The sequence below is a fragment of the Peromyscus leucopus genome, chromosome 1 (assembly GCF_004664715.2).
Source record: "Peromyscus leucopus breed LL Stock chromosome 1, UCI_PerLeu_2.1, whole genome shotgun sequence".
Taxonomy (NCBI): Eukaryota; Metazoa; Chordata; class Mammalia; order Rodentia; family Cricetidae; genus Peromyscus; species Peromyscus leucopus.
Window position 1 is genome coordinate 166,248,819 of NC_051063.1, and position 71,129 is coordinate 166,319,947.

Here is a 71,129-nt window from a genome sequence, read left to right on the forward strand (position 1 = left end):
CCAGGGTGACAAAGATACACCCCGAGCCAAGCCCCATCCCAGGGACTTTAACCCGCCCCACCCACATGCTTCCTCTCCAGCCTGGTGGCCTTTGACCAGGAAGGGTTTGGTGGCTTTGTACCTCTCCTCCCCGCCACTCCCCCCAAGAGCCAGAAGAACGGCCTCAGCCGCCTCAGACGCAGAGTCCAGGCCCAGGACCCCAGAGTGGGGTCTCCAGCCCGTCTCCACCTGACACAAGGTGTTTCCTAGAGCCCTGCTGTAGCCGGAGCTAGAAGTGGGGCGTGGCGTTGAGGGAATTGGCCAAGCCAACAGGGCAGGCCTAGGACCTGGCCCCAAATGGCTGAGCCCCAGCCACACACCCCTCCCTTAGGCAGCAGGAATGTGGTGCCAGGACTCATTAGTGTCACTTAGGCAGGTGAGAGCACCAGGGAGGGGCAGGCGGAGCCGTGTGGAAAAGGAAAGCAGCCAGGGCCCCGCCTGCCTGGGCAGGGGCTGGGGCAGCACCAAGCTTATGACCTCAGCCTATGGGTGAGATCCCATCCTGCTCCAGCCTCCTCCCTCAGGCCCGGCCCAGCCTCCTCCCTCAGGCCCAGGGGGCCAGACCCCAACCTTTTCCTTCAGACTCAGGGGGCCAGGCCCCAACCTTTTCCTTCAGACTCAGGGGGCCAGGCCCCAACCTTTTCCTTCAGACTCAGGGGTGCTGACCCTGGCTCTCCTCCCTCAGACCCAGGGTCCAGGCCCAGCCTCCTCCCTCAGACCCAGGGTCCAGGCCCCAGCCCTCCTCCCTCAGACCCAGGGTCCAGGCCCAGCCTCCTCCCTCAGACCCAGGGGTCCTGACCCCCGGCTCTCCTCCCTCAGGCCCAAGGGTTCTGACCCCAGCTCTCCTCCCTCAGACCCAGGGTCCAGGCCCCAGCCCTCCTCCCTCAGAACCAGGGGTCCTGACCCCGGATCTCCTCCCTCAGACCCAGGGGTGCTGACCCCGGCTCTCCTCCCTCAGGCCCAAGGGTTCTGACCCCGGCTCTCCTCCCTCAGACGCAGGAGCACAGACCTCAGCCCTCCTTTCCCAGACACTGGGGTCCATGCTCAGCTTCCTCCTTCTGCCTTAGGGTACCGGCCCATGTACCTCCAGAAACCTGGATCCTAACCCCCTCTCCGGAGTCCTGACCAAGCGCCCTGTGGCCTGCCTCCTCTATCCCGTGGACCCCGAGGCTACCTGTGCGCCTGCTGGTGAAGAGATGGGGAGGTCTTGGAGTCCAGATCCTCTCCAGCACCCAGGTGAGGCCGGCTCTACGGTCCAGCAAGGGGCGGGGCCTCCGCGTCAGAAGGCGGGACCGGGCTCGACGTCACCCGACACCTGCCGGGCTGGGCAAGGGGGCGGGGCCTGGCACGGCAGCCAGCAGAGGTACAACCTGTTGCCAGGTGGGTGGGTGGCAGCGGACAAAGATGAAGGTCCGGTGCAGAGCCGGACTGCGCACGCCTAGGGTTCGAATCCCTCCCCAGTCTTCTGGATCTCCTCTTTCCTCGCTAGGAATTGAGGCTCATGAAATCAATAAAAATCGTGTGGGAAAAGGGTGCTTTATCATTTATTATCTCTGAACCTCAGTTTCCCCAGCCCTGGAACTGGAGCACCCCAATCCTCAGGTACAAAGTCAAAATGCTATGTCAGCTTGGGGGCTTGAGTCTCTTCAGGGTGAACTGAAGAGGAGACATGAGGTGGGCGTGTCTGCCATAAGCTTATGGTTTTCTCCTTAGATGTTAAGAGTTCTGACTTAAGGAACAATTTATTTTCTTTTTTGTTTTTCTGACAGAGGGTCGTATGCAGCCTAGGCTGGCCCGGAACTCCTCGTCTAGCCGAAGCTGGTCTCCAACTCCTGATTACTACTGTGGCGTTATTAAAAAGAAAAAGGGGGGGGCACATGGCCAGGCACACCAGGTCCCTCCACCACGGTCCCGTCTCCGAAATGGGAACCTCACAAACCACCTCAAATCCATCCTCTATGGGAGAGGATTTGAGTTATAGAGTCCCTTGTGGGGGTGTTCAGCTACGACTTAGCCACGTTTGGTGCCTCCGTCCTGTCATCTCAGCACTAGAGACCTCAGACAGGAAGGTTGGGAGTTGGGGTCAGCTTGGTCTACACAGTGGGTTCCAGGCTAGCTAGACTACAGAGAGAGAATCTGTCTCAAAAAAATTAACTAAGCCAATGCAAACCAAAACTAACTAGAACACTCAAACACATCTTTCCCGACCCCTGGCCCTGCCTGTCCAGATCCTTCTTTCTGGCCCACAGCAGTTTTTTCCTCCTCTGACAACTGACACGATCGTCCCGGGAGCTGGGGACTGGAAACCATGACTCAGGTGTTCTATCACGCAATGTCCCAAGCATTGCCTCAGTTTCCCCTTCTGCAGAACAGACCAGGTGACGCCTTCAGAGAGGACCCCAGGCTTCCTGGCACGCGGTGGGAACCCGGGCTGGATGACTGCAACCCCCCCACCCCTCCTCGACCTCGGGCTCGCTTGCACCCACAGCGAGTGCCCTGGCCCACCCCTCCCCTTGACCCCCATCACAGCCCAAGGGCTCCGGCCTCCCCAAGCCTGGCCGCCCCTGGCACCCCCGCCCCGTACGCACTGCGGGGGGCCCGGACACTCACCGGCGCCCAGGGCGGTCCAGAGGCCTCGGCCTGGGCAGAAAAGGGGGAGGGGCCTGTGCGGGACAGCCCCGCCCACAGGTGGGCACCATGGACCAATCAGCGCTCGCTGCGGCCCGCTCCGCCCCCGCCCCTGGGGCTCAGCCCTGCCCAATCAAAAAGAGCGGCTGGTGCGCCGTGCCAATCAGAAGTTGGCGAAGCGTGCCAGGCGTGGGAAAAGAACCTGGCCGAGAGTGCGCGGCCGTTGGCGGGGCCCGGGCCTGATGGCCAGCGGGAGGCACCAATAAAGAGGCTTGGGGAGCGGCCGGGAGCCGCTGGTTGAAGGGGACCCGGTGAATGAGCTGCTTTGTACACAGGCATGAATGGATGCCTTTGTGCATGCACGTACGGGGAGGCAGGAGGCAGGAATGCCTGGGTCCCCGGGGAGCCAGCGCGCGGACACACACCAAGGAGATGTCGCTTTTGTGGAACGCAGACCGTGAGCAGGCCCTATGCAGGTGGATGGCGACTGCACGGGTCAGAATTGTCATTTATTGAGCGCCTTCCGTATATATATACTCAAAGCTGTGTAAAGCATTTCCACTACAAACTGTCACTGAAACCTCTAAATTGGGGCTATTGAGACCCTCATCTTGGGGCTGGGACTGGGACACAGTCGGTAAAGGTTTTGCCTAGCATTCCGGAAGACCTGGGTTCCATCACTGTGCAAACGGGTGTGGTGGCACCCTGCTAGTCACCCCAGTCCTCATGAGCTGGAGGATGAGAGGTTCAAGGTCATCCTCCAGCTACATAAAGAATTCTAGGCTAGCCTAGGTTACAGGAGATCCTGTTCCAGAAAACAAAAACAAAATCCCAACCTCGTCTTCAGGATCATGCCTATCATCCCAGCATTTGGGAGGCTGAGACAGGAGGACTACAGTGAGTTTGAGGTCATGGGTTCAAACAAAGTGATTGAGCAACATAGTGTGATCCTGTCTCTAAGTGCAAAAAGAAGGCCTAAGAATGCTGCTTGGCTGTAGAGCACTTGAGCTGTAAAGCACTGAATTCAAATCACACTACTGCAAAAACTAATAAATAAGTAAGCAAACAAATAAATAAATACCAGAGTCCCCAAGGCCCTCACCACACACACTCCACCTCGTCCCCAGCTGTTTATCCCGCTGTTCCTTAGCTCCGTAAGCACTTGACCTGCCTCAGCCTTTTCCTACTCTATTGCACCCGTTTGGTGTTTCCTTGTGCATCTATATATATGGGGTGAGGAGGTGTTTTACCTGCATACATGTGTGTATCTTTGCAGTGCTGTTGGAGGCTAGAAGAGGACGTCAGATCCCCTGGAACTGGAGTTACAGATGACTGCAAGTTGCCACGTGGGTGCTGGGAACTGAACCAGGGTCTTCTGGAAGAGCAGCAAGTGCTCTTAACCACTGAGCCATTGCTGCAGGCCTGCTCCTTTGTTTCTGAGACAGAGTTTCACTCTGTGGCCCAGACCATCCCGGTTGGTCTGTTGTTCATTTGAAAATGACAGCCCAGGCCCCTGTAACCAACCAACCTACCTGCCAACTAGTGACGTCATCAGCCCACTCAAGACTAAATCTACCTAGCAACCAGTAATGTCATCATCTGTCTTTACTGGCCTGTTACCTGAGGTGGCATAAGTTCTGCCTGCTCAATCTAAGGCGAGACAGGACTGGCTACATGGCAGAGGATGACTTTGAACTTCTAATCTCCACCCCGCCCCCACCTTCACCTCCTGAATGCTGGAGTCACCAGTGTGCACCACAACACATGAAGCCACACAGGGAACAGTAGGCTTCCTCTTGCTGGGGATTTTCTCTGATCTGTAAGCCCATACCGCTTTAATGTCTGCTCATATCGAGTGAGAACAGTCACAGTTCTAAGCCCTCAATGTGCATTAAATCCCACAACATGGACACCGCCAGCTCTGTGTGGTTGGTCCCGTTATCATGCCCATTTTACAGGTGTGGGCACAGAGACCTGGCTGCCTCAGTGAGCTCACTTCCTGTCTCCACTGTACCACAGGAGACAAGCAAGACCAAAGAATCAAGTCCAAAGGAAGCATGCCCTTGCCTCAAAGCCCTCCACCCACCCTCCATCACACCAGCCAGAATACATGCCTGGGGTAAAGTCCCTACCCATCTCCTTGGAGACCTTGACACACACACACCCAACACTATCTGTGAGATACTCCCCATCATATTGCGAGCCCCTGGCTGTCTGGGGCTGGCCTTCTCCTTCTGAAGGTACCTGTCTCAGGGTTTCTATTGATGTGAGAGACACCATGACAGTGGAAACTCTTATAAAGGAAAACATTTAAATGGGGCTGGCTGACAGTTTCAGAAGTTTAATCCAGTATCTTCATGGCAAGAAGCAGTGCAGCATGCAGACAGACATGGTGCTGGAGAAGGAGCTGAGAGTTCTACATCTTGATCCACAGGCAGCAAGCAGAGACATTGATACACAGGCCCTGCTTGAGCTCCAGAGACCTCAAAGCCCGCCCCCTAGTGATGCACTTCCTCCAACAAAGCCACGCCTCCTCATTGTGCTGCTCCCATCGGCCTTTGGGTCCATTTTTATTCAACCCCCACAGTCCCCATGGGCAGGTAAGCTGCAACAGAGAGGGAAATCAGCGGCAAAGGGGATGGAACACCCAAATATGTGTGCCAGAGAGAAGGAAGTAGGACATGGAAGCTTCCTGAATCCCAGCCCTCAGCATGACCTGAGCCGAAAGAGCTTGAGCAACAAGGGTGGGAGATGTGGGGGAAACAAGCAAGGAGCTAAGATAATGCACACTAATAGATGGTTTTGTCGGGGGCAGAAGCTCAGTGGGTTGGTGGAGTGCTTGCCCAGCATGCAGCAAGCTCTGGGTTCAGTCCCCAGCACCACCTAAACCGGGTGAAGTGATGTACACCTGTAATTCCAGCTCTTCGTACAGAGGTAGAGGCAGAAGGATCCAGAGTTCAAGGTTCCATATCACCCCAGTCAGCCTCAGGACCCACAGCAAAAGGACAGGACCGATTCCCGAAAGTTGTCCTCTGCCCTGCACACATGCACTGTGGGTGTCCTGCACCAACACATCTCCCCACTGATAATAAACACATTTTAAGACTAAAAACAGCTGGAGAGATGGTTCAGTGGTTAAGAGCATGTGCTGATCTTCCAGATGACCAGAGTTCAGTTCCCAGCACCCTTATCAGGCACCTCACAACTACCTGTGACTCCAACTCCAAGAGATGACACCCTGTTCTGGCCTCCGTGGGTATCTGTACCCACATGTACATACCCATTCACACACAGAAGGACACACACACACACACACACACACACACACACACACACACAGGTTTTAAAAGATTTGTTTTCAGCTTATGTGTATGGGTGCATATCCGTACAGCACATTGTTCTGGTGCCTGTGGAGCCAAGAAGACAGCATCTGCTCTCCTGAAATTGGAGTTACAGATGATTGTCAGCAGCCAGGCAGATGCTAGGTATTGAACCCAGGTCTTATACAAGAGCAGTGTAACCAGCAACTCTTCTCTTCAGTCCCCAAATAAATCCCCCCCCCCTTTTTTTGAGATTGGGTTTCTCTGTGTAGCTTTGGAGCCTGTCCTGGATCTCGCTCTGTAGACCAGGCTAGCCTTGAACTCACAGAGATCTGCCTGCCTCTGCCTCCTGAGTTCTGGGATTAAAGGCGTGTGCCACCATGCCTGGTCAAATAAATCTTTAAAAAAAAAAAAAAACAACTAAATATTGGAATTGGAGAGATAGATCAGCAGTAAAGAGTGATTGATGCTCTTGCAGAGGACCTAGATTTGGTTCCAACACCTACAGCAGATAGCTTACAACCACCTATTACTCCAGTCCAGGCTATTCAATGCCCTCTTCAGGCCTTCAGGGGTACAGCACTCACATGGTACACATAAATACAGGCAAGTGTACACACATACACATAACATTTTTGTTTTGTTTTGCTTTTGGAGACAGAGTCTCTCTATGTAGCTCTGGCTGTCCTAGAATCCTCTATATAGACCAGGCTGGCCTCAGACTCACACAGATCCACTTACTTCTGTTTGGATCACTATGCCTGGCTTACATAAAAAAAAATTTAAAACAAGCTGGGTGGTCGTGGTGCACACTTTTGAATCCCAGCACTTGGGAGGCAGAGGCAGGTAGATCAAGGCCAGCCCGGTCTACAAAGTGAGTTCCAGGACAGACAGGACTGTTACACAGAGAAAACTTGTCTCAAAAAAACAAAAAATAAATAAATAAAATAAAATAAAAAATAGCCAGGCCATTGTGGCACAAGCCTTTAATCCCAGCTCTTGGGAGGCAGAGGCAGGTGGATCTCTATGAGTTTGAGGCCAACCTGGTCTACAGAGGGAGTTTCAGGAAAGGCACAAAGCTACACAGAGAAACCCTGTCTCAAAAAACTAAATAAATAAATAATAAATAATAAAAATAAAAAATAAAAACAAATCTAAAAACAAAAAGTATGGGCTGGAGAGACAGCCTAGGGGTTAAGAGCACTAGCTGTTCTTGTAGTGAATCCAGGTTCTATTGTAGCACCCACATGGATGCACACAGCCATCTGTAACTCCAATTCCAGGGCTTTCAATACCTTCTTCTGGTCTTTCTGCATGCATTAGGCATGTAGGTAGTGTACATTTATAAATACAGGTAAAACAACATAAAATAGTAAAGCAATTTTATACATGCAGGTAAAACATTCACACAATAAAGTAACAAAGTAATTTTAAAAAATTATAAACACTAAGCCAAAAACAGAACTACCATATGATCAGTTCCACCACACATGGTGGTGTACCTGAAGGACTCTGAGGCTTTGCACCACAGAGACACCTGCTCGCCCCTGCTCCCTGCTTCCTCAGTCACAAAAACCAGGAAGTGGGAGCAGCCTAGATGTCCATCAAGAGATGAATAGATAAAGGGAATGTGTGCAGACACAATGAACCTCTGTTCAGCTGTAAAGAGAGTGGAATCGTGTCCTTTGTAGGAAGATAGATGGGACCGGAAATCAGTATGCTAAAAGAGCTCAGACAGCTTCGAATAGACAAATATTGCGTGCTTTATCTCATGGCAGACTCGAGATTAAAATCTATTACAAATACCAATCGTACACGATCCGCTTCACTATATATAACACAAAAAGGGGAAGGGGTTCAGGCATGGTGGCTCAGGCCTGTCCTCCCAGCCCTTGTGATGTGAAGGTGGGAGGGCCTTCAGGTCAAGGCCAGCCTGGGCTACGAGGAAGTTCTGGGTTAGCCTGGGCTATGTGAGATAATGTTTCTAAAAAGAAAAGAAGAAGCTGGGCATTGTGGCACACGCCTTTAATACCTGAACTCGGGAGGCAGAGGCAGGCAGATCTCTGAGTTCAAGGCCAGCCTAGTTTACAGAGTGAGTTCCAGGACAGCCAGAGCTAGTGAGACCCTACCTTAAAAAATGAAAGGAAAGAAACAGAAAAGAAGAACCGAGAAGATGGCCCAGTCAGTAAAGTGCTTGCCATGTGAACACAAAGAACTGAGTTTTGGTCTCCCCAGCACCCATGCCATAAGCCAGGTGTAGCAGTGCAAGCCTGCACCCCAGAGCCATGCAGGCAGATGCAGGAGAATCCCCAGGGCTCACTAGCCAACGTGGCAAGCCAAATGGGCAAGCTGCAGGCTCAGTGAGAGACCCTGTCCCGAGAAGTGAAGAGGAGGGCAGTGAGATGGTCCAGCGGGTGAAGGTGCTCCCGCCCAGCCTGACTCCGTCCCGGGACCCACAGGGTCAGTCTCCGTGGGGGAGGAGGAAACCATAAAGAGGGCAGGACAACCAAGAGAGAGTCACACATTCCAAACATTCCTGAAAATACCCTCATTAACCCACCCCCTTTCAATTTCAAGTTTGAAACTAAAACATAAAAATAGATACATGAACTGATAGCGCTCCCTCCCCTGCCAAATCTGAAGCTGAAGAGAGAGATGGGAAGTCGGGGGGGGGGGCAGGCTGCCCCATGGTGCAAGAGACTTCTGAGTGAGCACAAAAATGGGGGGACCTTGGAGTCCACAGAGCAAAGGGTGAGCGGGGTGCGGGGTCCCCAGGGCTGGCTTGTAACACCACCTGTGTGTTTTCTCTGCGGCAAAGGCTCAGACGATGCCAGCATTATTTTTGGTCACTGTTGTGACTCGGGGCTGGGAGTAGCCCCAGGACCAGAGAGAGCTGGCAGCCTCCCGTGATTCCTGGACAAGGCTCTGCTCTGCGAAGAGAAGTATTTACAGAGTGCCTGCTGCGTGCTGGGGTTGTTCTGGTTTGGGGCTGCACAAAGCTAGACAGGAGACTTCTCGGCTCTGCCAAGGTCTGGGCTAAAACTGCCCAGCTCTGCCCTTGAAACCTTGACAGCAGGTGGAGGTGGGGGGTGAAGGTATGGATGAGGTCATGTTCTAATAAAGCTTTATTAACACACACAGGGTGACTGGCCCTAAGGCTGTAGGTTGGAAAGCCCAGTCTTGGACTCTCAGATGGTGGCAGGCATAAAGATTTGTTAATGACTGCCCAGGAGGTGTCAAGATGCAGGTCACCCCGGTCACATCCTGTTCATCTCCCCCACTGGATCTGTATCTAGGGGATCATCTGGCCACACTGAGAGGACAAGCAGGGTTTTCACTGGGCTCATCAAGCGCTGTCCGGCCCCCTCACCTTCTCTGGCCTCCCCCCTCATCCTCTCTGTTCTAAGTAGTTCTTGTCAACTTGAGTCACATGGGAAGAGGGACTTCAGTTGTGTGTATGCATCTGTCAGATTGGTCTTTGGGCATTTTCTTGACTAATGATTGCTGTGGGAGGGCCCAGCTCACTGTGGGGAGTGCTGAGTTGAATAAGAAATCAGAATGAGCAAGCCATGGGGAACAAGCCAGTAAGCAGCACCCCTCACGGCTGCTACATCAGCTCCTGCCTCTAGGTTCCTGCCTTGAGTTCCTGCCTTGACTTTACTGCATGATGGACTGTAACATGGAACTGTAAGCCAATAAACCCTTCCTTCCTCCAAGTTGTTTTTGTTCAGTGTTTATCACAGCAGCAACAGAAAGCAAACCACAACATACACCCTGCTCCAGCCCCCCTGGTCTCTCCAGTTTGCTCACACACCAGGCCTCTGCTGTCCTGCCTTCTCCACCCAGGATGTGTCCTCTCCTTCCTTTTCCGGTGGAGTCCTTCCCTGAGTACCTGCTCATTCCAGAGGACCTGACACCCCTCGCCCTGATATTATTTTTATGGTTCAACTGCTTTGGTTTAATGAGACAGAGTCTCATGAAGCATACATAGGCTGGTCTCAAACTTGCTTTGTATGACCTTGAAATTCTGATCCTCCTGCCCCATCTCCTAGGCGCTAGACTAACAGACTGGCTGGGTGCATGGGTGCTGAAGGATCTGAAGTCAAGTTCTCACAGTTGAATGGTGTGCCCTTGACCCACGGAACCATCCCCCAGCACCACTTCCTTTTTTAATTAAAATAGTTTTAGTCTGAGGTAGCGGTGTACACCTTTAGTTCCAAAACTCAGGAGACAGAAGGATCAAAAGTTCCGAGCCAAACCACCCTCCGTCAATGAGGCAACCTGTGCAGGCTCTCTGTCGACCCAGCTGTGGCTAGATGACATTTCTCTTGACCAACATCATCCATCTCACTTCTCCAGGAAAATGGACCACTGATAATATTTTGGTGCGGATTTGTTATTGAGTGTTTACTATCTGAGGCAGAGCAAGCTGGTTATAACTATTCTTGACTGGGAGATCCCGAGTGCAGGCACCGTCTTAAATATTTTATGTCCTGGAGCTAGCTCACTGGGAGCTCACAGGTGCTCTAAGGCTGGTGCGAGAAGGCTCTTATATCACAGGAAGCAAGGTTACTTGCCTCAGCCTCCTTAGGTGGAGTGGCAGGGCTGGCATAGAAACCAGAGAGTCCCGAGACTCCTCTAGCTCTGCCCTTAGAGGAGGGAACCCAGAGCAGGTTGATGGTGGTAGCCTGTGGGTGTACAGTCTCAGCTCCCCTGAACACTCCCCAGAGGGGCCAGATGAGCAGGACCCACAGAATCTGCATCTTCCCACACTTCTGGGTGCTATGGCGTCACTGTCCCCTCCAAAACCCAGGCTAAAACTCAGTGTTTTTAAAGATTTTTTAAAAAACATATGTGTTGCTTTGCCTGCATGAATATCTGTTTGCTACATATGTGCCTGATGCCCGTGGAGGCCGGAAGAGGCTGACAGATCCCTGCAACTGGAGTTATAGATAGATGTAAACCATGTAGGTGCTGAGAGTCACACTTGGATCCTCTGGAAGAGCAGCCAGTGCTCTTAACCACTAGGGATCCTCTCTAGCCCCCTATTTAATCTTTTATTGCTTTTCCTTATTTATGTGTGTGCACATGTTCATGCAGCACACGCGTGTGGCAGTCAGAGGACGCCTCCTGCCAGTCTGTTCTTGCCTTCCACCCTGTGATCTTCAGGATCAAACTCAGTTTGTCAGGCTTGGAGGCAAGCACCTTTACCTGCTGACCATCTTGCTGGCCCCTAGCTGAAATCTAAATGAGCTTATTCATTGAAGATATTAGGAGACAGTCAAGAGCCACATTCACAGGGATGGAGTAACACCAGTACGCAGTTTAGTACCCCGAGAGCAGGAGAATATCACTTGAGCACACTAGCTATCGCAGGAATATGTACTATCGTGAGAGTGAGCTTTTTCTAGAGGCTATTATCTCAGGATCTTACTGATCAAAGGTGTAGGCTAATTATCCTCCGAGCAGACCATGTATGGATAATATAGGCTGATAATCACAGGAGCAGATAAATCATCTTGGGAGTGAACTAATTATCCTGCATAAAGACTACTTATTTTGAGAGTTTGGATACTTATCCAGAGTGGATCAGGTATCCTGTGAGTAGACCACTTCTCCAGATTGGACATCTCGGAGTCATCTCCTGAGAGCAGGCTAGACCATGAGGGAGTTTTTCTAGCATGCCTTGGCTCCTTGTGGAGCACTGTGCGCCACAATGTATGTAATGACGTCACCAAAACCCAATGCCTAACACTGGGCTTCATGAAGAAAACCTCTGATTCTCCCAGCCTGTGACCATGTGTTATAGCAATAGAAAAGCAACCGAGACCCTGGAGTCTTAGAAGTCAAGCCCTTCCTGTCTCTCTCTATGTTTCTTAAACACCTCAGCCCTGGCGTCCATCCACCAACAAACACCTCAGCCACACCCGGGCCCTGCTTGTCATGTCCCCTCAACACCTACCCTCCGGTCCACATTGCCTCCTGCAGTCCTCTTTGACAGTGTCTGTTTCCCACATGGCAGGCAGAGCTGTCTTGTTGGAACCCAAGTCACAGCACACCCTACTTGCTCAGAGTCCACCTGTCACCCGAGTCTTCAGTCAGACCTCAGAGCCCTGCTGGACATGGCCCCCTGTGCCCCTTCAAGTTCACCTCTTCCATCCTCCTCCTCATCGACTCTACCGTGAGTACAGAGGTCCCCTTGCAGTTCTTCCCCCCCACACACACACACATCCCCAACCCAGGGCCTTTGCATAGGCTGTTCCTGGCACCTCAAACAGATTCCCTCACCAGCATCTCTGTGGCACACTCCTCATTCACTCATTCCTCACTTTAAGATCACATGATGCTTGGTTAATAATCACAAGCTAGAATCACATAAGAGCATCTCAGTTGAGGAATTGTCCAGATCAGGTTGGTCTGCAGGGGATGATCTTGCTTGTTAACTAATGTAGGAGGACCTGCCAGTTATGGGTGGCACTATTCCCTAGGCAGGGAACCCTTCCTGAACTGTATGAGTGATGAAAATTTGGCATAAACAAGCAGGTAGGTGCTTTTGATTGTGGATCAATGTGACTCAACTTCCCTGAAATAGTGGACTGTAACTCAGAATTGTTAAGTAAAATACCTCTGTTGCTGTTTGTTTGTTTGTTTGTTTTTTCAAGACAGAATTTCTCTATGTAGCCCTGCTTATCCTAGAACTCACTCTGTAGACCATCCTGGCTTCGAACTCAGAGATCCACCTGCCTCTGCCTCCTGAGTGCTGGGATTGAAAGTGTGTGCCATCACCTTCCAGCCTCTGTTGCTTTTTGTCAGGATCTTTTATTAGAAGCAGAGAGAAACAGATGCAAATGCTTTCTCATCTGTGCACAGTGCCCATGGAGGCCAGAAGAGGGCACTGGATCCCCTGGCTGTAGTTATACTCAGCTGTGAGACGCCCCGTGTGGGTGCTGGGAACTGCGCTCGGGTTCACTTCTAGAGGAATAAGTGCTCTTAGCCATGAGCCATCTCGCGAGTCCCTAGATCTTGGTTTTTGTGGCAGGGCCTCTCTAACCATGGAGTTTTCTGATTAGGCTAGTCCAGCTGGCCATGGAGCCCCCAAGATCTGGCTGTCTCTGGTGCTCCCCAGCACTGGGACTACGGACACAAACTGCCATACCCAGCTTTTGTCGATGGGTGCTGGGGATCAAGTCTCCCCGCTTCTGTGGCAAGCATTGCAGAAACTAATCTCCTCAGCCCTTGTGTCTCCTTCCTAGGACATAGCATATTTAACACAAGGAACTCTAATGCGTCCTTCCTGTTCAGCAACATGCCTTGGGGAGCTTTTCAGACTCACCTTCTCTTTCACACTTGCATAGTACTCCATGACCACTGTCCCTTTCCATCAGCGTCTCTCACCTGGGAGGCGCTGGGAGTGGTTTTTCCACATTCCATTTCCTTTACAAATGGCAGTTCAGTGAACACCCCACTTCCCACGTCCTTATATGTGAAATGAGACTAATGCTAGGTCAAAGAGCTTAGGCAGTTAAGATCTTAATAGATGCTCTTTAACTGCTGCCCGCAATGTCGTCTCATTCCGACGCAGAAAAGAACAAAATAAAACAGTCATCCAGCCAATCAGTCTGGAGAGGTTCTGCCCCGCAAGTCATTCTATGTCCCTGGGACACACCATGGAGCGTTGGCCCTTGGGGCTGGCTGTCGCCTCCTCCACCCTTCTCTGTGGCTGGAATGTTGCTAAGGTTTCAAAATCCACCATAAACAACGGGAGGCAACAAGGTCGTGAACTATGTACACATTCCAGGACCCAGCAGGGCCACTTCCGGACAGCCGAGGGAGGCTGGGGACACTGTAGTGCTCCAGCTGCCTGGGGTGAGGAGGCAGCTTGGGTTGGGCTCCTTGGAGAACTGATGAAATGAAATAGGTGTCACATGGGAGGAAGATCAAGAGTTTGAAGCTAGCCTCGGTCTACGAGTAAGTTTGAGGTCAGCTTAGATAATCAGAGACCTTGTCTCAAGAAACATAAAAAAATAAGCTTTGCTCACCATTTTCTGGAGGCAATCAGTCACAAGTTGAACATGTGTCAAATGATGTCATCCCAGCTCCTTGGGAGAGTGAAGCAGGAGCATCATAATTTGACTCCTGCCTGGGCTACAGAGAGAATTCCAGGCCAGGAAAATTTAGTGAGACCCTGTCTCAAAAAAGAAAACATAAAGAAGGCTTGGGGTCTAGTTCAGCAGTAGAGCCCCTGCCTAGCGTCCCCCAGTGAGGGGCTGGGGGTGTGGCTCAGTGGTAGAGCCCCTGCCTAGAATCCCCCAGTGAGGGGCTGGGGTGTGGTTCAGCAGTAGAGCCCCTGCCTAGAATCCCCCAGTGAGGGGCTGGGGTGTGGCTCAGTGGTAGAGCCTCTGCCTAGAGTCCCCCAGTGAGGGGCTGGGGTGTGGTTCAGTGGTAGAGCCCCTGCCTAGAATCCCCCAGTGAGGGGCTGGGGTGTGGTTCAGTGGTAGAGCCCCTGCCTAGAATCCCCCAGTGAGGGGCTGGGGTGTGGCTCAGTGCTAGAGCACCTGGCTTTCGTGTCAGAGGCTTTGGGTTCAATGTCCAACACTATAAAATGAAAGAGTTGGAATTCCACACAGTCATTCTGGGACGGGCACTTCTTGAAAACATACTGTCAAGTGCAAACTATATGAAACTGAGCAGAATCTGCAGCTCAAGCCTCAGGACGGAATGCACGGGTAGTGTGTGGACAAAGCAGTCTTGTAATTAACGACTAACGTGATGGTAGCTGCAGACACAGTCACCCTCTGGTTCCAGGCCTCCTGTGGCTCCTTCCCTGCCGCTCCCAGTAAAGTACCCACCTCCAGGCTCCGGGGCAGTAACAGCCTCAGAAACAAAGTCTGGGTACCCTCTAGAACAGCTCTCCCCCCTCAATCTCTCCATGGTTTTTTTTTTTTTCCCCAACAGGGTCTCATGTTAGCCCTGCCCTTGAACTCTCCATGTAGCCAGCCTACAATGACCTTGAACTCCTGATGCTCCTGCCTCCACCTCCCAAGTACTGAGATGACTGGCATGCAAGCCCATGCCATGGTTTATGGCATGCTAGTGAGGGAACCCAGGGCTTCGAGCACTCTGGGTGAGCACCCCACCAACCGAGCCAGCCCCAGCCTCTCCTCAGGTTTCAGTGTGACATTTTCAGCCCCTTACCTTCTCTTCTTCTCCTCTCCCACCCCACTGGACCCCTTCCCCACCCCCTCCTCCAGTAGTTCCCCTTCAGCTTTCATGCTTTTTTAAAATGTAGATTCTGTGGATGACGAGAACATCTATTTGTCTTTCTTTCGTGTGTGAGTCTTTGCCTGCTCGTACGTGTGTGCACCATGCGCATGTCTGGTGCCTGCAGAACTAGAAGAGGGCGTCAGATCCCCTGAGACTGGAATTACAGATGGTTGTGAGTCACCATGTGGGGACCAAGCCTGTGTCCTCTACAAGAGCAGTGAGCGTGCTCTAACCATTGTGCAGCCTCCCCAGCTCCTGTTTATTTTGTGTGTGTGGAGGTCAGAAGACAACTTTAGGGAGGCGGTTCTCTCCTTCCATCTTTTTGTGGGTCCTGGGGATCAAATTCAGGTCACTGGACTGTGCTTTACCCGTTATTGAGCCGTCTTGCTGGCCCTTCAATTTAAACGAATTAAAATGAAATGAAATGAAAGATTCTGGCAGGCCTAGTGGCACACACCTTTAGTCCTAGTAAACTTAGGCAAGAGGGTCTCTATGAGTTCAAAGTCAGCCTGATCTACATGGTGAGTTCCAGGCCCGCAGGGGGAGGGTATTGATTGATAGTCCCCAGTCCCATCAACTGTATTATGTCCCCACAAGGCTGGTGACCACCATGTTAGCAGAATAGATACCCTGCATTTCCATCCTCATGGAATGTTCTACAAGTCTTGGGGCAGGGATTGGGGAGGGGGTGGGGACATGGACCTGTCCCTTGCGGTGATCATTTTCCCCTGGGAAGACACGGGAAACCACTGCCTTCCCACTAATGGAGTGGGGCAAGGACCCAGGAGGGAATGAGATTAGCCAGCCAGGCTGGAGATGGCTGCTTGCCCAGTAATGAGTGTTTACTGAGCCGGGCACCTGCCTGTCCCAACCCTACAGCCCCCTCTTCTCCAGACCGCAGAGGCATTAACTCTTTGAGCCCTGGGCCCTGGCCCCAGCCATCTCCGGGACAATCTCTCTGAAGTGCACGCTCCTGTTGAGACATAAACCTGCCCATTCCGCTCCAGTGCCAGTATCATCCTGGCTGGGTGCAAGGGCACAATGGTTTCTGCCTGCTCTTCCTGCCCTGCCCAGCACACAGCTATACCGGCTGCTGACTTACCCTCTCCGCTCCTCACAGCTCCAATTCAAGAACCTCCTGGTTCCAGCCTCCAGATCTTCCCTCCATTCCCAAGTCTTTCTATACCCAGGACTGATCCTGCCTCCTGGATAGAGCCTCCTAGGCTCCCAAATACCCAGCACTAACCTGGCCCTCCCTCCTGGTGTCAGGAACACGCTCCTCTCTAAATAAGCAGTTTCCTTTGCAGACCTTCCTCTTCCCTCTGGCCTTCAGCACCTTTACCTCTTCTAAGAAGTCCCACCGTAACTCTTCTGAGCCTCTGCACTGTGTCCTGGGTCACACACTGGCCTCTCTCTGCTCTTAGTTCCTAACACCTGCCAGTCTTCCTTAGGAAAGTGTGATCTCCCAGAAGCTCTCACTGTACAGTCCTGGCTAGTCTGTAACTCGCTCTGTAGACCAGGCTGACCCTGAACTCACAGAGATCCACCTGCCTCTGCCTCCCAAATGTTGGAACTAAAGGTGTGCGACACTGCACCCCCGAGCAGGAGGTTGGAGCCACCACACCCTGGACAGAGCCTGACGCAAAGTAGATACTCAGTTACATGGGGCAGGAAGTTAACGACAACGTAAAAAGAACCAAACTATCTGGGGTTTGAACTCAGATCCTTCTGATGACTATGCTAACATTTTAAAAAATATGTAAGTTGGGCATGCTGCTCAGGCCTTTCTTTCTAGCACTTGGGTGTCTGAGGCAGGAGGATTACTGTAAGTTTGTGGCTTTACCCACTGAGCCATCTCACAAGCCACAAAATAAATAAATAAACATAATTTAAAAATTTTAAAACAACCAAAAAATTTTTTTTGATGTTTCTTAAAAATGTATAAGCTGGGCATACTGCTCACACCTGTCATCCCAGCACTTGGGTGGCCAAGGTGTGAGGGTTTTTACAAGACACACCGGGCGTATACTAACGTGACGTACTCTGAGAACCAAGCACCAAAGCACACTCAAGATGGCCGATTGAGGGCTGGGGTGTAGCCCAGTTGGAAGCTTGCTGGCCTGGCATGCAGGAGGCTCCGGGATTCATCCCCAGCACCATAAGAACAGGGCATGGTGATGCACACCTCTCACCCCAGAACTCAGGAAGTAGAAGAAGAATCAGGAATTAAGGTCATCCTGGACCATATGAGACCTTGTCTAAAAATAAATGGAAGTTTGAGGAGCTGGAGAGATGGCTCAGTGGTTAAAAACACTGTCACAGAGGACCTGGGTTCAACTCCCAGCACCCACATGATGGCTCACAACCTCAGCTCCGGGAGACCTGATGCCCTCTTCTGGCCTCAGCAGACTCCAGGCAGGAACATGGTGCACAGACATGCATGCAGGAGGAACACCCACACACATAGAATAAAAATAAACAAATCTCATCTAGAGCAACGGGACTCACAAGCTCTGGGCCTGCTCCCACAATCTTTTCCCATAATCCTGCACCTTCAAGCCCATTAAAAGGCATCACTTCCCACGTTTGCAATCTCTCACCTGAGCACTGTCATTATCCCATGATCATTGGTCATTAACCCCTCGCTGCCAAGCGATATCCCGCAGACCAGAGATTCCCACAGCCCAATGTGCTTGTTAAATGTGTGTTGAGGAAAAAACAGTTAACAATTATTTGCACCAAGTGAGCCATGCATGAAAACCAGTAGCTTCGGTGGAGAAGCTGGGTAGTCGGTTCTGTTAGCAGGTGACTGAGCTGTCATCGTGAGGAACGGGACCTGCTGGAGTCAGCAGCCTCCGGATGCCACCCGCCAATGATGCAGTAGCACTTGAAGCTTTTGTAAAGTTTAAAAATGGTTTACCCTTATTTATTGGGTGGGGCACATATGTCACACCTCACACAAGGAGGTCAGAGGACCACTTGAGGGAGTCTGGTCCCTGATGGCAAACTCCTGTACCATCTGAGCCACCTCAGCGGGCAGCAACATCCTTGCTGTGGTTAGCAGGAATGCTGGGAAGGATCTTGTGCAGTCCCAAGTCAGTGGACACTGCTGCTCAACGTGTAGCCTAGGCTGGCCTGGAACTTGATGTTATCCTCCTGCCTCAGCTTAGCAAGTGCTGGCCTGTACGACCACAACCAGCCAAAACCAACTTTATTCTTCTTTTGAGACAGGACCTCACTGTGTAGCCCAGGCTTGCCTGAAACTCACTCTGTAGCCCCGATTGGCTTAGAGATCCACAGCAATCCTCTGCCTCAGTTTCTTAGTTCCTGGATAGAATTCATGTTTTACATGTGGAAATCCCCCTTAAACCCTCACCTGAGTGTACCATCTGGGATGTTGATCGGTGATGCCCAGTTCCAGGCGCACAAAGTGAAATTCTCTGTCTTGAAATAAAGGCTGTCTCCTTGAGCTGCCCCAGCTTCTTGGTTTTCAGTTAGAAGGTCACAGTCAGCCTAGCGTTGGTGGCGCACACCTTTAATCCTTGGGAGGCAGAGGCAGGTGGATCCCTGAGTTTGAGGCCACCCTGGTCTACAGAGCAAGTTCCAGGACAGCCAGGACTACACAAAGAAACCTGTCTCAAAAACAAAACAGAACAAAAGGTTGCAGTCGAGAAGTTCTGAACGGTGTTAACATATGCCCACTCAATTAAATGGCTAACGCCATGAGGAGTATGAAGAATGAGGGAGATCCAGGCCATGGAGGGATGTGGGCTGCACCCCTAGAGTTGGAGGCCTAGGAAGGGCTTTCTGTACAGGGGACACAAGAATCACAGAATAAGGACATGGTCACTGTGCCGAGTTCAGGCTGGCCCTGACCTAAATTACTCCATATTAGGGAAACAGGCTCTTTGCACATGTCCCGAGAGACTCCATTCACAAGCAGCTTTTGGCTGTGTTCAGAGGATGGAGGGTGGACACGTGACGGGCACCATCTGTCCATCACCGCTGACTGACCCCGACACATAGATATAGACATAAATAAAATCATATCAGATAAACCAGGCCCAAGAACTTATCAGTCAGAGGAAAGAGTCTGACTTCCTTATTGGGACCCCATAAAGAAACAGGCACCCTGTGCTGTCAAGGGGACGTCCCCACCAGCTGACCACTTGGTGTATAGGGCCAGGGCCAACAGGAGAACTCCTGACTCTCCCAGGGGCTTCGGCTGGGCTCAGTCACCAACACTGATGTGCTTGGCTCAAACTACTTTCAGGCCATCCACCTGTCTACCTGTGTGGTCCTGATGTCCATCCACCTGTCCACCTGTGTGGTCCTGATGTCCATCCACCTGTCCACCTGTGTGGTCCTGATGTCCATCCACCTGTCCACCTGTGTGGTCATGATGTCCATCTAGCTGTCCACCTGTGTGGTCCTAATGTCCACCCACCTGTCCACCCATGTGGTCCTGATGTCCACCCACCCACCTGTCCACCCGCGTGGTCCTGATGTCCACCCACCTGTCCACCCGTGTGGTCCTGATGTCCACCCACCTGTCCACCCGTGTGGTCCTGATGTCCATCTACCCACCTGTCCACCCGTGTGGTCCTGATGTCCACCCACCCACCTGTCCACCCGTGTGGTCCTGATGTCCACCTGTCCACCTGTCCACCCGTGTGGTCCTGATGTTCACCCACCCACCTGTCCACCCGTGTGGTCCTGATGTCCACCCACCTGTCCACCTGTGTGGTCCTGATGTCCACCCACCTGTCCACCTGTGTGGTCCTGATGTCCACCCACCTGTCCACCCGTGTGGTCCTGATGTCCACCCACCCACCTGTCCACCCGTGTGGTCCTGATGTCCATCCACCCACCTGTCCACCTGTGTGGTCCTGATGTCCACCCACCTGTCCACCTGTGTGGTCCTGATGTCCACCTGTGTGGTCCTGATGTCCACCTGTGTGATCCTGACGTCCACCCACCTTTCCACCCGTGGGGTCCTGATGTCCACCTGTGTGGTCCTGATGTCCATCCACCTGTCCACCTGTGTAGTCCTGATGTCCACCCACCCACCTGAACCCCTTCTTGCCCTCTGACCCACTCTGACCCAGCTCCCTGACTCCACAACAGCGGCCAGGAGCCTCTCACCCCGCCTCCTGCCTCCCCCTCCCCAGTGCTCAGATGAGGGGCATGCAGACCACCCCTGGTCTTGGAGCTTTGAAAATAATTTTTATCTATTCATTTCCTGGTTTAAAAGTGCAGGAGACTCCTGAGGTGAGGTCCCCTTCAGAGCCAGAGGATGTTTCTGCCCCCAACAAAGCTACTAAATCGTCAGCTCTGAAACAGCCCAGCAGCTATGGGATGAGAAGCCATCAACCTCAGATCCCAGGCAACCATGGGGCCTCTACTGTGCCCCAGAAGTTACACCATCCCTCACACGATCCCACAAGGCTAGAGCCTATACCCAAAGGCAGCAAGTCTTCCAGGCCCCAGATCTCTTGGGTCCGGCCTTGTCCTTCATCTTCCCCCAAAGGCGGCACTGCCCTTGAGGCAGGACAGAAAGGCAGGGGGAAGGAAGAGAGAGGAGCAGATTCTTTCCAATGAGAGTCGGGAATCTGAACACAGTAAGAACTTGCTGTGCAGACTGCACGCATAGACAGTATTTGTTCGTGTGTGTGTGTGTGTGTGTGTGTGTGTGTGTGTGTGTGTGTGTGTGCTTTGTACAGCCACTGAAGTTGGAATCATTCAAGCTTTTCCTTTGTGTCCTGGGTGCTGGCATGGGATGTTCCCAGGGGAAAGCTCAAGTTCTGATACTATGATCAATTTTATTCATTTCTCATTTATGAAGTATAAATGCCTTAGAAATTGCCATTTCACTCATTTCCAGGAGTACTCTTCAGTGGCATTAAATGCATCCACATTGAACTGGAGATGGACGTCAGTGGGAAGGACAAAGCCCTGGATTTGATCCTCAATAGCTATACACAAATAAACACAATCACATTGTTGTGAAATCATAAAAAAAAGATTATTTTTTAACTACATGGATTTGTGTGTGCCTTTGTGTGTGAGCACAGGCCAGAAGAGGGCACAGGATCCTCTGGAACTAGTATTACAGAGGGTTGTGAGTGGCCATGTGGGTGCTGGGAATTTAACCTGGGTCCTCTAGAAGGGTTTCAAGTGCTCTTAACCACTGAGCCATCTTTCTAGCTCCTGCTATCATTTTCATAAGGGCATCCTTCTCACCCTGATGCCTATGTTTACGTTTATACCAAAGCCTTAAGGTCTTTTATTTCCAAAGTTAGTTTGGTTTGGTTTTTAGATAGGGCCTCACGGTGCAGCCCTGATGACCTATAACTTGATAGATAGACCAGGCCAATCTCATACTCACACTTCTCCTGTCCTGAACTCGTAACTGCCGTAATTACAGATACAGCTACCACACCCAGCCAGTGATTTTCAACTATGGTGTTCCTCAGTTCCACACCAGGCAACGTTTGCAGACAGTGGAGTTACAGGCTTGAGTCTGGCTTCTTTCAGTTAACAAAACTGGTCAGGGTTCATTTCTTCTGCCTATGTGGAAATTTGAGGAGGGCAGAGGATGTGTTTCAGTGGGTAGGAAATTTGCCTGACATGCACAAAGCCCTGGGTTCCATTCCCAGTACTGCATAAACCAGGTGTGGCGGCTGAAGCCTGTCGTTCGGCACTGGCACTTGGAAGGCGGAGGCAGGAGGATCAAGGTACATGGAATTAGAGGCCAGCCTGGGCTACAAACAAAAAGAAGAAGAAGAGAAAGAGGGAGAAGGAGAAGAAAGGAAGGGAGGGAGGGAGGGAGGGAGGGAGGGAGGGAGGGAGGGAGGGAGGGAGGAAAAAAGAAGAAACCAGCAAACAGACATGAACAAAGGTCGCTTTCCTTGATGTTGGATTCCTGGACTCGCCAGGGACAAGGAGCCCTGGACTAGACTAGACCAGAGGTTCACGGCACTGGGTGAAGAGAGGTAGAGACTCAGAGGCTCTGTACCACCTCGACCTTAGCACAACTGACTCCATGCCGGAAGTGCCATTCGGGCTGTAAAGCTCAGCAGGAAGAGCTGTCACCAACCAAATGAAAACCTAGACCTAGTCCATCCAAGTCCACAGTTCTGGGAAAGTCTCCAAATGCACTAGCCTTGCGTTTCAGCTTCTGTAGCTCTGCTTCTGGCTAACTGTTCTTGGTTTTGTTGCTGTTTGTTTGCTTTTTGGTTTTTTGAGACTGTAACTGGCTGTCTTGGAACGTGTTTTGTAGATCAGACTGGTCTTCTTGTTAATGGAAGTATGTCTGTTGGGGGAGTTCCTGCACATTTCTGCAGCTGGTTTGATTCTGGGGGTGTTAGCATCTAGATTTAATCTGCCTTTTGTCTTCAGTACCCTAAGTTTGAAATTTGTAAATCTTGTCTGAGAGTTTCCTAAAGATGCAAAGCCTCTGCAAAACTTGGTTGGGAGAGAACCCGGCAAACCGAGGTGTCCCTTAATTGAGAATTTGTATTTGGTGTTTTCCCTTTGGGGAGCTTAGATAAGAGGTTTCGGTATACGGAAATTAATTTGCTAAAGTCAGTCCACGAGAGACTGATCGCCCTGCAGCTGGAAAGGCTAAAATTTTCATCCTTAGAATGCCTCCGTGTCTTCTTTCCACGGATGCACATAAACCCACACCCAATAAACAGCATATGTCAACCCAGAACATGGTTTTTGTGCTTAAAAGGTCACCTGAGAAAGGCTCAGGGCTCCACTGGGATCCTGAACACCCAGTGCGGTCACCGGCCAGCTAGTAAAGACTTTCTATTGGCTTAAACCCATGTTGGCTCCGTCTTCCCTGGTGGATACCCCACAACAGCTTCCGGCTATCAGCCTAGCTGGTCATAGCCTAGAGCAGTGAAGTCTGAACCTACACCTCTAGGCAGCTCCCGACCTCAGCTCCCAACAGCAGTCATGGGTACTGGACCTATGGTTCCTAATCTCAAGCTCTGGGTAGTAAGACCCTGAGCCCTAGAACTCTTCTGGTAGCAGGGTACCACAGCCCTCACCTTCAGCTCTTTACAGACTATATGTACGTGTGCATGTGCGTGTGTGTGCGTGTGTGTGTGTGTGTGTGTGTGTGTGTGTGTGTGTGTGTGTGTGTTTGTTGATGTGCAGGTACACATGCTCAGGTGTGCACGCACTCAGTCTTTCTCTATGGCTCTCCACTTTATTCCCTTGTGACAGAGCCTCTTGATAAACCACAAGTCCACTGTTCTGGCCAGGCTGGCTGTCCAGTGAGCTGCAAGGACCTGCCCCCAGTGCTATGATTATCTGTAATCACCTGCACAGTCACCCCTGGCTTTGGGAGGGGGAGTCGGTGCTGGGATCTGAACTCAGGTCTTCACGCTTGCATGAATGTTCACTAAGTCATCTCCCCAGCTCTCCACAGACTTCTGTTTGCTTCCAACATGCTTCCTCATCTCCATCACCTCCGCGAATCTTCTCTGCTCCCTCTGGCTGCTGTCTGGGGCCCTTCAGGTGCCCTCTGGCCCTGCTGACACTCCAGTGGCACTGGACCACGGTTGCTCCTGTCTACTCGCCAGCGCAGCCCACTCCAATCTGTAATTAAAAGTAGGCAAAAAAAAAAAAAAAAAAAAAAATAGAAGCAGGCAGGAAAAGACCATTTGGAAAAACCTTTCTTGGGTCTAATGTTGCAGTACCAGGGGGCACCACAGGGAGGTGGAGGTATTCTCAGAAGTGGGCTGAGCTGGCATGGTAGGCACGCGTCTGGGATGCCAACACTCTTGAGCCATGAGTTCCAGACCAGCCAAGCCTGCATGTCCAGATCCAGTCTCAAGGGGCAGTGCGGTGCTGGGGACCTGGGAAGACAGCTCAGGAAAGTGTTTGCTCCAGATCCCGTATTTAAAAGCTGGATGTGGTGTAGTTGGAATTTTCTCTGCCGCCAACCAGCTCCCAAATAAAGACATGGAGACTTATTATTAATTATGAATGCTCGGCCTTAGCTTAGGTTTGTCCCACTAGCTCTTTTAACTTAAGTTAACCTGTTTCTCTTCATCTACATTTTGCCTCGGGGCTTTTCACCTTCTTTCATTCTGTATGTCCTACTTTCCTGCTTACCTTCATGTCTGGCTGGCTGGCCCCTAGCATCACCCTGGTGTCTTCCTGGTGTCTCTTTTTCTTTCTTCCTCTAAGCCTAAATTCCTCTTCCTCCTCACTCTTCCTGCCTAGAAGTCCCGCCTATACCTGCTCTTCTCAGGAAACTGATAAGAACAAGCGAAGTACCTGGGCATGGTGGTCCATGCCGGAAATCCCAGCACTGAGGATACAGAGTCAGGTGGAGCCCTGGGCTCACTGGCCAGACAGCCCAGATACTCAGCCAGTTCCAGGTGAGTGAGAGACCTTGTCTTAAAACAAGGGGGGTAGAGGGGCAGCAAGATGGCTGAGTGGGCAAAGGTGTTTGCCATGCAAGCTTTAACTCGGAGCCCTGAGTTTGATCCACGGAAGCCATGTAAAATTGGAAGGAGAAAACAGATTCCCCAAAGGTCATCTGACCTCCAAATGTGCTCCTTGGCACACACACACACACACACACACACACACACACCCGCCACATACATCATGGGCACACACAAAATAATACAAAATTTTAAAAGTAGATGGTGCCTGAAGAACAATTCCTATAACATCCACGAATCCAGAAGCAGTTTGACAGCCCCACTCTAGAATGTTCTTAGCAGCACTGTGGTAGTAATCCCCTGTAAGATCCTTATCCCCTGTGAATGGGTGAATGACTGAGATATTTGCACAGTGCCACCCAGCAGCTGTGGGCGAGAAGGAAGGGCTCCTTTTTTGCTCTGCTCAATAACAGTAGGCAGTATTCCAAGAGGGCAAGTTTCAGCCTGGGCTCAGCAGGTGAGATCACAGCCTCAGCTCACTGTGCCAGAGGAGGCCGGTCTGCACTGCTGGATGACTCTCGGTTAAGACTTGCTTGTTACTGCAGCACAATCTACTTTATTCTGACTGCTGCAGCCACGCCACATTCCTTCCCTCCCTTCCCCCTCTCCCCCTCACTCTGCAAGCCCTCTGCACTGAACTACACTCCCATCCCACAATGCACACGGGACTACCCAGCATGGCCTCAAGTTTCCCTGGGGGTTTGGTTGCAAAACTGCCTGGAGCTTTGCTTCTGAGTGGTCCGTGGACCAGATGAGTTCTCCTGGATGCAGAAATTAGAACCGCAGCCTGGCCCTGACAGTGCAGACCTGTCATCTGAGTACCTGGGAGGCTGAGGCGGGAGGAGCTCCAGTTTGAGACTATCCTGGGAAACTGAGCAAGACCTTGTCTGAAGTTAAAGGCCTGGGGTACCGAGGATGTAGAGTACTTAGCTACTATGTGCAAGACCCAGGACTCGATCTCCAGAACCATGTGATATTGTCACAGTTTCCGAGCCTTGAAGGATTGTGGAAGTTCGCATTGCTCTGTATCCTTGCCAACACTTGGAATTAGCAGTGTTTTGTTTTGATGCCATTCTCTTCGGTTTATGATAAACAAGAGTTATGAGGTGATGGAAGTCACCCCTGACTATTGGGTTTTACTGTTATACTATTATTGTTATTTTGAAGTGCTGTTTGCCTCTGCATATCAAATCCTGGAATTAACAGTGTGTGCCATCACCCCAGGCTGTTATTATTTTGAGACAGGGTCTCGTGCAGTCCAGGCTGGCCTCAAGCTCACTATGTAGCCAAGGATGGCCTCAGGATTCTCCTGCCTCTACCACACCCTGTTTATTCAATGTTGGGAACTAAAGCTAGGATTTTGTGCATGCTAAGCAATAAAGCATTCTACCAACTGAGACGCAACCCTGGCCCTTGTTTGGTTCAAATTTTGAGATATGATCTGGCTCTATAGCCTAGGTGGGCCTTGAACTCAAGGCAATCCTCCTGCCTCAGGCTTGACCAACCATTACTATTAGTAAATGCAGTACAATCTCCAGAAGGTACGCACTTGGGATGGTTATCACTTCTCATAGCCAAATGATGCAACTTGAAAGCATACCTAGGCCAGGCGGTGGTGGCGCACGCCTTTGATCCCAGCACTCAGGAGCTGGGCGAATCTTTGTGAGTTCCAGTCCAGCCTGGTCTACAAAGTGAGATCCAGGACAGGCTCCAAAAGCTACACAGAGAAACCCTGTCTTAAACAAACAAACAAACAAACAAAAAGCATACCTAGAATTTCCTGCTGACTTGCTGGTATAGTGCCTTATCTGCCTGTTATCTTGGTGGAGGAGGGGGCAGGGTTCAGTAAAGGGCACCTAGCAGCCCACAAAATCAGGTGGGAAAGGCAGTGGACAGGTGGGACGCAGGTTGTCCTAAGTGCTTGGGATTCCACAGGAGTGTTCCAGCCTTTAGGGGTGGAGGCTGGGGACAAGTTAACAGCCTGCAGGACACAGGATGGGGCCAGCAGTCCCCAAACACAGCAGCCCTGAGGCTGTCAACCTGGAGAGTGTGGGGTGGGGCTCAGACCACTGGCCCAGGCCCCCAGCATCTGGGTTCAAGACAGGTGCTGCCCAGGACTGACTGTTGGATTCCAGGTGTGCTGACTTCTCTCTCTGCCTCAGTGTCCTGTGAGTCCTGTCATGACTCACCTCAAAAGGCAGAGAGAAGGGAACAAAAACCTGCAGGGAGCCGGGCGGTGTTGGCGCACGCCTTTAATCCCAGCACTCAGGAGGCAGAGGCAGGCGGACCTCTGTGAGTTCGAGGCCAGCCTGGTCTACAGAGTGAGTTCCAGGACAGGTACCAAAACTACACAGAGAAACCTGTCTCGAAAAACAAGACAAAACAAACAAACAAACAAAAAAACTTCTAATGCTTCGATCCTTTAATACAATTTCTTAATGTTGTGATGACCTCCAACTGTAAAATTATTTTGTTACAGCCAGAGGGTGGTGGCACACGCCTTTAATCCCAGAATTTGGGAGGCAGAGGCAGATGGATCTCTGTGAGTTCGAGGCCAGCCTGGTCTACAGAGTGAGTTCCAAGACAGCTAGGCTGTTACACAGAGAAACCCTGTCTCAAAATTTTTTTAAAAAATTTTTTAAATCATAACTGTAATTTTGCTACTGTTATGAATCATAATGTAAATATCTGATATTCAGGATTCTGATATGTGACCCCTGTGAATGGTCGTTAGACCCCCCAAAGGGGTTTTGACCCACAGGTTGAGAACCACTGTGTTACGGGTCTTTCTGACTGGCATACCCCATCCTCTACTCTAAAGGGCTGCCCTTCGCCCCGAGATGCCCTGTCCTCTATAATCCAGCCATTTTGGTTACCTGCCCCCTTTTTGGCCTACCCTCTACTCTCCTGGCCTCTTGGCCCAGGCTGCACCTCCTGGTCGGGGGCTCCTCTCCTCTCTACTCCCCCTTCTCCTCACATGGTCCAGCTCAGGGTCATGTCCATCTGGACTGGCCCAGATGTCTCTGCCTCTGGCTGTACTCTCTCTTTTATCTACAATAAACCTTCTCCTCCACCATAACTGGGAGCAGTCATGTCCTTCCTTTTTTATTTCTTCTTTTTATTCAGATGCCGCCTTAAACATAAGTGCTTTCTGAGTGCTGACCACACCAGATAATGGCTTTCTATGCTTTGTTACTTAATCTATCCAGAAACCTTTGAGCACACAGCCGGCCCAGCCCAGGAGAGGTGTGTGTCACTGTGACCCCAGGGCTATCTCCTGTCCCCAGAGTGTCTGGGCAGAGTCTGGGGAGGCATTTCCCCATGGCAGAAATGAGTGACAGGAGCTGGGTGTGGCCTCCAGTCCCTACCTGAGCTAGGGGTGAGTGTCTGAGGTCAAGGCCTCACCTCCACCTTGGATTATTCCAAGGCTTATACACTCCAGTCAGCAAATTAGTTTATTTTCAAAACCTTCAAACTGTGAAGTAGAATACACATTCAGAAATGGACACCATGCACACAGCTGCAGAGAGCCACCATGGATGTATGGATGGGACACACTGCTCCGGACACACGGAAGAGAAGTCTTCAGCCTTCAGGAGAAGTAAGGGTGCCCCACACCTGCCATCCCAGCATGTGGGGGGCTGAGGCAGGAGGATTGGCACAAGTTCCATGCCAGCCTGGGTTATGCAGTGAGTTCCAAGTCAGTTTGAGCTATAGTCTGAGACTGTCTCAAATCAACACCAAAAAAATAGAGAGGGACTCCTGAGGCCGCCTCTAGCCGAGGTCTAGACAGTTGATGGTTGCCGCAGAGGGGGAGACACTTTGCTCTGTGGCGCAGTCACCGGCACACGAGCCTTTAACCCCTCACCCATGCTCCTAAAAGCAACCCTAACTTAACTCTTCAGGTCGATAAATAAAAAAGACGTGAATGTAGATGACGACCTAGTTGGAGGGATGGGAAGGGGGGGGAGGACAAGAGAGAGAATGAGGGAGAATAAAGTGTTGGTGCCCACGTACGGAGAGGTCAGGAGACCGGGCTCTGTGTGTGAGCAATATGTGCTAACAAACATTTTTAAAAGTCAAATGTAAAATTAATCAGCTTGCCAAGTGGCGGTGGCGCACACCTTTAATCCCAGCACTCGGGTGGCCGATCTCTGTGAGCTCAAAGTCAGTCTCTACATAGTTCCAGGCTGGCCAGGGCTACATCGTGAGACCCTGTCTCAAAAACAAACAGACAGACAAAAAAAGAAAACAAAGGAAGAAAGGAAGGAAGGAAGGAAGGAAGGAAGGAAGGAAGGGAGGGAGGGAGGGAGGGAGGGAGGGAGGGAGGAAGGGAGGAAGGGAGGAAGGGAGGAAGGAGAGAAAGAAATCAGGGCTGTGTAAAGCTGTCTGCCCCCAAGCCCAGCGACTTGAGTTCTATCCTTGGGAACCACATGGTGGAAGGAGAAACTGACTCCTACAAGCTGTGTGAACTCCATATACACACTGCTGCACACACATGAAGGAGGGAGGGAGAGAGGGAGGGAGGGAGGGAGGGAGGGAGGGAGGGAGGGAGGGAGGGAGGGAGGGAGGGAGACAGGCTGGGGAAACGGTGCTGGCTGCTGCACAGATGTGATAAACTCAGTCCAGAGCCCTAACGCACATACAAATCAGATGCAGCAGGGGGCGCTCCCATCTGTAATCTCAGCGCGGCCCTGCGGAGAGAAGGCAGGTGGAGAGAGGCAACGCCGGCCTCAGCTTGACCCAAGTAAACAAGGGACGCTGTTACAGACACAATAGGCCATGGCAACACCCAGGGTCCTCTGATCTACACTCACATGCTGGGGCACACAGCATGGCTCAGCTGTGGTTACCTCCGCTGGGGCTAGAATCCCCCAGGGGGAGCTTTGGCTCACGGTAGAGGTTGAGGGTTCTGGGTTCCCTGCTCAGCTCCTCGGTGACTAAACGAACCACAAATTCTGTGTCTTGTATCTCTGCCGCTCTTGTGTTTGGAAAGTGTAATGTTTCTGTTCCCAGCGTGTGTGCTGGCCTTCACAAAACTTGCAAATTCTTGCCCACAGAATACTGAGTCAGAGAGTGCCTTGTGGGTCACCAGAATGAAGGTCAGTTTTCCACACTCTATCCACACAGAACTCTCTCCTTTTCATCCCCTTTGAGGGTGGATGGATCGCGTCACTCTCACTGGGACAGTGAGAGGCAGGAGACGGGAGAGGCAGGTGCAGGGTCAGAGCAGCATGACAGACACTAAAGGCCTTGGTGTTGAGAGGCAGGCCGGAAGGAATGTGGGACTGTTAGAGAAACCTGGCCTGCGCCCAGGAAAGGGAGCGGGTTACAGCGGATAGCTCAGTGCCAAGGAACTGTACCCCACCATCCCTCGGGTCCACCTCGTGTGGGTGCCAAATGCTGGCCTTTCAGGAGCACAGGAAGCTCTGAATACATGAGTGTTTCTCCATCTGCACATGGTCATATCATGGACCCCAGTCCTCACACCAGTGAAGGAACCAGCAAAGCCTCCTCCGGGACTGAAAGCCAGTGGTGACAGTGTGTGCAGAAAACGTGTATCTGGATGTAACAACCCGCCTCCCTGTGTATGTGGATGTAACAACCCGCCTCCCTGTGTATCTGGATGTAACAACCCGCCTCCCTGTGTATCTGGATGTAACAACCTGCCTCCCTGTGTATCTGGATGTAATAACCCACCTCCTTGTTCAACTGCATGTAATAAACAGGATGAACTTCTGGGACATTCAAGGTCGTCTGACTACACAGACAGTTCTAGGTTAGCCTGGGCTACTAGACCCTGTCTTGAAAAAAAAGCAAAGAGAGAAGACAGGTGAGGTGGCAAGCATTTAAAAGCTGAGGCGAAAGGATTGCCACGAGTTTCAGGCCAACCTGGGCTACAGAAAAAGGCCCCGTGTCAAGAGAAGAGGGAGAAGAAAGGAACTGTTGGTGGGGGGTGTGGCAGGGTGATGAGGGGTGACTCGGCAAAGTGACAGTGATACGTGCGTGAAGATAGCATAATGAAGCCCATTTCTCTGGTAACTAAAAAGTAAGACAAAAGCCGGGCAGTGGTGGTGCAGGCTTTTAATCCCAGCACTCAGGGCAGAGGCAGGAGGATCTCTGTGAGTTCGAGGCCAGCCTGGCTACACAGAGAAACCCTGTCTACAAAAAACTAAACCAATAAATAAATAATAAACAACAGAACAACTGGGTGCGTGTCCCTCCTCAAGCACCCATGAGACATGGGTCTCCCTCGAGAACACCAGGACAGTTAGCTGCACAGGAGCCTCCTGCCTCGCCTGTGAGAGGAAACGGCCTGTATTTCTGTCCTTGGCAGGTCCCCTGGGTGGAATTGCCTGCTGTGGAGGTCCCTGTGCTCAGAGAAGCACTAGGGGACTAGGACTGTTAGACACACAGTTGTCCCTTCAAAGGGAGGGATGTAGAACTGTCCTCCACCCAGAGGCTGGGAACAGGCCTGGTTAGTGTCCTGGTGACCTTTGCACTGTGTGTCTGAGCCCAGACCAGACCCTCCCCCTCGACACCTATGGTGAGCTTGTTAATCTATAGAACATCTTTATGGAAGTAGTCACATGTACTGTACAAAAAAGAGTTTCGATTTAATCATGTCCTAAGCTTTAGTGTGTGCACGTGATCGAGTTATTTATCACCAGGAAAACCTTCACCAAATTTGCTGTGCTTAAACCTGCTTAAACAACTTGGGTGAGATTCCCGAAGTTTGAGCCAACACCAGCTACTGAGCCGTGTTGAAAACTGACTTCTTGCATCCCGTGGATCGTCACTCTGCTGACTGTGGTGGTCGTAGAGACCCCTGAAATCAAGAAATCCCCAAAGTGGTGGGGATATTGTCACTATATGGCACCTAGGAACATCATCAAAGGTGACCTGGGAGCCGGGAAGACGGCTCAGTGGGTAAGAAGTGTGCCCCCAAGCCTGGGGCCTCCAAGCAGGAGTGAAACAGACTCCTGCAAGTTGTCCCCTGGCCTCCACACATGCAGTGTGACACCACACATCCCCCTCGGTGCACACTGGAGAGAGAGCTCAGCATCTGAGAGAGCTTCTGGTGACCCATGAGGACCAGAGCTCAGAACCCACCACCCTGTAACAGACCAAGTAGCCTGAATCTGCTGTAATTCCAGTGCCAGAGCTGGAAGAGAAGGAAGGATCCCTGGGACTTGCCAGCTTCCAGCCCAGCTGGGAAAATGTGAGGCCTAGGTTCAGGGAGAGATCCTGCCTCAAAGAATAGACAGAGTTCCAGGGGGCACCCAGCTTCTTCTTCGGGCCTTTGCACGCATAGGCATAAGGACCCCACACAGATGCACACAGGGCCACACATTCATGCTACGCCCACAGCTGTGACACCTGTGTAGCTGTAGCAAAGCTTGAAAGCTTGCCGCTGTACTAGAGTCTGGCAGCTAAAGGGCTGAGGTTGAAGCTTCCTGGAGCGAGACCTCAGGCAGTTTCCCCACATCCAACGGTCGTCATGCGGCCTGAGGATCTCAGGGCGACAGTCCTTGTTTGCGCTAATCATGCTTTTTCTCTGTATGTCTTTTCTGTGTTGGGGGGAGTGAATCATGAAGGAAAGAAACAACTTTGGAGTGATTTGCCTTTTATGGAAAGGCTAGCCAGGACTAGAAAGCCTTGGTGCCTTTATAGTAAAAAAGGAAGTCAACAAATCATAGAAAATATGAAGCCAGCCCTAAGGTATTGGTATAGAAGGGTATATGACAATTAGAAAGATAGATGAGTGTATAAATGAAATTATACAAAGAGTATATAGAGGGTGAGTTAAACCTTGGCTGGTAAAAGTCTGGGTCTCACAGATGTGGTCTTTGGCGCGAGACAGATTTCACAAAATTCTGAGATCATGCCCTTAAGCAACAACCACAATGAACTCCAAGCTGCGGAAGTGATACACAGAAATAGATATTAAAGTGCTTTGCTATTGTCTACACAGAAATAGATATTGATATATTTTGCTATTGTCTTTTGCTGATCCTGTGAAATTGTAAAAGTTTGCTGATTCTGAGTAATTGTAAAAATTAACAGTCTGATGTAATCCCCTGCCAAGTTCCTTGATTGTAAAAGAATATAAGCACTGGTTTTACAGAAGTAAATCCACAGCAGCACAACAATCCCTTGTGTGTCTGTCTGTCATTTTCCTCGCCGATTCCTGACTTCTCCTCGAGCCTTCTCCCTGGTTCTCCCGCAGTGGTGGTCTCCCTCTGGGTGGTCTGCGGCAGGTGGCGCCCGAACAGGGACCTGAAGGACAGGTAATCTTTCCTCTCTTTTCTTTCCTCTAAAGTCAGGTACGGTTCTTACCAGGGAGCTGCAGTCCCGCCGGTAAAGGATCACCGGTTAAGAGTAAGTAATCAAGGAATCATGGGGCACTCATTGACTAAGAGTGAGAAAATGTTGGTTACTATTATACAGCGCATGTTAACCAAATCAGGGTTCCGGACATCAGTTTCAGATGTGGAACAGTTTATTGAATTTCTAAGAAAGACTAGCCCTTGGTTCGTTGAGGAAGGCTCCTTGACTTTAGATGAATGGAAGAGAGTGGGGATAGAGATGTGTAAATATGTACAGACAAATGGTGAGAAGACTCTGCCTCCACAGGCATTTCAATTGTGGTTTCATTTGAGGGATCTCTTGTCAGAGACAACCCCATTTCAGGAACTTTGCAGAGAAACCGCTTCTGATCAGGGGGAATCCCCTATTTATGCAGAAGTAGGCCAGGAGGAAGGAGACGAGGGAGAATATATGCCGCTCACTGCCTCTGCTCCTCCTCTGCAGTATAGCACTATTTTAGAAGACAAAAATGATGATTGGGGTCTTGATGATCAACAAGCAGAGCAGGAATGGGAAGATGATTATCGGGATCATTCTGATAATCCCCGATCTTTTAAGGTGCCTGGCGCTGCGGCCAGTCAGCGGCCCGTGCCAAAACCCAGGAAGCATCCTCCTCTGCCACCTGTTGGCTTCCAAGGGGCCATGGCAGAGGCACGCAGGACGGGGGACGCCTCTTTTGGGATCTCTCCTGTTACAGAATCATGGGATGATGAGGGTCCTGTATGGGAGCCCCTCTCATTAAAGGTGTTAAAAGAATTGCAATCTGCAGTAAAGAGTGTTGGGGCTTCTGCTCCCTACACACTGCAAGTAGTGGATGTGGTTGCCAGCTCTTGGTTAACACCCTATGACTGGATGCAAACCGCAAAAGTCACTCTCAGCCCCGGGGATTATATCCTCTGGAGGACTGAGTATGAAGACAGAAGTAAAGAAACTGTGGTACAATCCCTCAGAAAACGTGGCCCTAAGCCCACTATGTCAATGCTTATGGGGACAGAGGATTACACCACCCCACAATCTCAGACCAAGATACCTAGAGATATCTTGCAGTTGATAACAACCAACGCCGTACAATCATGGCGTAAGATTCCTCCTCAGGGAACCAAAGGAGGAGCATTGGCTAACATTAGACAAGGTACTGAAGAGTCTTATCCAGAGTATATAGCTAGACTTGAGGAAGCTGTTTCTAGAATGCTCCCTCCCTCTGAGGGAACGGACATTCTTTTAAAGCAGCTAGCCTGGGAAAATGCCAATGCTCTCTGTCAGGATCTGATTAGGCCAATCAGAAAAACAGGAACCCTGCAAGATTACATAAAAGCATGCCAAGATGCCTCACCGGTTGTAGTGCAAGGAATGGCCTACGCCGCAGCAATGAAAGGACAAGAATTTAGCGCCTATGTAAAACAGACATATGGGAATGGCAAGAAGGCCACCCAATCTCCTACTTGTTTTCAATGTGGGAAAGAAGGACATATGCAAAAAGATTACAGGCAGGGAAACAGAACAGGACCCAGAAAGGGGGCTCCTGGCCTGTGCCCTCGCTGCAAAAAAGGTAGACATTGGAGAAATGAGTGCAAATCAAAGTTTCATAAGGATGGAACTCCCCTAGGTAGGGGAGGTTCCGATGATGATCTAAAAGAGACAAAAAACTAGGTCAGGGGTGTTCTCCTAACCCCGCACCCAAGGGAGAGGAGGCCAAGAAAAGGGCACCTCCCTCAGGGTTAAACCCTGATGCTCCAAAATTTACTATTCATGATTTGCCAAGAGCAACTCCAGACAGTGCCGGCTTGGATCTTGCTAGCACTAAGGATAAGATATTATCCAAATGGGATAGAGTGACATTGGTCCCCACTAATGTGAAGGGCACTTTGTTGCCACAAACTGTAGGACTAGTCATTGGACGAAGTTCCAATTATCAAAAGAATTTTGAAGTCCTACCAGGAGTTATTGATGCAGATACAGAAAATACAATCAAGGTTATGGTGAAACCATTAGCTGAAACTATACAAATTCATAAAGGACAGAGGCTAGCTCAATTGATTCTTTTGCCTTTTGTTAAGTTACCCAATCCTGTTATTAAAGCTGCTCGAGGGCAAGGACAGTTTGGATCCACTGGAGGTGCATTCATGATACAGGATCTCGGAGAGAGACCCTTTAAATGTATTATGATCCAAGACCTTGGGGAAAGACCTTTTAAATATATCATATTGAATGGAAGGAAATTCAGGGGTCTGATGGACACTGGTGCAGACCGGACATGCATTGCGGCCTCTGACTGGCCCAGCAGTTGGCCTGTCCATAAGACTGGATCCTCTTTGCTAGGATTAGGCTCTGCTTCAGGAGTCATGCAAAGCACTGCATTGTTGAAATGGAAAAGTGAAGGCAGGGGAGGACGAATACAGCCTTATGTACTTCCCTCTCTCCCATTTCCCTTATGGGGAAGAGACATGCTAGACTCCATGGACATAAAATTGGTAACATCAGATCAGATTAGTGATCAGAATTTTTCATAGGGGCCACTGCAGAACATCTTTATGCAGATAAGATAGAATGGCTTACTCAGGAGCCTGTATGGGTGAGTCAGTGGCCCCTTACAACAGAAAAAATACAGGCTCTGGAACAATTAGTACAAGAACAACTACAAAAAGGACATATAATAGAATCCAATAGTCCATGGAATACTCCTGTCTTTGTTATTAAGAAAAAAATCAGGAAAATGGAGGTTATTACAGGACCTTAGAGCCATTAATGCAGTTATGAAGGATATGGGGCCTTTGCAGCCAGGCCTCCCCTCACCAGTGGCTGTACCACAAGGATGACATATAATTGTCATTGATTTACAGGATTGTTTCTTTACCATTAAACTTAATCCCTCAGATAGTGAATATTTTGCTTTCAGTGTTCCTTCTGAAAAAGGTATCAATGGGTAACTTTACCACAAGGAATAAAAAATTCACCCACACTATGTCAAAAATTTGTGGATCTGGCCTTACAAAAAATAAGATTGGCGGCTGGGCGTTGGTGGCGCACACCTTTAATCCCAGCACTCGGGAGGCAGAGCCAGGCGGATCTCTGTGAGTTTGAGGCCAGCCTGGGCTACCAAGTGAGTTCCAGGAAAGGCGCAAAGCTACACAGAGAAACCCTGTCTCGAAAAACCAAAAAAAAAAAAAAAAAAAAGAAAAAATATTAGAAAAAACTATTGAAGCATTAACCCTATATGGCCTTGTGATAGCTCCTGACAAGGTACAAAGGGGCCGACCATTAAATTATTTGGGTCAAGTTATTAAGGAAGATTATATTACTTCCCAAAAAATCTCCATCAGGAGGGATAAATTAAAGACTTTAAATGATTTCCAAAAACTTCTAGGGGACATTAACTGGCTTAGACCTTACTTAAAAATTACCACTGGTATGTTAAGTCCGTTGTATTCCATTCTTCATGGTGATGCAGATCCAAAATCAAAACGGGAATTGACCAAAAAAGCTATTGAGGCTTTACAATTAGTAGAACAAGCCTTAACTAAAGCCAGAGTACAACAGATAAATTATGAAAAACCTTGGTCTTTGCTAATTTTTGCAACTTCCTATACACCTACTGCCTGCCTTTGGCAGGACGGAGTGCTGGAATGGTTGCATTTACCACATACTCAGGCAAAAATGTTAGATGATTACCCTTATTTATGTTCCCTATTAATAAATAAAGGTCATAATCGGTCCAGGGAATTATTTGGCAGAGAGCCTCATATTATTATCATTCCATATAATAAAGCACAGCTGGAAAATTTATATCAATTCAATAAAGATTGGATATTGGCATTACAAAACTATACAGGCCAAATATTGTATCATTACCCTAGACATCCTATAATAGAATTTGCAAGGCATGTGGAACTGATATTTCCTGTCTGGTTCTCTCACAGCCCCCTAGATCATGCTGTAAATATCTTTACAGACGGTTCTTCCACAGGAAGCTGCGGTTTTCACCCAGACACATGGGCTGTGGGGAGAGAAAGGAGAGAAGACTTCTGCACAGCAAGCAGAAATAAGAGCTGTTATTTTAGCTTTTGAGAAGTTTCCTCAGGAGCTTAACCTTTTTACAGATTCTAAATATATAGCTAATTTGTTTCCAGCATTAGAAACTGCTCTTTTATCAGGGAAGTCCCCTATTTTACCATTTTTACAAAAATTACAAAATTTGGTACACAATAGATCACAAAAATTTTATGTGGGACACATAAGGGGACATAACAAATTACCTGGCCCACTGGCTCAAGGAAATGCTATGACAGATCTACTAACACAGAATTCTTTAGGGGCCTTTTCTATACAAGAGGCTCAACAGAGTCATGCAATGCATCATCAGAATGCATCTGCTTTGAGGAAAATGTTCTCTATAACAAGAGAACAAACAAGACAAATAGTGAGGGAATGTACACATTGCCCTCCTATTCATCATCCACAAAAAATGGGTGTAAACCCTAGAGGTTTAAAACCAAATGTCATTTGGCAAATGGATGTGACTCATATTTCCTCCTTTGGTAGGATGGGATATGTCCATGTTACAGTGGACACTTATTCTCACTTCACTTTTGCCTCAGCCAGGACTGGAGAAGCAGTCAAAGATGTGGTTCAACATCTCACGCAATGCTTTCAGATTATGGGCCTTCCATCACAAATAAAGACAGATAATGGGCCAGCATATACTTCAAAAGCATTTGAACAATTCTGCAACCAGTGGGGAATTGCCCACACTACAGGAATACCCTATAATCCACAGGGACAAGCTATTATAAAAAGGACTCATCAAAATCTAAAGCTACAAATAGAGAGGCTGCAAGCCTCAAATGGGTACTTTACTCCTCATCATGTTTTATCTCATGCCCTATTTGTGCTTAATCATCTTAATACTAATGACAAAGGACTCACTGCAGCCCTAATTCACTGGGATCGTGAGTTCCACAGTATACCTCTGCCATTGGTGTACTGGAAAGATTTATTGTCTGGCACATGGAAGGGACCGGATGTCCTCATAACCGGGGGACGAGGGTATGCTTGTGTCTTTCCACAGGATGCCGATTCCCCTATCTGGATCCCGGATCGCCTTATCCGACCTGCAAAGGGAGAAAAGGCGCAAGCGCCACCGGAGAAAGCAACAGAGGAAGCTGCTGACATAAATGAAGAAGATGAAACTCGGCGGCGGCGAGAAACCGAAAGTGACTTGGTCGCAGATTCAGCTTCTTACTCGGGACACGAAGAAGCTGCTGATTGAGCAAGGAAAACCCCTCACCGCTTCATTTTATTTCACTGCCCTTTTGTCTTTGCTCTGTGCTCCGCTACCGATAGCTCAGGGAGTTTCCTATTGGGCGTATGTTCCTAATCCCCCAATCATTCAGCCTGTGGGATGGTTAGATCGGGAACCCATCAAAGTGTTGACAAATGATTCAGTCAGGTTGGGTGGAGCTCAAGATTCTAACGCTCGAAGAAGCTCCTCCTCTCTTATAAATTTTGAAGGCAGAGCAGATTCACTACCAATCTGCCTGACGCTGCAAGGGAAAGTGCCTTACGGCTGCTTTCCCACATCTTATAGAACCTTCCTGACTGACGGTCCAGACAAAGCGAATGCTGGTAGGCGATGGGTTTGGGAGCTACGGATACAAACTTGAGGAGACAGACTGTATAGAGATAATTTTACTCAAGTTAATGCTATTCCTATAACTCCTTGCATTCAAAAATATAGAAACAAGGATCAATTTTGGGATTCTTCCTTGTCAAAGTTTCCAGCTTGGTTGACTTGTGGCTTTCCTAATGCTGCTGCGTGGTATGAACCACGGGGGTCTTTGGATGTGCTTAAAGTTTGGGACTACTCTAATTCTAATGACAATGGAGAGACCTATAAAGATTACTTGAATACTCATAAAGAGAAATTTCATGAGTATGTCTTTGAGGGACATGGAGAGCCCCTTAGGAGATGGTTTTCTCCAGGCCTTGTGGAGCCCACCTGGTTTGCAAAACAGGGCAACATCACTAGAAAACATTCTGATTTGTTTAGGCTTGTTACAACTGCCAATATGATGCTAGAGAAAAAACCTAACCATACTCAACCAGAGGCCATTGGTCTTCGAGCCTGCGTATCCTACCCTAATGCTTTACTTTTGACACAATCTTCCTTTGTTAATATTTCACAGGATGGTAATTCATTTCGGATAATTTGTAGTTCTTGTAAATTGACAAATTGTATCACTTCCTCAGAGCGGAAAGAGTTGGGAACTGTGATTATGGTTTGGCGACCTCCTTTTGTCATGTTGCCTGTGGAACTAGGCCCTGAGCCTTGGTATGATAATTCAGCCTTACAGGTATTGAGTACTTTGAGAGATTTGATTCGGCCAAAACGGTTTGTTGCTGCATTAATTTTGGGCATTACTGCATTGATTTCTATAATTACTACTTTTGCTATTGCAACTACAGCTCTAGTTCAAGAAATTCATACTGCTCATTATGTGAATACTCTTAGTAAGAATATTACTATGGCTCTGCTCGAGCAGGAGGCTATAGATAAAAAATTAGAGTCAAAAATTAATGTTTTAGAAGAAGTGGTTTTGGCTTTAGGACAAGATATTTCTAACCTCAAGACCACAATGTTTGCTCGCTGCCATGGTAATTTTAAGTCCATCTGTGTTACTCCATTACCTTATAATACTTCTCAGCCTTGGGAAAAGGTCAAGGCCCACCTGCAAGGTGTCTGGCAAGATACAGATATTACTCATGATTTAGATACACTTCAGAAAGATATCTCAGCTATGAGTCAGGCTCATTTGCAGATAGGAGGTTTACAAGACCTAGCTTCAGAAATAGAAAAGGGAATCAAAGATTTGAATCCGATGGATTGGCTGCAATATTTTATAGTCATTGGAGTGCTTATTTTACTGGTGGTGCTTGTCATCTTTCTTTTCCCCTGTCTCATTAAATGTCTCTATACTTCTGTAAAAACAGTGCAACAGGACGTGTTCGAGCTTCATTTTAAAAACAGAAAAGGGGGAACTGCTACGCCCACAGCTGTGACTCCTGTGTAGCTGTAGCAAAGCTTGAAAGCTTGCCGCTGTACTAGAGTCTGGCAGCTAAAGGGCTGAGGTTGAAGCTTCCTGGAGCGAGACCTCAGGCAGTTTCCCCATTTCCAACGGTCGTCATGCGGCCTGAGGATCTCAGGGCAACAGTCCTTGTTTGCGCTAATCATGCTTTTTCTCTGTATGTCTTTTCTGTGTCAGGGGGAGTGAATCATGAAGGAAAGAAACAACTTTGGAGTGATTTGCCTTTCATGGAAAGGCTAGCCAGGACTAGAAAGCCTTGTTGCCTTTATAGTAAAAAAGAAAGTCAACAAATCATAGAAAATATGAAGCCAGCCCTAAGGTATTGGTATAGAAGGGTATATGACAATTAGAAAGATAGATGAGTGTATAAATGAAATTATACAAAGAGTATATGGAGGGTGAGTTAAGCCTTGGCTGGTAAAAGTCTGGGTCTCACAGATGTGGTCTTTGGCGCGAGACAGATTTCACAAAATTCTGAGATCATGCCCTTAAGCAACAACCACAATGAACTCCAAGCTGCGGAAGTGATACACAGAAATAGATATTAAAGTGCTTTGCTATTGTCTACACAGAAATAGATATTGATATATTTTACTATTGTCTTTTGCTGATCCTGTGAAATTGTAAAAGTTTGCTGATTCTGAGTAATTGTAAAAATTAACAGTCTGATGTAATCCCCTGCCAAGTTCCTTGATTGTAAAAGAATATAAGCACTGGTTTTACAGAAGTAAATCCACAGCAGCACAACAATCCCTTGTGTGTCTGTCTGTCATTTTCCTCGCCGATTCCTGACTTCTCCTCGAGCCTTCTCCCTGGTTCTCCCGCAGTGGTGGTCTCCCTCTGGGTGGTCTGCGGCACATTCACAAATACTAACACGAATAAATGATACATATTTCGTTTGAAAAGCTGAACCCACTGATTACAAAAGGGGACGTGGCTGGAGAGATTGCTCAGTGGTTAAGAGCACTCACTACAAAGGACCTGGTTTAATTCCCAGCACCGATGTTGGGCACTGCACAAACTACCCATAATTACAGTTACCAGGGATCCAACACCCTCCATTGACACCTGCAGACAGGTCTCAGGCACACACACACACAGAGAGAGAGAGAGAGAGAGAGAGAGAGAGAGAGAGAGAGAGAGAGAAATTCCTTCCCAGAAGAAGACGTAAGCAAGAACTATATTCCTCCTTCCTAAGGTCCCAATGACAAACCGAGGCATAACTCCACTACAGTTCATTCTGGAGAAGCCAGTGAGTCACTGGGTTTCCTTACAAAGCATAGATGAGGAATTAGTTTTAGGGGTGTGTGCTCCTCTCCCAATAGGCTACACCTGAAAAAACCCTCTACTCAGCAAGGATGAGACCTGTCCCGTACTTTACAAATGGAGCTTGTCCTGGTATTCACCTGTCTATATACTCTAGCCCCCCGCAGAGGTCATGTGCAATAAGGGGAGCATTACAGGCAACCAGCGGTGAGGAGCAGCTGGGTACTTAGGTGAGGGTCTCTGACCCACCCCACCACTCCATGATGAGTTAACAAGCCCAGCTGGGAGAACCCTTTTGCTGAACGCTCCGAGTGGCAGTTGCTTGGCTCAGAGGCTAGTCACAAACAAAAGCATAAAATGAAGTAAAAAAATAAAGCTTGTTTTAAGAAAATGGCATGGGACAGAAAGCATCCTAGAAGGTCACTTTATCTACAAACAAACGAAGCAAAACCAACCAACCAACCAAACAACTCTCAATGGGCCAGAGGGAGGGAGGGGCTGGGTCCTGGGAAGGGTGGGAGGGGCTGAGCCCTGGGAAGGGAGGGAGGGGCTGGGCCCTGGGAAGGGAGGGAGGGGCTGGGCCCTGGGAAGGGAGGGAGGGGCTGGGCCCTGGGAAGGGTGGGAGGGGCTGAGCCCTGGGAAGGGAGGGAGGGGCTGGGCCCTGGGAAGGGTGGGAGGGGCTGAGCCCTGGGAAGGGAGGGAGGGGCTGAGCCCTGGGAAGGGAGGGAGGGGCTGAGCCCTGGGAAGGGTGGGAGAGGCTGGGCCCTGGGGAGGGAGGGGCTGGGCCCTGGGAAGGGAGGGGCTGCACATTGCTCAAGATTTAAAGACGGGGGGCCTCTGATTGAGCAGCTTTAGGACCGTAAGAGTCTGATTTTGTTTTTGTTTTTATTCCCTTTGAAAAACTGGGACTCAGCCTCGTGCCAGCTTAGTAAACACTCTCTACCACTGAGCTACACCCCCTGCCTCCCTCACTGAGGGACTCTAGGCACAGAACTGGCCATCTTCCTGTCTCAGCCTTCCTGATGCTGGGGCCTAGGTCAGTGTGGGAAATCCTTCACCATCTTTATTGAAATGTGGAATTCTAAGATGTGATATCAGATGATATTTAATTTATTTATGTTTTACCAAATCACTCTTTAGTGTAGCCGCATCTGAGAAACCAAACTAGTTCTGTGTCCTGATTCTTCCTGGATCTGAGGCTTTGGGGTTTAGAAGCAGAGGAATCTGTAGCCTTTGTATGGCTCACTGTCCCAAAGGGGACTTTGATTGTGGAGGAGGAGAAGCAAGTACAAGTCAACAGGTTGGCTCCTATCTCAAAATGTGGCCTCAAATTTGCTAGTCTGCAGGGTAATCCTGGGACTGACAAATTGGGGCTGAGGGGAGCCAAAGCCAGCTAGAGCAGATCAGGGAGAGAATTTACCTGGTGTGAGCGACCTCTGGTGGTGGCAGGGAGCAACAACACCTTGGGTGTCCTTTACTCCTCAGCTAACTTAATCTCTAATTCAATTCACCCCACACACACATACTAAGCCAGCCATGTTTGTTCACAATATCATGGTAGCTACATGTGCAACCTCAAACTTTTCACTAGCTACATTAGAAAAACAAAACAATCCCGGTGTAGAGAATGGTCAGTCAGCTTTTTATTAAACCAATCAGGCGCCTTAGGCAGGCAAGTACACAAATTGAAACAAAAGCAACACACCTTTACATAATTAAACAAATACAGCATAAACAAATGTAACACATCTTTACATCATTAACAAAGGCAGCAGAAACAAATGTAACATGCCATTACACAGTTAAAGTAATACTCTGTAACATAAACATAGTTTATCTTTACATAGTTAAACATTTACATCTTTACATAGTTAAATATTCCACAACCACAAGATCTCATAATAAATGTAATTTAAAAAAAAAAAAACATTAAATGTTTGTCTGGGGAGATGGCTCACAGCATGGACTGCTCTTGCAGGGGACGTAAGTTTAATTCCCAGCATCCACATGGAGGCTCAGAGCCAGCTGTAACTCCAGGGATCTGACACCCTCTTAGATCTCCATGGGCCCTGGTACACAGACATACATGCAAGCAAACACTTCTATACATAAGACGAAAATTTTATAGCTGGGTGTGTTGGCACATGCCTTAAATCCCAGCACTCCAGAGGCCAAGGTAGTTGGATCTCTGTAAATTCAAAGCCAGCCTGGTCTACAAAGTGAGTTCCAGGACAGCCAGGACTACGTATTGAGATCCTGAAATTCACGCTCTCAGGAGACTGGGCTAGAGGATCAGGAGTCCAGAGTCATCCTCAGATGAATATAGAGTTCAAGGCCAGCTCAGGCTACATGACATACTATCTTAGAAGAGAACTAGAGAGGGAGGGAGAGAGGGAGGGCTGGAGAAAGGAAGAAAAGAAAAAGAGAAATGGGGTGGGGTGAATCTAGGAGGATTTGGGGGGAATGGAGATGAATATGATCAAAATACAATGCATGTTTATATGAAATTCTCAAAAATCACTTAATAGTGTGTGTGTGTGTGTGTGTGTGTGTGTGTGTGTGTGTGTGTGTGTGTGTGTATTCTGAGACAAGATCTCATTATGTAGCCATGGCTGTCCTGGAACTCACCATGGGGACCAGGCTGGCCTAGAACTCACAAAGATCCGCCTGTGTCTGCCTCCATAGTGCTGGGATTAAAGGTGTGCGCCACCACCACACCCGGCCTCAAAAATTAATAAAATGTTTTTAAGAGAGAAAGAGAAGGAAGAAAGAAAAGTGAGGGAAAAGGAAGGAAAAAAATCAGTTGAATTAGTGAATTTAAACGTCAGTAGGACAAGATACTTCTGTCTTTCTCAGGCTCTTGGGGACTTAGAACAGCATCCAGTAGGTGCTCAATAAGTGTGTTAAGTACCTGAATTCCAGAGTGCTAGATACCCAGCGTTCTGGGGCCTCCCCTGTGACGTCACAAAGACCCACCATGCTCCTGGCCGTGGCGCTCCTCTGCTGCCTGGGCAGTCCCGGGGGCTGGGGCTGCCTGCAGTGCGACCAGTCGGTGCTGGTTGCCCTCAACCAGCTGCGCGCGGTCATCATCCCCAAGCGCTTCCACATGGAGGGGTTGCAGGCCCGCGCGCAGGCCCTGCTGCTGGGCATGGAGGGCCCTTTCTTCAGGGACTACGCCATGAACGCCTTCGTAGGGAAAGTGGGTGTGTGCTTGGGTGCTGGGGGAGAGGCCGGGCCGTGGTGGGCCTCCTGATGTGACGCGGTCTCCCTTCTGGGCTGCAGGCTTGGATCAACTGGAGAACCTGGCCATCTCCTTCAAGAACCATACCCTGTACATAAAGGTTAACTCTTTTACAGGTAGGAGACCCTTCAGCCACCTCCTCCCTTTCCGCTTCTCCCCTGGGTAGCTAACAAAAGCGCTTGCGTGTCCTTTGCTGGGAGGCAGATGTTTGAGATTCCCGCTTTACAAAGGAGGAGAAAAACTGAGGCTCAGAGGCCGGGTGGCCTGTCCAAAGCCACCGAGTTGAAGATGTATGCGGGACACTCCGATCTCTCCAGTGCCCATCACAAGGCGTCGTCCGCCACACACACCTGTTTTCTTGAGCTTCTTAGGCACTACAGTTTTTTTAAATGAAGAGTTTGTCGATAGTTTCCTGCTGAAAGACTACATTTCTCAGCTTCCTTTGCAGACTACGGAAGTCATTTCTGCCGCATAAGAGGCAGGACCCTATCTTCCTCTGTAGGCATTCCGGCCTTCTGCCCCTCCGCGGTGAATAAACGTAGTTCCACCTAGGTCAGACCAAGGCCCCCTTTCTTTCCGCCTTCTTTCTCTGTACGGCTGTCTTTTAAATAATCTAACATTTGTAGTAACCTCCCATCAGGGAGTCTACCTGGGGCCTGTCATCCTAGAAACTCAGGAAGCTGACACAGGACCATGACTATGAATCCCGTCCGAATTAGAGTGAGTTCAAAGCCAGCTTCACAGCTCGAGAGGCTGACAAGCAGCTCTTCCCATGTGCCGGGGGTCACACACAGTCTGGGCACATATTTTAATTCCCACTTAGGAGCCTTCCAGAATTCAGATCCTTTTTGGACACTAAACGGGTCATTTTTGCAAAGGACTAAAACGAATATCTCTAAGATCTGAAACCCCCCCCCTTTTTTTTTTTTTTACTTTCTTAAAATTTAATTTGTATGGGTGTTTTTGCTTGTATTATGTGCTATGTGTGTGCAGTACCTGTGGGGGTCAGAAGAGGGCACCAGACACCAGATCCCCTGGGACTGTAGTTACAGATGGTTGTAAGCAACCACGTGGGTGCTAGGAATTGACCCTAAGTCCTTTGTAAAAGCAGCCAGTGTTGTTTTTGTTTTTTACTCTTTGAGGGGCCCACCACCCAGCTCCCAAATAAATCACATATGGAGGCTGATTCTTAATTATAAATGCCTGGCCTTAGCTTGGCTTGTTTCTAGCCAGCTTTTCTTAACTTTAAGTTAACCCAACCACTTTTTGCTTCTGGGCTTTTTCCTTTTTCTATTTCTGTATACCTTTTTTGTCCTTCTTACACTGTGTCTGGCTGTGTAGCTGGATGGCTGAGTGGCTGGCCCCTGAAGTCCTCCTCTCCTGGTTTTCTTGCTCCCTCTTTTTCTCCCAGATTTCTCCTCATATTTATTCTCTCTGCCCGCCAGCCCCACCTATCTTTTCTCCTGCCTTGCTATTGACCATTCAGCTCTTTATTAGACCATCAGGTGTTTTAGATGGGCACAGTAACACAGCTTCACAGAGTTAAACAAATGCAACATAAAAGAATGCAACACGTTTTTGCATCATTAAAAACAAGGTCCACAGGATAAACAAATGTAACACATCTTAAAATAATATTCGACAAGACAGTGTTCTTAGCCGCTGAGGCATCTCTGCAGCCCGGTTCACTCATTCTGTAAGTGGTTCAAGGCTTGGTGGGCTCTGCACTGATTAGCATCTCTTCCCTCCTCAGATGATGCTCTGCTGGAAGAGCTGGTGAGCCTCAGGGAGCATGCCGTCAAGGAACTAAAGAAAGAGCTAAAAGCCTATGAAGCAAAAGGTGTTGCCCCAATCTCCCCACCACGGTCCCTGCCCCCCAAAGTCGCCCTGTGTGACTCCCAGCATCCCCGTCCCACCAACATTCCTTCCTCTCCTCCCCTGGATTTGCCCCTTCTCTCCCCTGCTCCCTTCCCAATTAAATTCTGAAGCCACCATCCATGTCCCCATGTCACTCATATCAGCTCTCTTCTTTTTCAGCCTGTGACCACAAAATTTGTCGTGAGTCCTGCTTTTCCTGTTCACCCCCACCCTCCCACACCTTTTCCCCATTCCTCCCAAGTCAAACTCTAATGCCATACTCATTTTACCACAAAAACATGAGCCATGTCATCAAGGGAGGGTGTTTCTCTGCGTGTGTGTGTGTGTGTGTGTGTGTGTGTGTGTGTGTGTGTGTGTGTATGCTTTTGGAAGCCAGAGGGTATCATGATACCTTGGGTATCATGCCCCAGTAACCATCCACCATGTTATTTTATTTATTTATTTATTTATTTATTTATTTATTTATTTATTTAGGTTTTTCGAGACAGGGTTTCTCTGCGTAGCTTTGCACCTTTCCTGGAACTCACTTGGTAGCCCAGGCTGGCCTCGAACTCACAGAGATCCACCTACCTTTGCCTCCCAAGTGCTGGGATTAAAGGCGCGTGCCACCACCACCCAGCCATTTTTAGTTATTTTTAAATTTTGGTTATATGAGTGTTTTCAGGAACGTATGTCTATGCACCACGTAAGTGCAGTGCCCATGGAGGCTAAAAGAAGCCATCAGATTCTCTGGAACTGGAGTTACAGATGGCTGCAACCACCATGTAGGTGATAGGATCTGAGCTTGGGTCTTCTGTTGTCTGAATGATCTTTTAATTAAAAAAAATTTAAAAAAATTTAAAAAAAAGAGTCAGATATCAGAGAAACAGAACAGCCAGCCACTAGTTCTTATCTCTACGAAATCCTCAGCCGAAAGAGAAAAGTTCCTGTTTCCTCATGTCTTATATACCTTTCTCTGCCCTGCCATATTACTTCCTGGGATTAAAGTCGTGTGTGCTTCCCAAGCAAAGGCATGAGATCTCAAGTGCTGGGATTAAAGGTGTGTGCTACCACTGCCTAGCTCTGTGTCTAATGTAGAGGCTGGCTCTGTCCTCTGATCCTCAGGCAAGTTTATTAGGGTACACAATATATCACCACAGTCTTCCACAGGATTAGTAAACAATTTTAACTACTGAGTCATCTCTTTAGCCCCCACCTTGGCTTTTGAGACAGGGTCTCTTAGTGTCCCGAAGGCCACTGATTAGGCTGGCTGCCCAGTGAGCCCAGGATCCCCCTGCTGCGCCTCCTCAGAGCTGAGATTATGAGCACACACCACCACTGTCAACTTTCCTGTTCTAAGCATCTTATCCACTGAGTTATCTCTGCCTCCCTTCCCCCATTGCTTTTTATTTTGACACAAGTTCTCACTCTGTAACCCATGCTGACCTAGAACTCAGGACAATCCTCCTGCCTCAGCCTCTGCAGTGCTGTTATTTCATGAGGCACCACATTATTATTATTATCCTATTTTATTAGGGTGTGTGTGTACAATACCCATGTGGAGGTCAGAAGATAAGTTACAGGAGTTCTCTCCTTCTTCCCTAGGGGGTCTCTGGGATTGAACTCAGGTCACCAGTCTTGGTGGCAAGCACCTTTACCAGCTGCTCCATCTCACTGGCCCCTCAAGATTGACTTTTGGGGGTCTTATGAAAATGGTGTGAACTGGAGCCTGGGGCATCTGTAGCTGTAGGTGCCATAGGGTGTGTGGCATTGACAAACTCCACATCTCAATGGCTCAACGTGACAAGTGCTGCTGTCTCGGCCACATCCACAGGGAGTCCTGTAGCTCTTCAAACTTCCGCTGCCCCATGCTGGTGGTTGACACTGGCCTCTGAACTAGGGAAGCACCCGGGAAGTTTCGTGGCCTGGCATGGTACCCACCACACTTTTCATTTCCCTCTGATTCAGTGTAGGACATGTGGGCACAACTCACCACAAAAGGGTCCTGGGAAGTGTCTTCCTGTTGGCACAGGAAGAGAGGACCCAGTGAACCTGCACCACGCCCACCAGACGAGGCTCCAAGACTGGAAAGTAGCAGATTCAAAAATTAATAAATATTGGGGCCAATAAGAGAGCTCAGGAGGTAAAGGAGCTTGTTAGCTAGCTTGTCCTGAGTTCAGTCTTCAGGACCCACACAAGGAAGGAGAACAGATTCGTGCAAGTTGTTCTCTGAGCTCCGTTCATGTATGTGTATGTGCATGCACACACCAGGAAATACATAAAATGACAGCAACCGAGAAAAGGTTTGCTTAAGTGTCTACAAATGGGAAAAAATGGTGGCCGGCCTGAATCCGCCATAGAAGCTACTGAGCGAGGCTGAGGCAAGAATGTCTCAAGTTCAAAGCTAACCTGGGTAGCTTAGCAGAATGCTGTCTCAGGATTTTTAAAAAAAATGGACTTTGTGATATAGACCAGTGGTAGAGTGTCTACCTAGAATCCCCAGTGAGGGACTGAAGCGTGGCTCAGTGGTAGAGCCCTTGTCTAATGCTCAAGACCTTGGGTTCAATCCTCAGCACACCGCCCCATATCCTATGATCAGGTGACCTGACCTATGAAAATTTCATTTGACTCTTCAATGATAGAAAAATCATTTCTCAAGTGGGCATGGTGGTGCATGCCCTTAATACCAGCACTCAGGAGGCAGAAGCAGGCAGATCTCTTAGTTCAAGCCCAGCCCGGTTTATAGAGTGAGTTTCAGGACAGCCAGGGCTACACAGAGAAACCCTGTCTCAGGAAAAAAAGAAGAAGAAGAAGAAGAAGAAGAAAAAAATCATTTCTCACATGAACCATTGCTGTGCCAGGCAGCGGCTCTTCCGACGTTCAGAGGAAGGAGGGGTCCCCATCTCCTTTGTGCCTTGTTCCTCCCTGCCTTGCCAGTTCCTGGGGTCTGCTTTTCTCCACTTTTCCCTTCCCCCCTGCCCAGGCATGCTCAAAGAGGAGGTCCTGGACTGTTTACATTGCAAGAAAATCACCCCCAAATGCATCAGAGAGAAGTACTGTTATGGTAAGCTGTGGGTTTGGAAAAGCAGGGGCGGCCTGTGAGAGACAGCCATGTTCCTGTAGAGGGGGTTTCAAGGCTCCTCATGGTCCTTGTTCCTGTGGAGGTGGGTCTCAAGGCTCCCCATAAGCACTTGGGAGGCTGAGGCAGGAGGATCTGGAGTTCAAGGCCAGCCTGAGCTACATAGCTCCTGTCTGCAACTCTGCCCTGGAGTAGGATGAAGAGACAAGTAGGTTCCTGAAGCTCACTGACCAGCCTGGATGAATTTGTAAGTACTAGGTGCAGTGAGAGACCGTACATCAAAATCAGGTTAGAGAGGGATAGAAGAAAACACCTGACATCGACCTCTGGCATGCGCACGCACGCACGCACGCACGCACGCACACAATTAAGATGTGTTTTAAAGATTGGTAAATGGCTCATTGGTTAAGAGCACTGACAGTTCTTTCAATGGAACCATGTTGGATTCCCAGCACCCAGATGGCAGCTCACATGTCTGTAGCTCCAGTTCTAGAGGATGACATTGTTCCAGGCAGCTGAAGGTAACCACATGTACTTCTTCTCAGACCCACAAAGACACATAATTTTAAATATATATTTTAAAAGATCCTATCTGTGAGTCTGCAGAGCAGGTTCCAGGACAGCTAGGGCCACACAGAAAAACCCTATCTCAAAAAAAAAAAAAAAAACAAAAACAAAAAACAAAAAACAAAAAAAAAAAAAAAAAAACAAAAAAAAACCAAGAGAGAAAGAGAGAAGATCCTATCTTAGAAAACAAAGTTTATGTTTAGATATTTGTTGTTGTTGTTGTTGTTGTTTACTCTTCGCTCTATTGCTCTTTTGGGGGCCCACCACCCAGATCCCAAATAAATCACACACAGAAGCTTATTCTTAATTATAAATGCCCAGTCTTAGCTTGGCTTATTTCTAGCGAGCTTTTCTTAACTTAACCCATCTACCTTTTGCCTCTGGGCTTATATCTTCCTTTTACTTGGGTATGTCTTACTTTCACTCTTACTCTGTGGCTGGCTGGCCCGACCCCTGGAGTCCTACTCACCTTGTTCTTGCTTCTCCTCATATTTATTCTCTCTGCCTGCCAGCCCCACCCATTCTTTCTCCTGCCTTGCTATTGGCCGTTCAGTTCTTTATTAGACTATCAGGTGTTTTAGACAGGCAAAGTAACACAGCTTCACAGAGATAAACAAGTGCAACATAAAAGAGTGCAACGCACCTTTGCACCATTAAACAAATGTTCCACAGCATAAACAAATGTAACACATCTTAAAATAGTCTACGTACCCTTTTTGCCTAGCTAAAAATGAAAGACTTTAACTTTATCATAGTAAAACTATATACAACAAAAACAGTTATCAAATAAGAATTAATTTACAATATTCAGTCCATTTGTATTTAGAAAATTCAGAGAAAACACTCCGCCATCCACTCTATCTTAGTGACTCTAAAGTTTTATACATAATTTACTTTCTATCATAATCAAGGAAAACTGCAGCTATAACTACCTAGTCTTTAACTTCATCAGAGACCCAGAAGGAATTAATAATAACAGAGACATCTGCCTGGACAGTCACCCAAAGTTCCTCTGCAATGTTGGGGCATCCATCTTCAGCCCACAGTCCTAGAATATCTGGCAGACTTTTCAGTGAAGCAGGAAACTTGAAGGACTGTCCTGCCTTGTATTGTCAAAGTTCATCAGTCGCTTTCCTCTGTGTCCTGCAGAATGTCTGGCAGACTTCTGTGAAACAGGAATTTGAAAGGACTGTTTTGCCTTGTTTTGGCAAAGTTCAGCAGTCACTTTCCTGTGGGTCCTGTGTGTCCAGTCTACAGAGCACACAGTCAAGCAGTCAAGGCAAAAGCAGTTTCTGCCCAAATGGCTAACCTTGCCACAATGAAAGCGAACTCCTATGGAGTTTCTTCAATGTAAACCATCTACTTATGAAGTAAATTGGTGCTGCCAGGAGCAGATAGATGTGTCTCATTGACATGAAAAACCTTAGGTTATTAAACATCTTAAATGCTATATTCTGTAGATATTTGAAGTGTTTGAAAAAGCATCTACTGGGCTGGAGAGATGGCTCAGGGGTTAAGAGAGCTGACTCTTCTTCCAAAGGACCTGAGTTCAATTCCAGACACCTACATGGCAGCTCACACCTGTCTATAACTCCAGTTTCAGGGGATCCCCACACCCACGGCAAAAACACAAAATGCACATTAAAATAAAATACATTAAAAAAAGCATCTACTTGTCTAAAATACACCTATTTAACCTTGAAAACATACCTAATGTGACTACAAGTTTGATTATTAAAGATTGACTACCAACCTCATTTCTTAATGATGCATTAAGCTCATTTAAATGAGCTGTATAAGCACAATACCCCAAACAAGAGCAGAAACATATATACAGTGTAACAAAATTAACTTTAAATTTATGTCAATATACCAAATCCATGCCAATCTAAAATATCTGAGATTAACAGTTGTCTTTTTATCAAATTTCCTCTAAATGATAACAAATATCCATGACCCACCAAATAACCAAAAACCTCCCACAACCCAACCCTTGGGAATGTGGACATCATTTCTCTAAACTGCTTCCTATTGTCTGTGGGCAAAGGCATTTTTAGTGTCCCAAAGAGAAATTTTGAAATAATGGCAAAGTCCTGGGAAGACCAGCTATAATATTTGTTGATAGATATCACCTGTCAAAATTCAGGAGGTCTCCCTTGAGCAAACCTGATCCATTTTATTCCTGAAGGAATCCACAGCCTCTCATCTCCTGTGGGAACAAAAGCAAAAACTCTTCTCCAAAGCATTTTTTACTTCATTTGATATATTTTTTACTTCTTTTTTAAAGTTAAGACAGCCCTAAAGTATCTAGGTTGCTTCAATTTTGCAGTCCTGTTCACTGCCTCTCAGCAGCTGCCTTTGCTTATCAATATTCAAAAAATTCAAAATCAATACAATAACATATAGAATCCAGACTCCCTGTGTATTTCCCATCTTATGTGGCTTTATCCTTTTACATTACATTGTGATGGCAGCTTACAGTTCAGAGATTCAGTCCATTATCACTGTGGTGGAGAGCACGGTGACATGCAGGTGACATGGTGCTGGCTACATCTTGATCAGAAAGCAATTGACACAGAGCAAAGTATAAGCAAGAGAGACCTCAAAGCCTGCCCCACAGTGACGCGCTTCCTTCCATAACCCCTTTCTTCTGTCCTTGATTCTAAAGCCAGAACCACATGGCTGAAGCTGCCAAGTGATGCTGATTGCTGGAGCTGGAAGTTGGCTCCCTCATTCAAATACATTTTCATCAGACATAGTTCCCTCACTGCTTAGGCTTTGCTTTAGTTCCTTTTCACAGATTGGAAACTTAGCTGGGTGGGGTCTTCCCTGAGGTCACCGTTCCTTTTATTCCACCTAGTATCAGGCTTTTCTTTAATCTTTTAATCTCCTTGAGCACTGCACTTAGCTCCATTCCACTTCCTGGTGCTCCTTTTCTCCTCAAACTGCACACTTGGCTCAGCTTGCTCCTTCTCATTGTAGATCTGCATACAAGTGGCCACTAAGCCACTGGTAATACTAGGCTGTCTCCAAATCTCCTTCACCAGTACCATTAATTCAAAATTCTTCAATTTAACCTCAGGCAGGTTTTTCTGGACAAGGGCAGACAGCAACCACATTCTTTACCAAAATATCACAAGAACAGTCTCTAGGCCACTTACCGATACTATTACCCTCTGAAGCCTTTTCTTCAGAAGGTGCCATAATCTCTCAGCATCACTGCACCACTGTCTCCCACACTTCTTCTAGTACAGCCCATTAAGCCCCACTGAAAGTGTTCAACGGTTTTCCTAATCCAAAGTCAAAAAGTCTGCATTCCACCAACAAGCAACATGGTCAGGCTTGTCACAGCAATGTCCCGCTCACTGGTACCAGCTTCTGTCTTAGTGTTCTGTTGCTGGGAAGAGACACCAAGAACAAGGCAACTCATAAAGGAAAGCATTTAATTGGGCTGGTTTACAGTTCAGAGGTTTAGTCCATTATCATCATGGTACAAAGTATGGCAGCAGCCAGTCAGCCATGGTGCTGGAGAAGGAGCTGTCCTCCTTTTTAAGAGACGGGGTCTCATTCTGCAGCCCAGACTGCCCTCAGCTCAGAGTAGTCCTCCTGCCTCAGTGTCCCAAGTGTTCAGATTACAGTTGTGAACCACCCAGTTCTTTTCTGGGTTTTGGATCCAACCTCTTGCTTCCTTCCCATATCCAACAAGAAATGAGGCTCACTTAGCCCTGGTTTTGGCTGTTATTGGGACAGGCTAAGCTGTGGTGTTCACCATGGTGAATGGTACTTGAGAGCCTGGCACAGCACTAAGCGGTGGGCCAGGTGAACAGGTGGGGTGGAGGAGGTCACAGAGGGGTGCTGAGTTCCACTTCCAACTGTCCAGTGGATGGGCAGCCCCGCATGGCGCTCAAGTTCCAGTCGGACAGCGACCTGAAGAACATGGTGTTGGTGGGCGACTTGGTGGCCGTGGGACTGGCTATCCTCACCTTCTTGGTCATCCTGATCGCGTGAGTCACCCCTAACCCTCTAAATCCCTCAAACATGGATACCACCCAGGTGTGGCGGTCCCCTCCTCTGACCCCAGCACTTGGGAGATTTGAAGTGGGGGGATGGCAGTAAGTTCAAGGCCAGTCTGAGCAGCACAGCAAGATGCTGTCTCAGGAACTGGGGAAAGGTGGGGATGTGGCTCAGTTGGAAGTTGCCTAGCATGATCAAAGTCATGGGTTCGATCCCCAGTACTGGATATATCAAGTATGGTGTGACACAAACTTGTCATCACAGCACTTGGGAAGGGGAAGAAGGAGGATCAGAAGTTCAAGGTCTTCCTTGGCTAAATAGTGAGTTTGAGGCCAGCCTGAGCTACATGAGACCCTATCTCAAAAAAGAAAGAAATGGGGTGGGGGAGTGAGGAATGAAGGAAGAAAAAAATGGATGCATAAAGGGTCTTTGGTCCGCCCCCCATGTCCTTCAGTTCCCCTCTTGCTTTTTAAAATTCTCCTGTCTTTCCTTCCCTCTCACCCTCTTTTTTAAGACTTTTTTTTTCTTTTTGGTTTTTTGAGACAGGGTTTCTCTGTGTAGCCCTAGCTATCCTGGGACTCACTCTGTAGACCTCAAACAGATCCACCTGCCTCTGCCTCCTGAGTGCCAGGATTAAAGGCGTGGGCTACCACCAGCAGCAAGATAATATTTTTAGTTATGCTTGTGTGTTTGTGTGTATGTCTGGGGAGTGTGTGCATGTGGGCGCACAGCCCGCCAGAAGACGGCATGGGATGCCTGTTAGCTGGAGTTGGGTTGGTTGTGAGCCACCGTTTGGGCCCTGGAAACCAAACTTGGTTCTCTGTAAGAGCAGTAAGCACTCTGAACCACTGAGCATCGCCCCGGCCTTTCTGCCCCTCTCTTTTCCATACCTTTTCTCTCTCCCTCTCCCTCCCCCCCTTTCTCCCTGTGCCTCTCACTTTCTCTTTCCCGCACCCCTAAGTCACAAAGGTACAAAAGTGCCCCAGCTTTATGTTCTATCTTTGTGAGCCCTTCTTCCATCAAAAGAAGGAGGAGGAGGAAGAAGCTGGATGTAATGGTGCAGGCTTTAATCCCAGCACTCAGGAGGCAGAGGCTGGTGGATCTCTGTGAGTTCAAGGCCAGCCTGGTGGTCTACATAGTTCCAGGACAGCCAGAGCTACATAGTGAGACCTTGTCTGAAAAAATGCAGAAAAAAACACAAGTGTACTGATTAAAACCAACATTTGTCCTAGCTGCATGGTTATTATATATTCTTCACTAATATTGCCACTGATATATTCATTTGTTATTTTTTTTACTGGCATATATTTTTTTTTTATAATTTATAACCCCAAATGTATTTATAAATTAGAAATGGAAAGATCTACAAATGAAATTATGAAGGTTCACCAAAGTCATTTAATCTGTCAGTTTCTCATTCATTTTTATGTCTTAATAATATTCTATTGTATGAATAAGCCACATTTTATTTCTCTCCAGTATTTGATAGCTATTTGAGTTGTTTTAACTTTTTTACTATTAGCAACACACTGCTGTAAACCTTCATGTACATGTTTCATAGGTGCACATTTTCAGTAGTTTGAGGATATATTCCTAAGGGTAGAATTGTTGAGTAACAGAGTAACAATGTTTTGCATTTTGACCAACCACCAAACTGTTTTGCCAAAGTGGCACACCATTTTACAATCTCACCAAATCCTTGTTTTTAAGGCTCTGATTTTTGTACAAAAGCATTCAATCATTCTGTCAGACCAAACCAGGAAAAGTAAGCTATAGTTCAGAGCTGTTCTATTCCATTTACTATGCAAAGCCATTCTTGGCGTTTGCAACTCTCAGCCCCTTTGAGTATTCTTGCAGTGTTCACCTTTTCCTCCATCACTTTTTTTTTCTTCTTTTTTTCTGGTTTATTCCTATCTATTACAAATGTATAAAAAATCCTCCATCAACGCTGCTGATAGCAGCAGAACCTTGAGAAATATACCTTTGGTTTGCCTCAGAAAAGGAACACATATTGTACTGTAAAGTTTATAAAATTGGCGCAAAATATTGTGATAATGTTACAATACCAGTTTTAAGAGTTCAGTGACTAATGGGGAGCCGATGGGATACATGCAGAACTGTGAAAGCGATCTCACTTAGCCAGCTGTACACGTAGACTGTAAATCTACATTCAGATCATTTCTGATCTAAGACTATCATCTCAGTTTATCTGTTGAGGTCAACCAGGAAACCCTAGAATATACCTTGATTTTTGCAAAAAACAAAATAGGGGGAGGGGTTTTTTCAGCATTTCAGTCCACGAGTAACAGTATCCTAACAGGCAAAGTGTTCTCTCACTGTCAACATAGAATGAACTGCTGCTGGAGGTCAACTTGGGCTTTAATTTGCATTAGCGCTTACATGCATAGTAGTCCAAGTTGTTGACCTCATGACTTTAAACAGTAACTCTAAAAAAGTAAAATGGCCCTTCTTGGAAGACTAAAGAAAGACATCCGGCCATAGTTGTAAAAAGTCTCATCAAAACAATATACCCTTTTATGAATTACGCCCCCATTAAAAAAAAAAGTAGCCCCAAATAAGAAGCAGCTCTGAAAAAGAAAATATAACTTAAGATATTTGAAAAAAAAACAAGGTGAATACAGGTTCAAAAATAATTAAGATACCATTTTCTTAAGGCTACCTAGAATTAGGCTTTAAAGAATTCTACCATTTCAAGTTTACCACTAGTTACTAACTGGCATATATTTATTGTGCATGTTTTTGAGACAGAGTCATAGCCCTGATTCACATGTACACCCAAGCTACCCTCAGATTCTCTGTGTATGACTTTGAAATTACTAGTCATCCAGCCTCCACATCCCCAGGTCTGAGATTACAGGTGCCTGCCCAGCTACCATTAACTTTTTTTTTTTTTTCTTTTTTTGGTTTTTCCAGACAGAGTTTCTCCATGTAGTTTTGGTGCCGGTCCTGGATCTCGCCTTGTTTAAATTTTTTTGAAACAGTGTTTCACTATATAAATTTTGGCTGATCTGGCACAACCCACCTGCCTCTCTCCAGGGCTGGGAATAAAGGCGAGTGCTATCATACCCCACTATTAGTATTTTGAGACAGGGTCTCATGTGCCCCAGGCTAATCTGGAACTCACCTTCTGTCTCAGACTTCTTAGTGCTAGAATGACAAGCTTTAGCTTGGCATTAATGATGAAACTTAACAGCTCATGGGACATAAGCCAGGGCACACAGGAGGGGCACCTCTACCTACGAGATTGCTTAGGGCCACAGAAATTTATTCTTAGGAGTGTTAGGAGCATGGCTCAGTGTAGAGCCCCTGCCTAGAATCCCCCAGTGAGGGGCTGGGGTGTGGCTCAGTGGTAGAGCCCCTGCCTAGAACCCCCAGTGAGGGGCTGGGGTGTGGCTCAGTGGTAGAGCCCCTGCCTAGAATCCCCCAGTGAGGGGCTGGGGGTGTGGCTCAGTGGTGGAGCCCCTGCCTAGAATCCCCCAGTGAGGGGCTGGGGTGTGGCTCAGTGGTAGAGCATTTGAGTAACATGCCTGAGGCCTATGTTCAGTTACCATCACCTGAAGTCATTATCTGGGGCTGTCCAGATGGCTCAGGGGGTAAAGTCACTTGCCTGATAACCCGAGTTGGCTCCCCAGGACCCACGGTAGAAGGAGAAAGTCGGCTCCCACTCGTCCTCTGATCTCCACATGCATGCCATAGCAGCCACACACAAACACACATATGAAACATTTAAAGGTTTGAATCTGTAGCAGACACCCTATGTCATGAGTTGGTATGGGAGGCCCTCAGGGTGGATTGCTTATTCCACACCTGTCTCTCAGCTGCCTTTAGCTGCTGGCAGCCCTGGACATTCCTTAGTTTGTGTCTTCCAGCCAAGCTTGCTTCTGACTTTATGGAACTGGAGTCCTGGGCCAGCAGATCCCAAATTACTGGGTTAACCACTTTCTCCCAAGGGAAGCAAACAGAAGTCCCTAGTGGGTAGGAAAGAAGATATTTTCATTCACAGTGGACATGTTGGGAAGATGAAATTAAAGTATGGAAGCTGTGGTTTGTGACTAGAGATTTGCATTCAAACATCGGGGGACCTGGGGTAGGGGTAGGGGCCATGAGCAGATAACAGTCTTGTCAGGGTGTGGTTGGCTGGTCGTTAATCTCAGGCCTGCTCCTGCAGGGTGGCGGGAAGAAATCCAAGTGTTTGAGAGAACAAGACTTTCCCATGATGTCACTGCTGCTCAGTGTGAACTTGACCTGGGATGATCTTATTTTTTCTGTTTTCAATTTTTTGAGACAGGGTTTCTCTGTATAACAGGCCTGGCTGTCCTGGAAGTCACTTTGTAGACCAGGCTGGCCTTGAACTCACAGAGATCAGCCTGCCTCTGTCTCCTACGTGCTGGGATTAAAGGTGTGTATTGCCACCACTCGACTTTGGGCTGACATTTTTTTTTTATTTTTTTATTTTTATGTGTATGGGGTTTTTTCCTACATGTATGTTTGTGCAGTATGTGCCTGCCTGGTGCCCTCAGAGACCAGAAGACGTCATTGGATCCCCCGGGACTGGAGTTACAAATAGTTGTGAACCACTATATAGGTGGAGGGAATCAAACGTGTGTCCCCTGGAAGAGAGATTAATGCTCTTAACCACTGAGCCATCTCTCCAGCCCACCCATCCCTGCCAAGTTTCTGTTATCCAAGGAGACCAAAGACTTAGGACAATGACTGGAGACCTCTAGGCTGATCTGGAAAGGACACAGTCAACAGCTGACAGGAAGGTAGTGCAGGGCCTCTTAGATCTGTGTCCTCAGTTTACAACCCCTGAGACTGACCATGTGCACAAAGGTCAGCAGGGGAGATGGATAAAAACTGAGAACAGAGATGCCAGGCTTTAGCTTACTTTTTGCTTGCTTCTGTTTGGATTTTGGGACAGGGTCTCTTGTAGCCCGGGCTAGTCTGAAAATCAGTGTAGCTGAGGCTGCCCTGCCTCCACCTCCCTAGCGCAGAGGTGACTGCTGTGCCCCACTTATTTAGTGCTGGGGGTGGACTCCAGGCTTTGGTGTGCTGGTGAGCACTTTACCAACTGAATCCCATCGCCAGCCTCACTGCACTGTTGGTTTGGGCCCAGACAGTGGCATCTAAGTTTCCACTCATCAGGTAAGCTTTTTGTTTTCTCCCTGAGACACAGTGAGGCCTTACCTTTCTCATATAATGATACCATTGGATACAACCCAGACCCAAATTCAGGATGATGTCAGCTTGTCTTAATTACACCTGCAATGACTGTTTCTGAATAAAGCCACTTAGGCAAGCGCTGGGCATTGGGAAGTGGGAGACATAGCTTTGGGGGGTGGGGTGGGGAAGGGGGGGTGCTGTTCAGTCATGGTTCTCTGCTTCTGTCCTTTTGTTATTTCTCCTGTCCATTTTTCCCTGCTCCTGGTTCCCTTGATTCCACATTCTCCCAGTCATACCAGAAACTAACAATGTCTCTGGCTGAGCCCCTGCTGTGGGTGTTAATTCCAGCCTTCAGCGTCCTCTCTCCTGCCTGCCACCCACCCGTCTGTCCATCCATCCATCCATCCATCTACCATCTACCTATCTCTCTGTGTGTCTGTCTGTCTGTCTGTGGTGTACACACATGCATGGCAGAACAGACATGTGGAGGTCAGAGGATAACTCTAGAGGCTGTTCTTGCCTTCAGCCATGTGGGTCCCGAGGCTCAAATTCGGATGGGCAGCCTTATTGGCAGCTTTCTTTACCTTCTGAGCCATCTCACAACACTAGTTTTTGGATTTTTTGAGATATGGTCTCACTCTGTACCCAAGGCTAGCCTGGAACTCAGGACAACCCTCTTGTCTCAGCCTCCCAAGTGCCGTGATCACAGGCATATCCACCTGACCCGTTTTAACCTTCCTCTTTTTCCTTCTGACCAGGGCTTGTACATACAGACAGAACCGAAAACTCCTGCTCAAGTAGACCAGTCACTTTGGTGTTTGTAGAAGGAAAATAAATTTAATAAAATCAGTGACAAATTCCTTAGTGTTGTCCATTCCCTGTGGACACTCAGTCATTTGGTGTTCTGTGTGTGTGGTACCAGGATTTGAACGTACTGCCTAGTGTGCTAGGCAAGCATTCCACCCTGAGCTACATCCCCAGCCCCTTTTACATTTTTGGTTTTGTGTGTGTGTGCAGGGGGTGGGGGTGGGGAGTGAGGTAGTGAGTTAGTGGGGGACTGTCAATGTTTTAAGACAGGGTGTGATGGTCAGTGATGTCAACTTGACAGAATCTAAAATCATGTGGAAGACGGGCCTCTGGGCATGTATATGAGGGTGTTATCGTGACTGCATAAATTGAGGTGTGAAGAATTGCCCACTGTGGGTGGCACCATCCCCAGAGTAAAGAGCAGCAAGCATAACATCATTTTAAAGAAATAAAAAGAAACAAAAGGAATGACAGACAGAAGGAAAAAGAAAGAAGATGTGAGGAAGGCAGGCATGGAAGGAGGGAAGAAAAAGCAGGCAAAAGAAATTTAGGGAGGTAGAGAATTCACATAGTTTGGAGCCCCTTGGCACAGGAAACTACATTTCCCAGAAGTCTCTGCTCTTGCAAAAGTGTCTGTGACCTTGGTGTCTGTCATCCCGCACGGCTTTGCTAAAGTCTGGAAAAAAGTATTTATCAACACCAAATTCCCATTTGCCAAAGCTTTCAGTCCATCTCGTTGTCATTATAGAGTCTTGTACACTCCCAGTCAATTTAGAGTGGCCCATGGGCTCCGACTCAATGAATTCTGGGAATTGTAGTTCCTGCCTGCAGCCCACACAGGCACACTTCGCCACAGGACAGTGGCTGAAGGCAGTGAGTGGGTCACTCAGTAGCCTTGGCAGCAGGTGGGCCGCGGGAGACGGGAGCCAATGTCTGGCCTCCTCTTCTTGACTGGCTGTCACCTGCTACAGCCTTGGCTATTCTAGGAGCTTGGCAGCATCTTAGGCTCCCGAGTAGTAATAACTTTGTTTCTTTTCATGGGACAAGGTCTTATGTTGTCTAGGCCAACCTCGAGCTCAATTTGTAGCAGAGGATGACCTTAAACTCCTGATCCTTCTTCCACCATCTCCCAAGTGCCAGACATGCACCCCACATCCAGTTTATGTGGTGCTGGGCATTGAACCCAGGATTTTGTGCATGCCGGACAAGCACTCTGCCCTCTACCAAGAGAGCTACAGGTGTGATTTGAGTTTGTTTTGTTTTGTTTTACTGTTTTTGGTTGGTTTGGTTGGTTTTGGTTTTTCTTTTCTTTTTTTTTTTTTTAACCAATTTTTAAAAAGGCTTTTTTGTTTTTGTTTTTATGTACATTGGGCTTTTGCCTGCATGTGTGACTCTGTGAGTGTGTCAGATCCCCTGGAACTAGAGTTACAGTTGTGAACTGCCATGTGGGTGCTGGGAATTGAACCCAGGGCCCTTTGGAAGAATGGCCAACCGCTGAGTCATTTCTCCAGCCGCTCCACCCCCACCCCACCCACCTCTTTTTTAGTTTTTGGCGTTTTTTGTTTGTTTGTTTTTAGGGTTTCTTTTTTCTTTATTGCTCTGTTTCCTTTGGCGTTTTGTTTGTTTGGGAAGATGGGAGTGGGATCAATTGTCTTACTAAGTAGCCCGGCCAGAACTTGATATATAGAGCCCTCTAGTGTCACACCCTCCTGCCCCCCTCCCATCCCTCGTCTCCCCCCACCCCTGTGCCCCCCACCCATCCCTCGTCTCCCCCCACCCCTGTGCTCCTGCCCCCCATCCCTCGTCTCCCCCCACCCCCGTGCCCCCCTCCCATCCTTCATCTCCCCCCACCCCTGTGCCCCCCTCCCACCCCTCGTCTCCCCCCCGTCCCCCCCACCCCTCTCCCCCCACCCCACCCCCACCCCCGTGCCCCTGCCTCCCAAAGGCTGGGATTAAAGACCTGTACCACTAGGACCGGCCTTTGCTTTGGTGTTTTGTTTTTTCCCAGCATAATAATTTTATTGATTATTTGGGAATTTTACATCACGTGCCCCAATCACACTCCCTTTCAGCCCTCCAGGTCCACTCTCCCATCCTTGTGACCCCCCCCCCAAAAAAAAAAAAAGGAAAAAATCCACATATCCAGCTTGTTTTGCCCAAACACTCACCCCGCAACCTGGTCACACTCCCCGTGGCCAGCCCCCTGAAGAAAACAGAGTCCTCCCACCTGACTCCCCAGCCCCCTGAAGAAAACAGAGTCCTCCCCACCTGACTCCCCAGCAGATGCCATCAATGTGGAGAGTTACACTTCATCATCTTTATCACACTTTTTTGTTTAAACATAAAAACAGATTATAATTGGTTTTTCAAGACAGGGTTTCTCTGTGTATCCCTGGCTGTCCTGGAACTCACTCTGTAGCCCAGGCTGGCCTCAAACTCAGAGATCTACCTGCCTCTGCCTCCCGAGTGCTGGAATTGAAGGTGTGATGTGATTTTTTTTTCATATATAAATAAATGATCACTTTGTGCTTCCTGTGCTGGCAGATGGAAGTCACTGGTTTCTAGAAACAGACCATCACTGTGCTGTGCCAGTGTGCTGGGAATGGAGTAACTCAAGCCAAGCCGACTGCTTTACAAACCCTTCATCAGCCTTCTGTTTCTCCTTACCTTTGCCCTCTGTGTGACTCTTGCCTGAGAGTCTCCCAAGGGTACAAAGCCTATGAAAAACTTGTTTGGAAAAATCGGGCACACTGTGATATTCCTTAATCGAGAATTTGCATTTGTCAATCATTGTCCCTTTGTAAGCTTCGTCAGGGTGTTTTGGGAATATGTGTAAATTGGAGAACAATAAAAATGTCCTTGGCTAAGAGAGGGTGTCTCAGTCTGTGAGAGGCTGAGTCCCCCTGCATCTGGAAAGGCTAAGACATCCTCAAAGTGGGCTGTGTCTTCTTCACACCGTCCTGCGTGAACCCACACCTGTTCAACAACATGTGGCTGCCCAACCCGAGGCTTGAAGAAAAACAGTGGATCCAGACACTCTCGAGGACTGGAGGAATTCACTCTCAGGGTAAGAGGACTCCAGGATCCGCAGGGTGGTGGGGAATTTAAACTCCCCATCTCAGGGGCAACAAAATGTACAGCTGCTAAAATGCTTGTCAAAAGGAAAAGCGGTAACTGCACAATTTTTAGTTATAGAAATAGAATGGCTCCTGAGACAGGAAATAAATCAAGGAAAAAGACCTTTCTCAGGAGAGAAAAGGGAAGGGAAGGAAATAAAAAAGGAAATCTTCCTGATAGAGAAGAGGGAAGGAAAGGGGGGGAGGAAATTTCCTAATGGAAAAGGGAGAAATGCTTAATCAAGAAGAAAGGATTTTCACAGGAAAGGGGAGGGGGTATTGAATCAAGGCCTAAAAATTAAAAGGCCCTGTAAACGAAAAAGAAAGGAAAGAAAAAGGCCTCTTTCCAGGGAAAAAAAAAAAAAGGCTCTTTTGGATATAAAAATTTCAGGATAGCTGAAACTCAGAGCTCTCCCTGCCTGTCAGCTCTGTCACAGATCTGCCTGTCAGCACAGAACGGCGGCATCTGAATCACAAAGAATGATAGTCAATTATGTTTAGTTTTCATAGTAAATGAGGTAAAAGAACAAATTCATGATTTTAAACTATATGTTGTTTTTACTCTTCTCTGTTTTATTATTACTGAGAATTTGGCTCTGCTCTTTATGTTGCTTTCTAGAAATTCTTGGTTAAATTCTATAAAAACGTAACACCTGAAACAGAACAGGTTCTTAGGTTATTAGACAGTGTGGCTACTAAGATGAAAGGCAGTGCTCTTGCTGATGGAGAGCTTACAGAAGCTGTTTTTCCGTTCAATGGAATGCAGGTGGATTGTTTGGTCCACGTTGTTGATGGCTGGCAAGTTGCAATAACATGTTGCTTGGGATCTATAAACAAAGGATCCTATAAAATTTTATAGAAATGCTCCATAACGTTGCCCAAAGTTGTCTCTTGGAATCCTATGGTGTCACCGACTGGCCCATCGGGGGGTACCACGACCGTAGGGGAACCAGGGCTTGGGTAGTCAGGAAGGTAAGGATTCAGCGAATGACAGACAGACAACACACTCAGAAGTGGTTTGAATCTGCTGCAATTTTACTTCTGCAAATCAGTAGTTTATATACAGTAAAGAGAACTATCAAGTCATACAGGGAACAACAAGAGCTTGGAAATAATTCAATTACATCATCTTTTAAAAAACAGCAAGCACACAATTTTGTTTTGTTGTTCTGTTTTTAGAGACAGGGTTTCTCTGTATAGCTTTGCACCTTTACTGGAGCTCACTTGGTAGCCCAGGCTGGCCTTGAACTCACAGAGATCCGCCTGCCTCTGCCTCCCAAGTGCTGGGATTAAAGGCGCGCGCCACCACCGCCCAGCGCACACAATTATTAATCGGCACTAGACATATCCCTTCACCCACAAGAACTTTATGACCCAAAGAGCAGTCTGTGTTTTTTAAACTTAGTACAGTCCCTAGGCTTGTGTAGGCTTCTTGCAGCTGTGTCCCTCATCTTTATCTCAGCCGCTCCCTAGTTTATTATGAACTTCTACTTTTCTGGTTCTCATGACCCACTTAGCCAATTTGGATGCTGCAGATCTTCCCTAGGTCTTTCTTCAGTTCTTTACCATATATCTCTTCTAATATAAAATCTTTTTACCTGCTGGAATATGGACTCTTGTACTTTTACACCTGTAAGGGGAAGGGGTTCTGCTGTAGTCCTTAAGTTTCCCATGCTGAACTTCCTCAACAGAGGGGCCCACCATCTGCCTCCTATGAGATAACATTTTTTGTCATAAATCACTTTAGTTGGGATTCCTAAAGGATTCCTAGTGGGTGAGTGTTCATTCCCTAGAAGTGCCTGAACTTTTATACTTTCTATTATCTAGCGGCTTGAGGTCTTAAAAAATAGCTCATTCTGCTATATTTAATTAAGATCCATGTCCAGCTTCCCCTTTCCTCCACAGTTCACAACCCAAGCATTCATTAATTTTGGCTGTGTTTTATAGATTAATTAGAACATTATCAGAAAAGCAGTTGTACACAACCCATAGCCCAGGGAGCTCATGATCTGTGAGCACATCTCCTTCGAGAAGGAGGCGTAACACGGGCACTCTGCCAGGGACCTCCAGGGAGCTTAGTCCCGTGGGACACGTATCTCCCGTCCGTTATTATTGACATAATTGTTCATGTCACACGGACGACACTGGAGTTGGTGTGGCACTACGGAGATTGTTTTAAATGCTTTTATAGATGGCTTATGTGAAAAGGACCATACAAATAAAGCTGGTGGTGAAGTTGCTCAATTGTTATGACTCCTGTATTTTTAAAGGTAAAGCAACTCCAAATGTAGGACGGGAGGTTTTACAAGTACTGGGAAAAAAAAAAAAAGGATTTTGACAAACTGTTACCAATGATGAGAGGCCAAAGCTAAAATTACAAAAAAAAGGCATTGAAATTTCAAGCCTACTAGACACTAAAGCTGATATATCTGTAATTTTTCAAAAATCTTAAAATCCCAGTTGGCCTTTACAAGATGTCTCCACTCAATTTATAGGCATTGGAACCTTATCTCAGATAAAACAAAATGTAAAATGGATTAAATGTATAGGGCCTAAAGGACAAACAGAAAATGTTATATAGCCTGATGTTATGTCAATATTTTGTAAATCAACCACTGGAAGTGGTATGTAAACAATTTCCTCAGTCTATTATTTATCATTATATGGATGATATTTTATTGACTGCTTCTGATACAGATACCTTAGGAAAAATGTTTAATGTGGTGCAGAAAATTTTACCCTGTTGGGGATTACAAATTTCTCCTGAAAAAATACAAAGAGGAGAGTCTCTTATTTGGCTTATAAATTAAGTAAGCAGAATTCAGCCCCAAAGGTACTGATTAGGAGAGATCTGTTACACACTCGTAATGATTTCCAAAAATTACTGGGTGATATTAATTGGATGTGTCCTACCATTGGATTGTCTACTCAAGAATTAAGTAATTTGTTTCAATTTTTGCAAGATGACCCAAATTTAAACAGTCCAAGACAGTTAACAGCTGAGACTGGAAGGGAATTAGCCCAGGTAGAACAAAACCTACACAATGCCCATGTGGATCGATCAGATCTCACAAAGAGGTGTATTTTGATAATTTCACCTTCTAACTGTTCCCTACTGGACTTATTGTGCAAAGAGAGATATATTTTAGAATGGATATTTTAAGTTCACAGAGTAAAAAGTTAAAGATCTATATAGAAAAGCCTCTGAATTGGTCATAAAGGGAAGAATAGGGCCTCATCATTGTCAGGAATGGATCCAGCTTAGACTGTAGCACCCTATATCAAAGCTGAAACTGTGCAGTTGTGGGTGATCAATGATGACTGGCAGAGAGCTTGTAGCAATTTCTTGGGAGAAATTAACAACTATCCAAAATTTGGAATTCAATTCAGACTAAGTTGTGGAAATTGACAAGTGCCTTCCACCTGCTTAAAGTGTGGGAAGGCAAGCTAAACATTAAAGAGAAGCATACATTGTCCTTTAGATTAAAGAAAAGCCATCCTTTTATTTAGGCATGTGTACCGTTACCTTACTTGATACAAAAAGGGCCTGTACAATGGCACCCCAATAATTACAGCATCACTTGCGAACGCTGTACCCTTCGTACCTGTATTTTTTTCTAGTATGTCTTTGAAACTTAACCTCTGAAAGTTTGTACATTCTTTTTTTTTTTTTTTTTTTTTTTGATTTTTCTTTTTGATTTTTCAAGACAGGGTTTCTCTGTGTAGTTTTGGAGCCTGTCCTGGATCTCGCTCTGTAGCCCAGGCTGGCCTCGAACTCACAGAGATCTGCCTGCCTCTGCCTCCCGTGTGCTGGGATTAAAGGCGTGCGCCACCACTGCCTGGCTGAAAGTTTGTACATTCTTAGAGCAAGGCCAGCAATCTGGATACCAGTGGGGTTACTGAGGTCATGGCAAGACTCCTGTGATGATCCTGGTACAGAAACTCGCTGAAAGAATATTAAAAAGGACATGTTAATGTAGTTATTATTTTCTTTCAGCACTATTTACCATGCGAGAGAAGACACGAGATACAACAAAACCCCACTGTGAGAGTTTTATTAGGGGAGAGAAAAGAGGGAGCGTGCGATAGGCCTATTAGAAATGAACGTTGTGGAAGAAAAAGAGTGGGGAACTGGGTGGAATCTGCTTTTATGGGTCCTCCCGAGCATGCGCATATGGTCTTACGTAGCTTTGCCACACAAGCGCATAGATTACATGATTACATGGCGCATGTATCATGTAGGACATAAACCCTGGGATGACTAAGCATTCTGTCTGACTGATGGACAGCGCCTGCACGGCCATGAAGCTAGGACCTGGCTAGGGATTCTAACATTCCAGACTTTTTGTTCTTATTTTAAAAAAGGAGGGGGTTTAGGGGTGGTGGGTGAACAGGAATGGGGACACCCTTTCTCCTGAAACTGCTTCCAGCTGACTCAGTGGGCGTTGGTTATTTTTGGGGGTAGGGAGGGGGCTTAATTTGAGGTAGCCAGACATTCTGAGGCAGGTGATTGTCTTCTGCTGCCTTCGGCCCTGAGGAATCATCCATCACCACTTGAATCTGGCTGTTTGAATCTGACAAGGTGCTGGCGAAAAGGAAGTTTAGAAAAGAAGTTTTACCTCGGTAGGGCTGTCCCAGGACCAGGAAAGTTTGAATGATACTTATCTGAAGTGGATCTGTCCTGTCCAGGTGGATCCAAGCTGGCTCTGGAGCTCGGAAGAATTTTTAAGTTTACAAAGGAGACAAATGTTAAATATATTGAGAAGCAACCATAGGGAATTTAAAATCCTGAGCTGGTAGCTATGATATTATAATGTTTAGTACACTACTATCAGAATTTTATTGGTTAGTGTTAGTGAGAGGGGGAGGGAGAGGGAGAGAGAGAGAGAGAGGAGAAAGGAGAGAGAGAGAGAGACAGAGAGGGGGGAGAGGAGAGAGAAATCTGGAACATATTTTATTTTTATTATTATTATCATCAGTTAGGCTTTTTATTTTCACCTGAGACAAACCTTAAGGCACCTGTTTCCTTTATTAGTTTAGCATCCAGGAGGCACAGGGCATTTAACAGTGATAGATTGTTATATTAAATCTGTTTTTGCAGAGTCCAGACCCCTTTGAGTCCGGGGGTGTGACCACCTCTTGAGTGTTACTGTTTCTTGCCGCCTGGATATATTTTGATGGTCCTTGGCCTCCGGCTCTATGGCTGATGGTGGTCCTGTAATAATTAGCTGAGTAGTTAATTAGAAATTTGAATATGTTATTAGAGACATAAAGGGAAACTGATGAAGCAGAGTATGATCAGTAGAGATAGGAGAACTCAAAGGGGAATCGGGAAGAAAAACACATATGAGGTTCCCAGTCCAGTGGGATTGAGTATGGTTATGGGATGAAAGTTCTTTCTTCTGGAGTTGGTGACAAGGCAGTTGATCTTGGTGTCCTCTGGAACTTAAGAGAGCTGGGCCTTGTTTGCGTCACTGTGTACGAGGAGGAATTTCCCTGGGGTGAGGGTGACATCAAAGACTTCAGATGAGACAGATGGATCCAGTGGAGAAGCCCTCGAGCTCAGCAGCTGTGGGGGTTACAAGAATTACCTTGAAGGGTCCCTGCGATTTACGGGAAAGGGGTGAGGAATGCTGGCCTGGAGGGGAAAGAAGGACCTGATCCCCAATGTGGATTGGGGATGGGCATGGATTATCACATGGCTCAGGTAAGGAGTAGTCAGTGAAATTCCACAGGAGAGAGCGGAGGTGATGTAGAGAAGTAAGGAGGTGATCAGGGAGAGATGAAGGTTTGGATAGGAGGCCCAGGGTTAGGACTGGTCTTCCACACATGAGTTCAAACAGGATTGAGAGAGGTTGCTTGGGAAGAGCCCAGAACCTGAAAAGGCAATCATTTCACCCAGTCAAAGTGAAGTTCCTGTGACATTTTAGGAAGAATGTTTTTTGTTTTGTTTTTTTAAGATTTATTAATTATGTTCAGTTTTCTGCCTGCATGTGTCCCTGCAGGCCAGAAGAGGGCACCAGATCTCGTTATAGATGGTTGTGAGCCACCATGTGGGTGCTGGGAATTGAACTCAGGACCTCTGGAAGAGCAGCCAGTGCTCTTTACCTCTGAACCATCTCTCCGGCCCAGGAAGAATGTTTTTTAAAGACCAGTTGGCATGCTCTACCTTCCCTAAAGACTGAGCATGGTCAGGGATATGAAAATGCCAGGGTATATTAAGAGCTTTAGCTAGGCTCTGGGAAATCTGGGAGGTAAACTCCAGACCATTATCAGACTGAAGAAAGGCTTGGATCCCAAATTGGGGGATGATCTCCCAGAGAAGGAGGTCAGCAACTGTCCAGGCCCACTTATCAGAAACTGGAAATGCACCCAACTTGAAAATGAGTTTAATACCGCCAGGAGATATTTAATTCGCCTGACAGTGGACATATGGATAAAATCAAGCTGCCAGTCGGTCCCTGGAAGGAATTCTCTAGTCTGGTGAGTGGGAAAAGGTTGGCTCCAATATTTAGAATTGCGATCTGACTTCTGGCAAATCTCACAAGAGGCAGTAATAGTTCTTAAGAACTGTAAGTCCTCAGAGGTGGGCTGCAGGTGGGCTTTCACAAACTGAAACAGAGCAAGACAAATAGGGGGAAAGAGCTGGTGTAGATAGGACAGAATTTGCCTAGTGTCGGGGGTTCCCTGTGAGGGTGTGGGCTGCACTGTATGGATTCCCTGTGGTGGGTGGGGTGAGACTTGGCCCTGGGTCTCCCAAGGGTACAAAGCCTGTGCAAAACTTGTTTGGGAAAAATTGGGCACACTGTGATATTCTTCAATAAAGAATTTGCACTTGGCCTTGTCCCTTTGGAAGCTTCCTCAGGGTGTTTTGGGGATATGGAAATCAACGTGCTAAAGTTGTAAATTGGTGAACAATAAAAATGCCCTTGGCTAAGGGACAGTGTCTCAGTCTGTGAGAGGCTGAGTCCCCCTGCATCTGGAAAGGCTAAGACATCCTCAAAGTGGGCTGTGTCTTCTTCCCACGGACGTACATGAACCCACACCCGTTCAACAACAACAGAGCAATTCAAGGCCAGACCTTGCTGGGCTGTTGTCCTTGGCCTGTTTATTCCTTATGCATGGGTTGTAGAAAATAACAAAAACCAAACAACAAAAAACCCCATTGTTCTCATGGCTCTGGGATTTGAATGAGTTATTATGGAAGCCCTTAGGACAAAGAGAAAAAAACCATAGAAGGGAAGCACAATAGCAACAGTGAAGGAGACAATTTAAAAAATGAAGCAAATGAAGCCATCCAGGTGGTGGCAGCGGTGACACACGCCTTTAATCCCAGCTCTCAGGAGGCAGAGGCAGGCGGATCTCTGTGAGTATGAGGCCAGCCTGGTCTACAGAGTGAATTCCAGGATAGTTAAGGCTACACAGAGACACCCTGTCTCAAAAAACAAAAAATAAAAATAAGAAAGAAAAAAAAAAACCTGGAAGCCCTTAATCTACCTGCCCTTCATTTGCCCAAGGAAGTGTGCTCCATAAAGCATATTATGTGAAGTTAGAGGAGGTGAGGACCATGTTTGTAATTCATAAAGGTCACTGGGGACCTTGCTTTGCAGCTTTTTTTTAAATTTTTCTTCCCTTCTTGGCCTCTTGGAGCCAGGCTATATGCAAGATATTGTTAGGGTCCTAGAGAAAGTCCCACAAAAGACCACCATCCACATATGCAATCACCAAGAGCGTTTATTATCTCAAGAAAGAGTTCAGCATGCTGGGGCTGACCTTCCACACAAAGGCAAAGTGGCAATGACCCAAAGAGGGACACGTGGGCTCC

General features: G+C 47.7%; 2 protein-coding genes across 12 annotated transcripts in view; one reads left to right on the top strand and one right to left on the bottom strand.

Annotated features, from left to right (window-relative positions):
* The window catches only part of Myh14 (myosin heavy chain 14), a 56,919-nt gene extending 54,205 nt beyond the window's left edge, over window positions 1-2,714 (bottom strand). For 3 of the 7 annotated variants that reach the window (XM_028858853.1, XM_028858852.1, XM_028858850.1), the window contains exon 1: window positions 2,650-2,714. The gene's annotated coding sequence lies outside the window, so the exon portion shown is untranslated. Of the gene's footprint in view, window positions 1-1,213; window positions 1,807-2,649 lie in introns of those variants that run through there. The other 4 variants (XM_028858851.2, XM_037200429.1, XM_037200431.1 and 1 more) reach the window with 4 other exon arrangements.
* Window positions 2,715-32,083: 29,369 nt separating this feature from the next.
* On the top strand, window positions 32,084-60,242 carry Izumo2 (IZUMO family member 2). Of its 5 annotated transcripts, XM_037200440.1 has the most exons (8): window positions 32,084-33,012; window positions 38,157-38,713; window positions 44,722-44,796; window positions 46,434-46,520; window positions 46,718-46,738; window positions 49,521-49,601; window positions 54,064-54,187; window positions 60,140-60,242. In XM_037200440.1, the coding sequence occupies exons 2-8, from the start codon at window positions 38,263-38,265 to the stop codon at window positions 60,180-60,182; spliced, it is 882 nt and encodes a 293-aa protein (XP_037056335.1). In that variant the 5' UTR covers window positions 32,084-33,012; window positions 38,157-38,262; the 3' UTR covers window positions 60,183-60,242. The 5 variants fall into 5 exon arrangements, with proteins under 5 accessions (XP_037056335.1, XP_037056337.1, XP_037056342.1 ...); XM_037200442.1 differs by lacking the exon at window positions 46,718-46,738; XM_037200447.1 differs by lacking the exon at window positions 44,722-44,796.
* Window positions 60,243-71,129: the final 10,887 nt, after the last annotated feature.

Bases quoted from the DNA above. Each gene is read 5' to 3' on its own strand.
- Izumo2 (XM_037200440.1), top strand. From the start codon at position 38,263: ATGAAGAAGATGAAACTCGGCGGCGGCGAGAAACCGAAAGTGACTTGG. The intron at 38,714-44,721 runs GTAGGCGATGGG...TCTGGGCTGCAG, and splicing joins TCCAGACAAAGCGAATGCTG to GCTTGGATCAACTGGAGAAC. The intron at 46,521-46,717 runs GTGTTGCCCCAA...CTTCTTTTTCAG, and splicing joins AAAAGCCTATGAAGCAAAAG to CCTGTGACCACAAAATTTGT.